This window comes from Cryptomeria japonica, chromosome 7 (assembly GCF_030272615.1).
Source record: "Cryptomeria japonica chromosome 7, Sugi_1.0, whole genome shotgun sequence".
In the NCBI taxonomy this organism is placed as follows: domain Eukaryota; kingdom Viridiplantae; phylum Streptophyta; class Pinopsida; order Cupressales; family Cupressaceae; genus Cryptomeria; species Cryptomeria japonica.
In genome coordinates this window covers 305,777,294-305,849,382 of record NC_081411.1, presented here as the reverse complement: position 1 = coordinate 305,849,382, position 72,089 = coordinate 305,777,294, and the positions used below count along the sequence as shown (strand labels likewise).

The 72,089-nt window shown below is 35.9% G+C and overlaps 3 protein-coding genes across 3 annotated transcripts; all 3 read left to right on the top strand.

The window, feature by feature from the left end:
• Positions 1 to 19,968: 19,968 nt before the first annotated feature.
• On the top strand, positions 19,969 to 21,380 carry LOC131039827 (G-type lectin S-receptor-like serine/threonine-protein kinase SD2-5). The gene is made up of 5 exons (XM_057972680.2): positions 19,969 to 20,199; positions 20,248 to 20,373; positions 20,588 to 20,803; positions 20,921 to 21,294; positions 21,350 to 21,380. The coding sequence occupies exons 1-5, from the start codon at positions 19,969 to 19,971 to the stop codon at positions 21,378 to 21,380; spliced, it is 978 nt and encodes a 325-aa protein (XP_057828663.2).
• An 11,357-nt stretch (positions 21,381 to 32,737) lies between these two features.
• LOC131039860 (protein trichome birefringence-like 6) lies at positions 32,738 to 36,402 on the top strand. Its single transcript, XM_057972714.2, has 4 exons — positions 32,738 to 33,266; positions 34,467 to 34,829; positions 35,071 to 35,229; positions 35,639 to 36,402. The coding sequence occupies exons 1-4, from the start codon at positions 32,887 to 32,889 to the stop codon at positions 35,964 to 35,966; spliced, it is 1,230 nt and encodes a 409-aa protein (XP_057828697.2). The 5' UTR covers positions 32,738 to 32,886; the 3' UTR covers positions 35,967 to 36,402.
• Positions 36,403 to 63,111: 26,709 nt separating this feature from the next.
• On the top strand, positions 63,112 to 64,241 carry LOC131039826 (protein trichome birefringence-like 1). The gene is made up of 3 exons (XM_057972679.1): positions 63,112 to 63,386; positions 63,599 to 63,722; positions 64,164 to 64,241. The coding sequence occupies exons 1-3, from the start codon at positions 63,112 to 63,114 to the stop codon at positions 64,239 to 64,241; spliced, it is 477 nt and encodes a 158-aa protein (XP_057828662.1).
• The last annotated feature ends 7,848 nt before the right edge of the window (positions 64,242 to 72,089 follow it).

Here is a 72,089-nt window from a genome sequence, read left to right as displayed (position 1 = left end):
ACACTAATGATGTTTTGCAGGAATGCAATATACAAGCACCTCCTAAGTTTGTAAGAGAATTTATTTCAAGTGTGCTATGTAATAGACATGATGGTTCCATTTATTATAAGATGCCTTGTTTGGAAGGTTTTTGTGCTATATGTGGTGGTTTGCAACATTTACCAAGATGTGTACATTTGGAGAGCACACATGAAATTGGTAGGAAACTAGTTTCTTTTGGAAAATACAATATAGTCACATATGGAGTAAAAGATAGAAAAGATTTGAAGAGATGTGAGCTAGTGAAAAATGATATATGTGTAGCTGAATTTATGAAAATGTTTCAAGAGAAACTAGTTTATGATTACATAATGCATACACATAGAGCTCGATGGTTAGATGAGAAATTCAAGTTATATAAGGACACATTTCCTCTTGGCACCATTGTCTCTATCGTTGATTTTGCTAAAAATTATACAGTACAACCTCAAAATAAATTGCAATCTATGTATTATCATTCTACACAAGTTTCTATTTTTGTACACATAACATTCATGCATGCAGATGATAGCACAAAGGAGGATATAAAGGTTGTAAGAGAGTATCACTTCTACATAAGTGATGATCGTACTCTTTCATTGGAGTTTGTACAAGGATGCTTTAAAGTTTTCTATGATAGTTTAAGGGAAACGAACATACGATACAACCGACACTTAATATGGTCAAATAATTGCACTGCACAATTCAAGAATGCAAGGATGTTTTATTGGTTGACAAGGATGTAGATGGTAAGGGAGAGCACGATGGTGTAGGAGCATGTGTAAAAAGAGTCTGGTAAGTGCACAAAGATGGTGGTCAGAAAAGTGGACACACCCAAACAAAAAAATGAAAAACAACAAAACGCGCACGAGGTATTTCAAATTTAAAGAACCCCATACACGTTTAGGCTCATTTTACCGAGCCTAACCAAAGCTAAACCATGTACAGGGTTTAAAGTATACTAACTATGTATGCGGTTTAAAAAATAAAACCGTGTATGTGGCTTAGAAACTAAGAACCCCGTACACGGTTTAGAAACTAAAACCGCATACGCATTTGTCTGTCAATAAAATGCAATTCATTTAGCATTCCATTAGGTTTTTTGGTAGGATATATACATAAAATATAACATTTAAGTATCTTATACTTTAAGTTATATTTTATGTATATATTGTCAGGATGTTTTAGAGTGGTTCCGGATCTCTAAGAGTTATAATGCAGATTCTAGTTTTTTGAGTATTCTTCTAAATTTCAAACTTAGTAAAATTTCAGTAATCAACATTCTTATATCAACATTATCTCTCTCGTCTCTTCCCTACATTCCCCCTCTCTCTTCCTTAACCCCTACCTTTTTGTCTCTTACGCATCTCTCTCTCTACTTTCTTTCCTCTCTCAAGTATCTCTCCCTCTCTACTTTCTTCCCTCTCTCGTGTATCTCTCCCTCTCTTTGTCATCTCCCTCACCCTCTTTCTCTCTTTCATCTATCCCTCTCTTTCTCTCCCTCTCTCAAATATCTCTATCTCTCACTCTCTCCCCCTCTCTTCAGTGTCTCTCTCTCATTATATCCCTCTCCCTCCCCCTCCCTTTCTCTTCCTTTGTCAAGTATTTATTTCCCTCTAACTCTCTTTCTCTCTCCCCCTCTCGCTCCATTTTTCTTTCTCTCAAGTCTCTGGCTATCAACCTTTATCTATCTCTCTCTCTCCTCTTCTATCAAGTCTCTCTCTATCTCTCTCTCTCTCTCTCTTAAGTCTTTCTCCCTCTCTACCTCTATCTCTCTATCTCAATCTCCTCCTTTGTCAAATGTATCTCTTTCCCACTCTCTCCCTAACTCCCCCCCTCCATTTCTATTTTTCACTTAAGTCTCTCTCTCTCTCTCTCTGAAGTCTCTCACTCTCATCCTCTTTCTCTATATATCACGCTCTCCTTCTCTCAGGTGTATCTCTCTCTCTCATTCTCTCCCTCTCTCCTCCCCCTCCCTTTCTCCCTTTCTCATTACCTTTCTTTCTCACTCTCCCTCTCTTTGTACCTCTCTCTCTCTAGTCTCTTGTACTCTCCTTCCATCCCTTCCTCCCTCTCACTTAGACTCTCTCTATCTCCCACTCTCTCTTTCTCTCTCTCTCACCATCCCTCCCTCCACCTCTTAGGTCCCTCTTTCTCTCCCAATCCCTCTATCCACCTCTTAAATCTCTCTCTCTCTCTCTCTCTCTCTCTCTCTCTCTCTCTCTCTGAGTCCCCTTCTTTATGTCGCTCTCTATCTCTATCTCTCCCTCTATTTCCCTCTCTCTCTCCATCTCTCTCCCCCTCCCTTTCCCTTTCTCTATCTTTGTCTCCCCCCCCCCTCTCTCTAATTTATCTCTTGTCTCTCCCTCTCAGTCTCTATCTCTCTATCTCACTCTCCTCCTCTCTTAGGTGTATCTCTCTCCCATTTCCTCCCTCTCCTCCCCCTCTCTCCCTCTCTAGGGTCATATGGTAATCTTAGGGGTCATATGGAATCCTAGGGATCCATGCATGTATCCTAAGGGGTCATAGGACACCATATGACCCATAACAACACATAAGAGGTCATATGGAGTCCTAAGGGGTCATGGGATACCATATGACCCCTTAGCACACCATACGACCCATAATGACACCAAATTGTGTCCTAAGGGGTTATAGAACACTATATGACCTCTTACAACACCATACGACCCATAACGACACCATATGGAGTCCTAAGGGGTTGTAGGAGAACCTAAACTTGGAGGACACCATTTTGTGTTTTTCATGTCATATGGTATTCTTAGGGGTCATATGGTATCCTAGGGATCCATGCATGCGTCCTATTGGGTCATAGGACACCATATGACCCACAGCAAAACATAAGAGGTCACATGGAGTCCTAAGGGGTCATAGGACACCATATGACCCCTTAGCACACCATACAACCCATAATGACACCAAATGGTGTCCTAAGGGGTCATAGACCACTATATGACCTCTTAGGACACTATACAACCCATAACAGCACCATATGGAGACCTAAGGGGTCAAATGGTGTCCTAAGGGGTCGTAGGAGACCATACGACCTTTTAGGACACCATATGACCCCTAACGACACCATATGGTGTCCTAGGGGTCAGAGGACATCATAAGACACATAAAGACACCATATGGTGTCCTAAGGGGTCATAGGACACCATATGATCCTTAGATCACAATATAACCCTTAACAACATCTAAGGGGTCATAGGACACTATATGATCCCTTAGCACACCATAAGACCTATAATGACACCAAATAGTGTCCTAAGGGGTCATAGAACACCATATGACCCTTTAGGACATTGTATGGTGTTGTTATGGGTCGTATGGTGTCCCGAGGGGTCATATGAAATCCTATAACCCCTTAGGACACCATATGGTGTTATTATGGGTCGTATGGTGTCTTAAGGGGTCATATGGTGTCCTAAGGGGTCATAGGACACCATATTACCTCTTAGGAAATAATATGACCTCTAATGACACCTAAAGGATCATATGTTGTCTTAAGGGGTCATAGAACACCATATGACCCTTTAGGACACCATACGACCCATAACAACACCATATGGAGTCCTAAGGGGTCATATGGTGTCCTAAGGGATCATAGAACACCATATGACCCCTTAGGACACCATATGACCCGTAACAACACCTAAGGGGTCATATGGAGTCCTAAGGGGTCATAAGACACCATATGACCCCTTAGTACACCATACAACCCATAAAGATTATCCAACCAATACATCCACACAATCCAAAGGAACCAATACGTTCATCTTTTTCAAACATTCTACTTTATATCCTATCTTCTTTAAAAATGAAAATAAAAAATGACCACCTTGTCAATCTTCTTATCACCTCATCTATATGCAAACAAAAAGAAGATATATTGGAGGGAGAGGAAGAGAGAGAGAGAGAGAGAGAGAGAGAGAGAGAGAGAGAGAGAGAGAGAGAGAGAGAGAGAGAGAGAGAGAGAGAGACCTTGTATGTGTTTGAGAGGGGGAGAGAGGGAGACAATACACATACATACACACACATATGTGTGTATATATATACTTAATATATTATATATTATTTATACATATATATATATATATTATATATTATTATATACACATATATATAAATATTATATATTATATATAAATTATATATTATATGTATATACACATATTATATAAACAATATCATACTATACACACTCCCAAAATTTAAACATAAAAAGCTAGTACATGCTATTTATAATAAAAATAGCACGTACGTGCTTTTTATAGTTAAGATAGAGCATATGCGCTTCTTACACCATAAGTACCTCGTACAGTCTTTTTATACCATAGGTACCCTCTACGCGCTTTGACTGATTAGGCTTGGAAATAGGCCTAGATGACAAAGCTACGGTTTGGAAGTTTGATTGCCATCCATTTCCCTCCTTTTTGACATGTTTTATTTTATCAACTTAGTTTCTCAACTTTGTCATCAATAGGTTTACACTTCATCAAGTGGGTATTTTTAAAATTGCCACCATATTTTCACCCATCTTCTGTGCTTTCTAACCATATAATTTTTAAAAATTTGAGCAACAAAAACATATTATTATTGGATTTCTTTTACCAGTGTCTCCATAGTTCTCACAAACATACATGCACCATGTTTTTAATAACTTTTTATATACCTATCCAAATTTTAAAAACTTTATATATTATTGTACTGCACTTGATACTTTACAATTTAAAAAAAATAAAAAAATTGTATTTTCGATTTTTTAAGTGCAACTTATGCTTCGCGCACGAACATGTACCTATTTTTTCAAGATGTGCTAGATTGGAAAAATCATAAAAAAAAATACTCAACAAAAAATTACAAAACAATACACATATTCTAGTGCTCACTCTTAACTATCTTTCTGCCAAAGGATTTGTCAAAATACTAAATCTAACTATGACTTTTTTGATGCACACGTTAGACACTATGTTATGTTTTTCTGAAAAAATCAGGGTCTATTTTTTGTGTGCTAAGGATTTGACCCCCTTAATCTTATCCAATTTTGAAAAGGTTTAGTAGTTTGGAAATTAGATTTAGAGTAATACAATATTTGTTCTTTGATTATCTTCTTATCTTGAGTGTATGACTTTCAAATTTTGCCTCCAAGTTCATGTTCACCTGATTTCAAAAAAAAAAAGTGTCCACTTATACCCCACTTTTTGACCACCATTTTTGTGCACTTACCCAGCCCTAGCTAGAGAAGAATTAAAGTACGAAGGTGGTACTGAGTTGATAGATGTAGAAACAATTGTGTGATGGTGTAATCTACAATGGGTCCAAGTAATCCAGGTACGTCAATGGTTCATAGATATTTTTGGTTGATCACTGAATCTAACACTGAAAACTATCTAGATTGTTGTACAATTGCAGGATCGAGTGACATGCACTCATTTATGAGTTCAAATGCAAGTTCACTAGTTATTTATACGAGACAGATGGTATGTTTTTTCTCTTCATGCATGTATTATTTGTGGGAATAATTTGAATCACAAGAGTGGGACGACAAATGATCTTGTAGACCGTTGGTTCCCATTGATACATATCAAATTCTCAAAGAAATACAATTGAGCCAGATGGAGAGACCAGTTGATTTTAACCATGTATCCGACCTAGTGGATTCATGTGATTTTTTAAGTTAATTTTTTTTCAAGTATTCTTTTTGGTTCAGTTTGTTGTACATCATAGTTTATTTTTGGTCTTAATTATCACTTTATAAAATGTAGGTCATGTGTATGCAGTTGTTGCAGAAGAGAACAATGAAGAAGGAACATATTACTATTTGTCTCATTGTGTTGAGCCTAAAAGAAAATTGACAACCACAATCATTGACGGAGAGGGTATTGAGTACCCAATAGGGTTTGTTGTCGTGACAAGAACATGTCTTAGGAGATACCCTATCAATAATTCTGATGTTTGGTTGTTCGAGGACTTTGAAACACACAGACATATTCTTCATTTCTCTAACCTTATTGTTGCAACAAATATTTATTTGTTGAAGTATCATGGTAGACCTCATAACAAGATTTTATGGAAAGTTCATGAATTTGACCATGAGGCAATACTTGACACAATACAGGTTAGAGCCTATCCTGAAGGCTCACTTGATTAATTCTACAGTTCAGAGTAGAATGATTTTGAGAATTTTATATATATCGTCAACGAATTGTTCTATAATCGTTTTTTGTATATATAAATGCCCATGAGCTGATTTTTACATGTTTAGGGGCATAATTTTGTATATTTAAATGGCAATAAGCTGATTTGTACATATATAGATGCCAAATTTTGTATATTAAAAAGGCGATGAGCTGAATCACACATATTGTAATGCCAAATTTTGTATAAAATCCCATGAGATGATCTGTAAGAAATTTTTTTGTATATTCAAATAGCCAAGAGATGATTTGACCATATTTAGAGGCAAATTTTTGAATAATATGTGACTATTTTTTGTGTCTACGTTTTGAGTTTATGTGATGTGATAAGGTCAATCATGAGAATTCTTGATTCTTGTATAATCATGGAGAATTATTTGAGTCATTATTAGGTCATAGGGGTCATAGAGTAAGTCTAGATACAATTTGAGCAAAAATTGTCATTATTGTCAAAAAAGTTGTTAAACAACTTGTACATTGCACCGGTAGGGTATGACTCTCGACGTTCCAACACTTTGGGAGGCATGAGAGGAGCATTCCTAGTGTAAAATTGCCCACTCGGACATACTCGTGATGCCGGTTTGTGCACACAATGAACCAAATCAATTTTTAGCCTATCTTGCAACTTTGCATTGCATGCAACTGATGGTTTTTGCAGCAATCAAAAAAATGCTACCAATTGAAAATGGCTCCGAGTCATCAAAAACCAAGATAGGTCATTGTAGAGGAGTCTCACATGACCCCACATGTTCAAACGAATTGATCATATGTGTCTTGGATTGAAAGAAACAGTCTCTCAAAGTTTGACAATTTTTTGGATTCAGAGCACTTGAGAGATCGTGCTAGTAGGGTATGACTCTTGATGTTACCGCACTTTGGGATGCACGAGAGGAGCATGCCTAGCATAAAAATTATCACTCGGATGTGCTCATGATGTTGGTTTGTGCACATGACGAACTGAATCAAATCTAGCATATCCTGCAACTTTGCATTGCATGCAACTGACAGTTTTTGCAACAGGCAAAAAAATGCTACTAAATGAAAATGGCTCCGAGTCATAACAAACCGAGATAGGCTATTGTAGAGGAGCCTCATGGAACCCCACAAGTTCAAACAGATCAATTTTATGTGTCCTGGATTGGAAGAAACAATTTGTCAAAGTTTGACAATTTTTTGGACTCAGGGCACTTGAGAGATCGTGTTGGTAGGGTATGACTCTCGATGTTCCGACGCTTTGGGATGCCTGAGAGGAGCATGCCTAGCGTAAAATTGCCCACTCAGACACACTTGTGATGTTAGTTTATGTACATGACAAACCAAATCAATTCTAGCCTATCTTGCAACTTTGCATTGCATGCAACTGGCAGTTTTTGCAGTAGGCAAAAAATGCTACCAATTGAAAATAGCTCTGAGTCATCAAAAACTGAGATAGAACATTGTAGAGTAGCCTCATGCGACCCCATAGGTTCAAACACATCAATCATATGTGTCATGGATTGGAAGAAACAGTTTGTCAAAGTTTGACAATTTTTTGGACTCTGGGCACTTGAGAGATCGCATTGGTAGGGTATGACTCTCGATGTTCTGGCGCTTTGGGATGCACGAGAGAAGCATACCTAGCATAAAACTACCCACCCGGATGTGCTCATGACATCAGTTTGTGCACATGACAACCAAAATTTGACCATTGTGAGTGTGAGGGTGCTCTTGCACCACACACATATTGCTATTTATATTCATATTGTGGATTTTTGTTGTTTATATTCATATTGTTGATTACATAGGTAAATATTAATTTAAATTTATAAAAAGGAAACAACCAAATACAACGAATACACAATAATGAATTGAATACAAGGAGTTTTGTAGGGTTAATTCAACATTTTAGAAATTTTATCAAATCATATTCCACAATTGCAATGTTTTATATCATAGCTTTTTGTTGTTTATATTCATATTGTTGATTACATAGGCAAATGATCAGTTAACTTTATAAAAGGACAGCCATGAAATACAATGAATACATAATAATGAACTCAATACACATTTATTGGATCAAATATCAATATATATCAAAAAAAGACATGTCTACCAAGTGAATAAAAGTATTACAAAAATGTGGCATATGTCATGTCCAAATCGATATACAATAAAAATGTAGAATATATCTACATGCATTAGTCATTCTATGACCAAAAATAACACTATATGATCCTAAACTTGTTGTGGATCATCAAAATCGAGTCTCTTTGATGCAATACATGACTCTGTAGATAGCTACAAAACCACAATTCAAAAGCCAAGTTAGAATTCTTTTGTAGAAAATAGTTCACAATTAACCATATAACCTTGCATTTAATATAATTCATTTGCAATTGAAATGTAGATTACCTCATCGGCTGATCTCAGAGCTAATGTCTATGCTCTCCTCTCCTTGTCACTCTTAGGAGTTTTCTTGAAGACATACTTAAAAGGATCCACGTTATGGTCGTACCGCGAAGGGGTCTATTGTAGATTAAATGTACAATTAATACAATGTACTAACATAAATACATAAAAAACACTTAAAAGCTATAATATAGAGAATAATGACATACCAATGCCTAAGATGCTTCTCCAATGGACTAAGGATGGCTCACCATTGATGGAGAAACTATCGCTATTACCTATACAAAAAATGATCAAAGATTAAATATAATTAATATAATGATAAGTATTGTAGGTTAAAAAAAATTAATGTAATACATCAAACAAAAGTTTATCGGATCCTGAGATGCTTATCTAGTGCACAAAGGAGGGCTCATCATTGATGAAGCAACTATGGATATTTCATGTATGAAAAAATTCTAAGATTATAATATATCACAAAGTTCACATGTATGTGTGCATATAATCATGAAATCAAGAAAATAAAGTAGAGATACATACATCCACCCTCTCTTGATCCACGGGCGAGTCAAGTGCATTCAACAAATCCACATAGCTCAATGGATGTTGTACATGTAAAATGGACAAAAAAACACTAATCAATCTACAAACCCCAACTAATACTTGATTTCAACTTTTTCAAACAATTGTATAACTAAAAATGTGTTCAATTACCTTCTTCCCATGTTTTGGCATCTTCGAGGAATTCTTTTTCTTAGGACGAGGCCTAGACGAGGAGGGGGTACCCAAAAAAAATAAAAATTAACATGAGATATTAGTACAGATAATATATTAAACATAATTAAAAAAATCTAAAATGAAAAGACTTGCCTATTCTATCAAAACATTACAGAAAAAGGGTTGTATACAATATGATACCGTATAGCCTTGTAGGCCAAAATCAAGCGTTGAGAGCATGATGTCATCAATCTAGGACATTTGGTCCCCTGTCAACACTTGCAAACCAAAAATTGGACCAAGAATTAAAGATAGTTAGTATAAATTGTAATATTTTTGAATTCAAAGTGTACTATTCTATTTTAACATGTTACAAAATTTATACCTCAGGCATCAAAGTTGCAGCTGTAGTAACTGTGAGAGGAGTATGGGATACCTCTACTACATCCTGAAATGCATATTATTTGTTTCTGTAGTCACATAAATCTGTCCACTTAATTAAATGAATACTTAGTATTTATTTGATTATTTAACCATCAATCAATAATTAATTAAATTAATATATTTAATTAATTCATCTTAACCCTCTTCTCCTATTAATTAAATAAATTATTCAATTTATTTGATTTAATTCACTTAACCAAATTCAGACCATTAATTAAATAAATAAATCATATTTATTTAATTAAATATTCTTTCACATTTAAATAAATTAATATTTATTTAAATCCCCAAAAATCCCACCTCTCACATTTAAATAAATTAACATTTATTTAAATCACCTTTATCCTCTACCCACTTGCATTTTCCTACAAATGCAAGTTGCACAACTATTTTAAATAAATCATTTATTTAAATCACCTTTATCCTCCACCCACTTGTATTTTCCTACAAAAGCAAGTTGCACAACTATTTTAAATAAATTACTTATTTAAAATCTTATTTATCCTCACCCACTTGAAACCTTTAATGGTTTCCCTTAAAGTCTTCAAACTTGATGGCTTTAAAGTCTTCAAACTTAATGGCTTCCCTTAAAGTCTTCTTAAGACTTTAATGGTTTTCCTTAAAAGTCTTCAAGCCTTTAATGGTTTCCCTCAAAGTCTTCAAGCATTTTAATGCTTTATCTTCATTTTTCTCATTTAAATAAATTAATATTTATTTGAATATTTATCCAAATGCAAATTACACCATTTAATTGAAATAAATGATTTTATTTTAATTGAAAATACCAAAATTTCTCCCACTTGCATTTTCCTACAAAATCCACTTGCATGCCTAAACCCCTTCTAGAATTTTCTAATCACTTCTAAATAACCTAATCCATCCCCTAAATATTGTCACATTCCTAAGCAAAAGGGAAGTCACTTCTCAAACCCTCAAAGTCTTTGATAACCATTAAAGGCTTTCAGCTTTCAACCACTAAATGGCTCAAAGTCTTTGATAACCATTGAAGGCTTTCAACCTTCAACCACTTAATCCCCAAAGTCTCCAATAACCATTAATGGTTACCTCAAACCCTCCCACATGGTTAAAACATTTGTTTTGACTCAACCTCTACCCAACCCAAAGGTCTCATCAGGCCATTAATGCTTTGACCATGATTATCTCTTAAACATTTGCACAAAGGTTTATCCTTGGATTAACTCTTAATCCAATGGGTAATCTTAATTTCGACTTGACCCTTAGCCTCTAGATAACCATGAGGTCTTCTCAGGCCTTTAATGCCTCCAACCTCTTCTCTCAACCCAATCCTATGTTGACACTTGTCACCATTTTATTGGTGCCAATTGTGCACATGGATCCCCAACTTTCAAACTTGGCCCTTGATTAAACCATTCAATCTTAACCCTTCATTTCCCCATTTCTTCTATAAATAGAACCCTTCTCCTCAAGCAAAAGAGGAAGCATTTAGAGTATTGTTGTTATACTGGCATTAGCATAGAGCTTTTTCATAGCATCACTATCTACTCTTGCATAGTATTTGCTTATCATATTCAACCATCTTGAATCTCCATATGGCATCCGTGGCTAGTGCTAAAAGCTGAGAGCTACACTCATTTGGGACTTGGAGAGGAGAGGAACAAGGGAGGAGCAACTATGAGCATCTTGATTAGCTATTTTATTCTATGTTTATATGCTTTCTATTTCATGCTTAATATCTCTCTTGATATGCCTGTTTAGGATAATCTTTTGTTGCTAACACTAACGTTTGTTTCTTGTGCTCTTGTGTGTGTTGCCATCAAACAGATTTTCTAATCCTTTTTGCAGAGCATCAGTTTCAATTCAAATGGATGTATAAATGAAAATTCATTTATGTAATTATAAATTTAAAGTGATTGATAAATAAAATGTTATGAATTAAAATCAACACACTTGTGTTTGTCGCTGATGGGCAAACACCATGTCCATCGACTCATCTGTCAACGCCAAATCCTCAACCGTGCAGGCCTGAAATCTACTCTCGCAAATCATGCACGAATGAGATGTGGATCCATCTACACCGACCGCATCATCTATCCCTGAGCATATCCTTGAGCAACTGACACACATATGCTGAATGGGCTCTTTGTTGCCACCTGGAGCAACTAATAGCTCATCATCTAGTACAATAAGGTGTGATAATGATTTCCTGTGCTGGATGATGGCACCAGTCAATGTTGTGGCCGCCCAAAGATTCTGTAGCTCTGTCGACTCTTTCAGCTCTACTGGGATGACCTGATGCACCTTGGGTTTGGGTGCTAGGGGGCGACGACTCTCCAAGGCTACTCGCCTATAGGCTCCAAGTCTATCTTGGGCAGAGCCGCTACCTCTATCATAGAACTCGCTCATATCAAAATAGTTTGGCCACACATTGATCACAAAGTCACAGTATACTTTTCTCAAAAAATACAATGGCACCTCATAATTATTACAAGGTGGATCATCAAAGACCATCCACCACCTCTACCAAATAAGATTCTTCATCTGCACATTGGTACACCAATGTATGAGAAACATCTTTGCATTAAGAGGTAACGATTGACCAGTTTTAGGATCAACAAAAAGGGCACATATTTGTTTTTTACTAATATTTTTATGTTTCACTCCCTCATATGATAACCCATCAGCATAGTATTGAGGACACCTATCCCTAAAGTTTCCCCATTTTAGAATTTGTGTGGAAACAACTATGGTACCACTAGCTAATGTTTCTAGGCTAGTGGCAAGGGATTTATGATGCTCAAGTTCGGATGTTTTCAATTAATCAATCAATCTATTTATTTTAGATGTATTTTGTCTTAACTGATTAATTAATTGCTCCCGTGTTTTAGGTGTGCGGTCAAAAGGAGGAATTGGGGGTGTACCTTGTGGGTTTTTAGGAGGTGCATTTTGTTTTTCTTGTTGTGGATTATCAGAATCTAGTTTTTGAAACAAAAAATGAAAAAACCTAATCAAAATTAATGAAATTAAATTCAAAACGTAAAACAAATTGAACAAACAAGAAAGAAAGACAAAAATTAAAAAAAAAACCTTGATCCATAATGTCTGGAGGAGAAATGAGGCACGTCATTCGTGGAGGAAATGGGAAAAAAAATGTGGCTATCACGAGAAAATAAGACTCAGTTCTTTTTTAAAAACTTTTTTTGACAAGTACCGCGTACGTGGTCCTTTAGGGCTTATTACATGTACGCGCTCACTTTCCTAAAATAAACATGTATGCACTCACTTTCCTAAAAGAAGCATGTACGCACTACCTTTTTTAGGCTCGAGAACAACATACCTAAGCGCGTATGCGCTGATTTCAAATTTTATAACCGTGTACGCGTTGCTTGTTTTTTCATGTTTTTTTTGGGTGGTGTCCATTTTTCTGACCACCATGTTTGTGCACATACCCATAACATATAAGAAGATGTTAAAAATTTTACCTGATGCACTACAATTTATAGGGGATGCTATACCCGATTCCTGCAATCTAATAAAAAATATATAAGAAGAGATTAAATTTATGCTATGTTTACAAATCTTTTTGCTTTGGATTTGAAGATACTTTTTAACCATTGGTGAAATCATAATAATATAGAAAAAAATAGAGAAGTAGTGGATGGCTTTTGATCAACCTCTTTGTAAAAACCATGATATGCCACAGTATTTTTTCATAATACTTTTTGTGAGTTATTCTTCATGGGTTTCTAATTATTTTGATGAAGGTACTTTCAAGATAGAGGTGGAGGCTTTGCTACAATAAAGGGTGAGCTTGTTGGATAACAAACAAACAATGAAGACCACTATCACATATCTATTTATCATATGATGATGTCATTTATTATTAAGGAGACTATGGAAGTGTATAATCTCCATATATTTTCCAACCTCATAGAAACATTTATATAACTTGGCACATAAATTCTCCAATACCATGGTTCAATAGGTGATCATGCAACAAGGCCATCTATTTTTGGTAATGTGACCTCCCACTAATGTTATAATTATTATTATTTAAACTCTAGTGTCCAAAGACCATAAGTTACAAGTTGCAGAGGGTGTCTAATTGTCACGAGTGCATTCATTATCACTATACATGCATTGGGAGTGTATAGGATGATTGAGTAGTACAATGTGGTAATTAGATAGCATGGTGAACATTGATATGTAATTTATGTGGGGATCATGTAGAGATACTTTAATATGAATTTATGATATGTTTTATAATTTATACTTAAAATTTAACGTAAGGATCAATTTTAATTTAAAAATAAAATTAAATAATTTTTATTATATATTCAAGTATGTGTAGGATCTTGGTAGGCCAAACTAGGTCCTTAAGTGATTATCAAAATTCATAAAAACAAAGTTAGGCAACTTGACATGAAAATTTGAATAGGATATCAACATAGTTTGAAAAATATGTAAGAAAAAAATTTGTAGCAAATTTGAAAAATATATTTGTTGTTTAATTTTATTTTATATATAATATCATATTATAATTATAACATATATAAAAAATAAATATAATGTATAATATTTAATTATATATTTAGAAATTTATAAAATTCTCTCTCTCCATCTCTCTCTCACATTGTCTTTTTATATCTCTATTTCTCCCTCGCTCTTTCTATCTCCTATCTCTCTCTCACCCTCTATAGTTCCCAAGTTATATATATCTTTCATTTATATATCTATTCTACTTCTTTCTATCCCTATCTGCATATCATGCCCCTCCCCACTACCATTTATTTTTCTTATATACATGTACCTTATTTCACCCTCTCCCTCTCTATCTCTTTATATTACTTGTCTTTGTCACAGTCTTTCTCTCTCATTATTGCCCCCTCTATCTTCCTATCTCTCCCCCCTCTACCAATATCTTATTATATTTACCTATCTCTCTTATTTACTCTCTCTCCTCTCTCTCTCTATCTCTGTTTTGATCATCCCTATACCTATTTCTCTCTCCATTTATCTACCTTTATCTCTCTATATATTGAGCTCTCTCTCTCTCTCTCTCTCTCTCTCTCTCTCTCTCCTCTACCTATCTTTCCCACTTTCTTTCCCTTCCTCTCTATCTCACCCCTTCTTTCTCCCCATCTCTCCCTCCCTCATTCCCTCTCTTCCCCCCTCTCTATGTCTCTATCTCCACCTCTCTATCTATTTGTCTTCTTCCTTTGTTTCTTTATCTTCATGTCTATATCTATCTTCCTCTCTCCCCCTCTGTATCTAGACATGTCTCCCTCTCTCCATTTGTTTGTCTCTTGCTTTCCCCCTCTCCCTCTTTATATACCTTTATATCTATATCTATGTGTGTCTCTATCTCTATATCTCAATATTCCCTCTTCCATCTCTCTCCATATCTATATCATTATCTCTACATCACTCTCTACCCCTATATGTCTCCCTCTCTCTCCCCCTCTCTCCCCCTCTCAAATTATCACTTCCTATCTCTCACTCTCTATATATTTATTTTCTATCTCTATCTATGCTTCTCCATTCCCAATGCCATCCCCACCTCCATCTCCATCTTGATCTCCATCTCCCCACCCCTCTCTCTCATTCTTTCCCCCTCTAGCTCTCCATCTTTCTATCTCTTTCTCTCGTGCTCTCTTCCTATTGCAAAAATAATGTGAGCTTATTAGTAATGTAACATGATTATCTTCTTGATTTAAAGATTTTGCCTTGGTCATGTTTAGATCTATGTAAGTGGATACATAGTTGATTTGAAGCTATCACTTCTCCATTGAGACATTTTTTCACAAACATCATTTGTTAAATGTATAACACAAATGTATACAAAAAATAGACAATTTTTTTTCTTGATTAAACTTTCACGCCTCTTTAACATACCCATTGCACACCAAGATGCAATTGCTAATTTAATTGATACTGAAATTAGCATTTACAATGGAAATGCGGGCACAAGGGTTGAATGGGTGATTATTGGTATCTTCCAGAACAGAATACGAAGCCGTGGGAAAGAGCTGCTATACTGCCAAGAATCCTTTGGCCACGGGAGACACTGTTCTTTGAGTTTTTAATTCTTCATTCGGAATAAAATAAAACTATAAATATTCAAAAATTTAAAAGTTTGGATCCTTCACTGAACAAATTCGGTGGGCTGGACGTTGAGATTCAGGTGGATACAACTGATGCTAAACTGTTCTTACATAATATTTAATTCAGGCAAGTTCCGCCGGTTAAATTGTCAATGGAATCCGGCAGTTCGGATATTCCACTGCTTAAGCTCTTTTCATTCTTAACGATCTGCCAAATTAGTCATAGATTACGTGAGTTTATCTCCTTGTTTTCGCACAGGCTTTAGGATTTTGAATAGGATAAAGTTTGGGTTTAACATTTTCTAGTTTCTTTGCCATTACAATTCCTTTTAATTATTTAGATCATACACATTACTCTGGTTTTGCAGTACCATTTGTCCTTTCTAGGTTTATTCTGCTTTGATGGATGGACATAGGGCTCCTTTATTTCCTGTTCTGCTTCTATTTCTTAATTTGTCCATGTTTTACTTTTATCAGCTCCTCTCTCTGTATTTTCATTTGCACTGCCTTCAACACTTGCATATGGCGACACCATCTGGATCAACAATAACCAGTCTTTTGGATTCATGTTGACCTCAATTAGATTGCACAGGGGCACTCACAGTCTTGCCAATTCTTCTCACCGACAACTCATATAGCGGTGAGAACCCGAGGTTTGGATGTGGATTCTTCTGTTATGCTGTTCCTTGTGACACAGGCTACTCGTTTGCAGCTTTCTTTGTTCTCTATGAAACTAATTACAGTGACCCAGATGACCTGCAAATGGTGTGGACTGCAAACAGAGAGCGTTTGTTAAAAGACAACGCCACCCTTGGACTTGTTAGCGCATGCAAAACAGTCATGCAACACAGTCATCTCTGTGATCTACGGATTGCATTCTTGCATGTAAGTTAATTAAAGAGAACTACCACTTGTTTTTTCCACTCCTTTCACCGTTAATTTTGATATAGTTGTTATGTCTTTGTTTCCACCATAAATTATGTGATCATGTGGGGTTACTATTGTATAAAAGAATGCATTTGTTAGCTGCTCTTTCTTTTTCTTATGTGCATTAGATCTGCAAGTTCTGTTTTTATCTTCCTAGCTAGATCTATCTTAGCTATGCAGCCACAGCTGCAAATTCAGTACTGAAGATTGAATTGTTTTAGAATGAAATATTCATTGTATTGAAGGTTCTGTTTTTTTTACTTTTTTGGAGATAATTTAAAGAGTGAACCATGTATATGTATAAGGGTTGCAGATGCAAGTATTGTGGGAGCAATCAACATGGACATGAATGGTGTCCTCATTTCTCACATAACGTCTTTCAACTCTTTTTTTGGGAATGCATCAGAATCTCAAGCTGCTCCGTTTCCACCTATGAAAATAGTTGATGTACCTTCACCTTCACCTACGAGTTTGATAGAGATCTTGGCTTCTTTGAATGCTATTTCGGATTCTTTTCAGCAGGTTCATTCTTGTCCACTTGATGAGCGAGATATCATCCTACTAGACATTTATCATTTGTTTGTTGAATCTCTCTTTGATCATGATGACAATTTTGAGGACACGTGTCTTCTCTCTGATGTCGGCTCACATCAAGTTGCATCTTCTATTGGTTTGGATTCTCTTGTTTTCTCTCAACCACTCCATGCTACTATTTTGACACATCTTGATTCATATTCGAACAAATCTCACACTTCAATGGTCACTATTATGAAATCTTGTATGACAAAGTCGTAGTTTAGCATCGGATTGGAGAAACATGAGTATTTTTCAGAACCATTCATCTTGATTCCTTCATACATTTCACTTGAGTGGGAATTCAGCAGTTTGACAACTCGAGGTTTCTATCTTCCAAAAAGAAGAGGCATCATTTGTTGCAGGGGATGCTACTACATCATTCATTTTGCTACATTCTGTATTGACATTCTTTCTCTTCTTTGTGAAGGCACAAATAGCCACTTTCTGCAAGACCTTTTTTGGTTGCAAGACATTGTAGCATATTAAGTGTCACACAAAGTTAGTGTTTATTTTGAAGGGGGGTTTTGTTCTCACTAGGTTGTCCTTCTTTCCTCTTTCCTTTCATTAGGTTTATCTCTCCTTAGTTAGACTTAAAGGGGGTGTTAGTGCATGCAAAACAGTCATGCAACATAGTCATCTCTGTGATCTACGGATTGCATGCTTTCATGTAAGTTAACTAAAGAGAACTACCACTTGTTATTTCCACCCATTTCACTGCCAATTTTGATATGGTTGTTATGCCTTTGTTTCCACCATAAATTATGTGATCATGCGGTGGTTACTATTGTATAATGGCATGCATTTGAATAATGTAATTGGTTCAATGAATTAATACATTTCATTTTCTTAGCTGCTCTTTCTTTTTCTTATGTGCATTAGATCTGCAAGTTTTGTTTTTATCTTCCTAGCTAGATCTATCCAGGCTATGCAGCCACAACTGCAAATTTTACAGGACTCACCTCGTCCAATGGAGATCTTGTGTTGAAAGACGCAGATGGTACTCTAGTATGATCTAGAAATACATTCACAGACGATTTTAAAGGAATGAGGATTGAAGAATAGGGAACCTGGTGCTCCTCAACAGTTCTAACGAAATCATGTGACAGTCTTTCGACCACCCCACTGATTTGTTGAAGTCAGGTTAGAGGCTGGAGGTGGACCGAACCTTACAGGAGACATATCTCTAACAAACACAAGCCGGGGTACTGTTTATGGAACTTTGATAAGTGATGGTTTTGCCATGTTTACAGCTACTACACTACCCCAAGTGTATTTTAAGTATCCTCCTCTGCCAACAGCTGTGAACTTTGCTTTCATACAATTCGACGCCAACCACCACTTATACTAGGGTCTCCATCCAATCCAAGTGCAGTCAATCTTTCCCTACTCATAATTCCCTATACTTGAAGGTCTCTTATGATTCAGAAAATGGAAGATATGATAGTGACTATATGTCAAAAGTTACTAGTGCGCTGACTAGGTGTGATTGTCCAACAGTATGTGGGGACTATGGCATTTGCACTGATAACCAGTGCAGATGTCCAAAAACAGAGAATTAGTTTTATCAGATTGACTCCTCAAAACCCAATTTGGGATGTTCTTCGTACAATCGAGTCCTCTGTTCACAGACACCCACAGGGGATGACAACAAGTCAGGGCAGTCCTTTCTAGAGCTGGACCATTTTTCGTATTTTCGTTATAGCTGGGAAAACCCCTCTATCCTAGAGGTGGACTCAGGAGATTATTTCAAATATCTTTGCTCCATAAATTGCTCTTGCAAATGTTGTAAGAGGGCTGCAAACCCCTCTAAAAATGATCTAAACTCCACTTCAAACGCTATTGCAAATCTGATTTGAAATCAACAAACAAAGAGCCAACAACAAATTAGAAAAATTGTTATTGAAATCTGCAACATGTTTACATAACAAAGAGCCAAGCTTATTGACTTTTCAATTTCACATTACAATCTGATATAAATCTGCTCCAGGACCTGCAAATTGAACTTCTTTACAGCTGCAATGACCTTCATACTGACATTCTTCCTTCTCCCTTGCCCTTCTCCCCAAAATTGTCCCTCTCAAAACTGAATTTAAGCTAATCAAAATTCAACGTGCAATTGACCACCTCTAAATTGCATTTCATTTCATTTGGAATCTCAAAATGGATATATGCTCAACTAAGATTCCCACCAATTTTGTTATTGAATTTGAAATTAGGATCTCCTATTGGTTGTACTTACACTTCTCTTACGACTGGCTCAAATTAGGCATTCTGTTAACCCAAAATAACAAACTCAAAACCTCCACCTTGGACGCCAACTTTTGGCATTTACCAACTTGTCATATACCATTAAATGTGTATCATGGCCTGCAAGTGGGCCATTGCCAGATCCAACGTCCAAGTTTGATAACAAACTATATACGCAATAAAAATGATGGATTTTACATGAAATTTTACCAAATGACAATTACGACTTGTCAAATTATTTATTAAATAATTGACTTTTACAAATATTATTCAACCTTATTCCATCTAAAATATTAAAAACCAAACTTTAGAGAATTAAAAAAAGTCAAAAGAATCTCCTTTGGTTGATGCCGATTATCATTAGCCGTGGATGCTCCTGCATCAGCAAAGCAGCATTTTTTCGGCATGGCTCCACTCCCAATTCTTCTCATGATTACTGTTATCTCATGTCCTCGGTCCTCTCCATGGAATTGAAAAGTAAAACGAGCGATTTCTTTTACAAGTCAACGGCTTACCTTAAAGTTCAGTCAAAACCCAAGCGGCCCAAGTACTTAATTATAGTTATCACTGTTTCTGCTGTTGGTACAGCCATTTCCCCGTTTCTCTTATTGTGGGCATGCAAGTAGAAATTGGGAAAAGCTACGCAAGAGGAGGAAATGGATGAGGATTTGGACCTCAAGCTGGCTTCAGCAAATGACTTCAGCATGAGGCTAGGTGGGGGAGGATTCGGTTCAGTTTATGAGGGTCGTTTTGTTGAATGGTAAAAAGATGGGCATTAAGTAATATATTAAGTCTAAATGATGTTAGTCAATTTACATTTTTAAGTCTAAAAATATATGCTTATTATGACAACATATATTAAACAACATATTAAGTCTTAAAAATATCAATCAATTCTGAATATTTAACACTTTTAAATCTGGAAATACAAATTTAAGCTATGTGATTTAAACCGTTCCCACGAAGAAGCGGCTTGATGGAGCAGGACAAGGCTTCAGAGACTTCCGTGCACAAGTGGAAACTCGGGAGTACATTCATCATGTTAATTTGGTGAGACTCGAGGAAGTTTGTGCAGAGAAGTCCCACCGAATACTTGTATACGAGTATCTACCAAATGGGTCTATGGATAAATGGATATTTCCCAAGGAAAACCGTCTGCTTGTTCTGAAGACAAGATCCAAAGTGATTCTTCACATAGCACAAGGATTATCATACTTGCACGAAGAGTCTCGAGAACGAATCATTCATTTCGACATCAAGCAACAGAACATTCTTCTGGACAAAAACTTCAATGAATAGGGCTCATATTTCGGGCTGGCAAAGTTGATTAACAGAGAACAGAGTGAAGTGATAACCATGTTGAGAGGAACGCCTGGGTATATGGCACCTGAGCTATTGGGCATGCATTTTACTGAGAAAGTGGATATATACAGCTTTGGCGTTATGGTGGTAGAAATTGTTAGCGGAAAGAGAAGTAGAGAGCTTTCAACGCCAAGTTATGGGCTGTTTTCAGTGTTGCCGGGTATGGCAGAGGAGGGGAGATTGAAGGATTTAGTAGATTCTGAAATCAAAGATGAAGGGATTGGTGCAGAGCAGGAGGCAACGAAAGTGTTGACAATGGCATATGTTGTATACAGTATGATTTTACAGCGAGGTCGGCAATGTCGACCCTGGTAAAGGCACTGGAGAATCCGACCGAGTTGGATTATGTCCCTTCTGTGTTTACAGGCTCGCCGATTTAGCCGTTGCTTTTCTTTGAGAAATTTAATGACGAGGCATTCTCCTATGGGCCTTTGCCATCTGAACTATCGGGTCCCAGATGATATTTTACGCTCTTTTTGAGCTCAATTTTGGACTTTTCCGAGTCGAAATACATAGGAAAAGTGTTTTTAACGCGTTGCATGATGAAAAAATATTTTGAGGAATATTAATGAAGTTCTTAGAACTGTACCGATGAGCTTTGAAATTTTCGTCATAAAAAAATAGTAGAATATTGTAATAAATATATATTTATTCTGGCTTAAAAGGTCTTTGTGATGGTCAAGTGAAGTCAATGTTAAATCAGTTAATATATGAATTAAATTATAAGGTCAGCCATTATAAGCTAAGAATAAGAAGTCTATCGGCCTAATAATTAATAAATATAATAGTTGTAAGGTAGGTATGCATGGTAGGTTATCATTATTTAACATACTCGTGATAAATTGAATGTATTATTATTTTATTTATTTATTTATTTGTATTGAACAAAGTGATATAAAGGAAAGGGTAAACCATTCAAAGGAATTGTTGGAAAAGAAAAGGAAAATGAAAAGTTATATTGTTTTCATTCATAATATACATCAGTTGTTCTAGCTATAAAATAGCCCCGACATTCTAAAACCAAAAGATAAAATAAACAACTTATATCAATAATAGTTTGATCTTTATTTTTGGTTTTATTTTCAATTTTGTTGAGCAATATGATTATGATAAGAGTATTAGTTGAAATGTTAATATTGAAATGTGTTAATAAGATTAATGAAAGAAAAGTTGCTTTTGGTTTTGTTTTCAATTATGCTGGGCAATATAATTACAATAAGAATATTACTTGAAGTGTTCATATCAAAATATGTTAACAAAATTAATGAAAGAAAAGTTGTACTAAATGCAAGACTCCAACATCAGAAGGTATAAGACCGAGATTGTGCCTTGTATGATTTTGGTAGAATAGGTACCTTACATTCCTTTCTCTCAACCAAAGAAGTTCCAGCCTATCTGTGTTGATATAAAGACACTCCACTTATATGAGTATGTATGGAAGAATACATATCTAAAATTAATTAGAAGAGATATATTGACATATATTAAAAAAAAATATGTAAAATAATTGTTAGAAAAATTCAAAAAATAGAATAAATTTTAAATAAATAAATAAATTATATAATAGCTCTTACATAAAATAGTAATATAGAACAATTCTAAAAATATAAATATTATTTAAATATTTGATATAAAAATAAAGTAATTTTTGACAAAATTAAAGTAACTGACATATCGACAATTGACATATATTCAAAAAAATATGTTAAATAATTGTTAGGAAAATTCAATAAATAGAATAAATTTTAAATAAATAAATAAATTATATAATAGCTCTTACATAAATAGTAATATAGAACCATTCTAAAACTATAGATATTATTTAAATGTATGATATCAATATTAAACTATTTTTTGACAAAATCTCCACCCTCTATTTGTTCTCAATCCTATCCCTAATAATGTGCACTAATCACATGATTCCACTTACAAGTATCTTCTTGCTCCTTGCATATGGATCAACTTCCTTCCTCCATTGCACAAGATCAAATCTCATCCATCAACATTTTGCATCTAAAATCTATGAATAGACCAATCCAACAACCATTTTAAAGAAAAAAAAATAGATGCAACAATGTAATGTTCATGGATTGAACAACCAACAGTTGTCTTCAAAAATCAACCAATCATCTTGAGCACAACAATTAGTTCAATAAGATATTGTTTGCTAAGAAGGTCACTCCTTTTTCTCATTTGTTTTCATGTCCTGGATTTGTTGAAGTATGTGTGAGAAAATACACATACACATACACATACATATAAGAACCATGTCTATGTTTTCTTCCCATTCTTTCCCTCTATGTTTTAACATTCACAATTTTAATTAATCTATTTATTGCCTCCCAATTTTTTATAGTCCACTCATACATATCCAAAGATATCTTTAATTCCCCCTTAAGACAATAGAATTTGTTTTTGTGCTTAACTAAATCACTGACAATCAAATATATATTTTTCTTAACTAGTTGAATAAGCATTGTTATGAAATTATATCTTGTTAATTTTTGTACTAATAAAGTTGATTTCAAACCACACTAACACAAGATTTCCACACATCCTATTGAACTTGATCATATTTATATTACACTATACTTTTATCAATCTAACTTATGTAAAATCAAATACCTTACAGGAAATTTTTTTATCAACTAGAATATTTTCCAAAGTTTTCTACCAATATTTCTATTACAATAATAATAAAAATGGTAGTTTAACTACTAGGTCACATTATAAATATTTTAATATGAATCATGTTGTAGTAGGTAGAGGGTACATCTATCCTTCGTACTCAAATTTATTGGATATTAAAGTTCTCCAACTTATTTATGACTGTTGTGTATGCCAAACAAGAATTATTTGTAGCAAAATCAAGACACAAAACCAAATTAAATAATTATTTGTTAGGGTTTATGTTTAAGCACATAAATCTAAAAAAGAGTCCTCATAGTTATTGAAAACAATGTTGTCACTTCATATATAAAACAAGCATACCTATCTTTAAAAAAATATATGTGAAAGATGTTAAGAGATCATTTTGATGTATCTATTCCACCTTAATAAAAATATATTTAAAAATAGATGCTTTAAGAATGATATCGCTTGGCATCTTTTATATAGATATTTTTAAAGATAAGTATACAAACTAGTTAATTTTACAAAATCAATCTTACACATGGCTCTAAGCGTATAATTTTCTAAATGCACATTACTACAAGTAGATGAAATAAAGCTACAAAAAGACCCTTTTCAATTTACACTCTTCATAAAATTTTGATCAAATTTCCAACCACTATCTCTTTTCAATCCTCCATAATGTGCACCAATCACTCGATGTCTCTTTCTAATCTCTAATTCTTCATAGCACATGGATCAACCTCATTTCTCCATTGCATAAGATCTAATTTCATCCATCTATCATTTGTATTCAAAATGTTGATGAATTGAACAATTAACATTTATCTTCAATAATCAACCAATCATCTTTAGCACAACACTTGGGTCAAATAATTATTGTTTACTAGCAATTTTCTCCCTTTTTTCATTTATTTCCATGCCTTTTCTCTAGCAAAGCCATAGCTATGTATATAATTTGGAGAAAATGTCTCAACTTTGCTTTTACCATATTTCTGTTTAATTACTAATTGGCAATTTGTTTAATTATCTTTTAAATGTCATGGAAGGTTCTAAGTCCAACTATGACAACTTGTAAGGCATTTTTTGGTTGCCAAATTAGAAAGAGAATGACAAAGGGAAAGTTAAGTGAAAGCTTGAAGAAGATAAGGAGGTTTTTTCAGTTTGCATGAGCACATTTTTAAAAGGTAGATAGAATCACAAATTGGAAGAAGAAATTTCTTATTTTTGTGATTTATGTCTAAATGGATATAGAAACCACTTATGATTTGTGGGTTCTTTTATATATTAGGAATCTTGTTCTATGTTTGCTTCCCATTTTTTAACTCTATTTTTGGCATTCACATTCAATTTGAATATGACCTCCCTCTCACTCCAATTTTTGTGACTACTCTATATTTGTCCACCACTATCTCAAATTCCTCCTTTCGATAATAGAATTTGTTGTTGTGCTAACCTAAACCACTAAAAATCAAATAGTTTTTTTAATTAACTAGTTCAATAAGAATTGCTATGAAATTGATTTTAAACCACATTAAGGTAGGGGTCCCATGAGGGGGGCTTAAGCTCTATTTTTAAGGAAGAGGTGGTTCCATGATTTAAAAAAAATTGTACTTCAAGATTATTTGGAATCTTTTCCAAAAAAATAGAAGCCCCTACTTTTTAGGCATGCAAATTTGAGCGGGTGATAAAGGGGTGGGGCTAGAAATTGCCCCATTAGCTTAGGGATGTTATCTGTCACTTGTCAAAGATCTAAGTTTAATTTCTATTAAAAAATAGTTTTGGAGGGAAATGAATTATTTTTACTTGTTTTTATTATAAACATACAAAGATATTATATTCATGTGACCAACAACTTCCTTAAATTTTGGAACTTAAATTTTTAAGTTGAACTAAACTACAAAATTCATGGGACCACCAGCTTAAAAATTTTCCTAAACAAGCTCAGTAGCTCCAACTCTATTTTTTAGGAAACCCCCCTATATGGGACCCCAGCCTAAGATAAGATTTCTCCTCTTAAACTTCATCATATTTTTATAGCACTCTTTTTAATAAGTTTGACTAACGTAAAATCAAATACCTTAAAAAAAACGTTATTATTAACCAAAATATTATTCAATTATTGCTTTGCAATTCAATTGTGTGCGCCATTTTCAATCATCAACGTCTCAAATCACACTTTGTGGTTCATCATCAGGATTATCTTTCATCTCCTTATAAATTCTTGTTCATTTTGATAATGAATCATGAAGTATGTATGATTCGAAATGTTGATCATCAAAATTGACATACACAATCGAATCCAAAAGCAATAAATGAATACAACATAAACTAAAATATTCTTCAAATTTCACTACCCATAAATCCATTACAACTCTCACCAATAAAAATGTTAGGTTAACTACCAAGTCATGTTATAAATGTTTTAATATAACTTGTACTTCAGTAGGTAGAAGGTATCGAACTCAAATTTATGAGAAATTCAAGTTCTCCAACTTCTTTATGACCATGGTGCATGCGAGGCAAGAAAGATTCTTTGCAAAATCAACACACCAGATAAAATTAACGAATTATTTGTTGGGGTTTGTGTATAAGCACATGAATCTGAAGAAAAGTCCCTGTAGTTGTTGAAAACCATGTTGTCACTTCGTAAATAAAGGTATTGAAAGGACAAAAACGTTTATGAGGAAACATGTTTCGTCCCTTCTGTATTTACAGGCTCGCCGATTCAGTCGTTGCTTTTCTTTGAGAAATTTGATGTCGTGGCACCCTCCTATGGGACAAAAGGCGTGGCACCCTCCTATGGGCTTTTGCCATTTAAACTATCGGGACCCAGATCATAGTTTACTTGTCATCTTTTAAGGCTCTTTTTCAGCTCAATTTTCGACATTTCCAAGTCGAAATGCATAATAAAGTGTTTTAACGCGTTGTATGATGAAAAATGAACATTTTAAGCAATATTTATGAATTTCTTAGAACTGTACTGATAAACTCTGGAAATTTTCGTCATAAAAAAGTAGTAGAATATTAAAATAAATGTTTATTTGTATTCTGGCTTAAAAGGTCTGTGTGATGTTTAAGTGACGTCAATGTTAAATCAGTTAATATATGAATAAAATTATAATGTCAGCCATTGTAAGCTAAGAATAAGAAGTCCTATCGGCCTAATAATTATTAATGAATATAATAGTTGTAAGGCACGTTTGAATAGTAGGTTATCATTATATATGCATCATAACTGTGATAAATTGAACGTCTGATTTTTATTTATTTCTATTCAACAAAGTTGATAGACAAAAGAGAATAATAAAATAAAAAGCTCCATTGTTTTTATTCACAATATATACTAGTTATTTTGGTTGTAAAATAATCTAATATTTTAAAACCAACAAACTAATTAAGTAATTTATATAAAAAAAATTGATCTTTATTTTTGGTTTTCTTTTTCAATTATGTTGAGCAATATAATTACAATAAGAGTATTAATTGAAGTGTTAATATCAAAATATGTTAACAAAATTAATGAAAGAAAAGTTGTTCTTGGTTTTGTTCTCAATTATGTTGAGCAATATAATTAAAATAAGAGTACCAGTTCAAGTGTTAATATCGAAACATTTTAACAAAATTAATGAAAAAAAAGTTGTATTGAGAGAAAAACTTTAACATCATAAGAAATGCGATCGAGATTACACTTGTATGATGTTTTAGAATGGATACCTCTTAGTACTTGTTCTCGGCCAAAGAAGTATCAACCTAATTATGTTGATATAGAGACACTTCATCTATACATGTATGCATGAAAGAATAAACAAATAAAAATATTTTGAATAGAAATATAATTGACATATATTCGAAAAAATATGTAAAATATTTGTTAAGAAAATTCAATAATTAGATTAACTTTTAATAAATAAATATATTATAAAATAAATCTTAGGTAAATAGTTATATAGAATCATTCTAAGACCATAAATATTATTTAGACGTATGATATCAAAATTGAAATTTTTTTTGATCAAATCTCCGCCCTCTGTCTCTTCTCAATCTCTTCCCTAATAATGTGCACTAATCACATGATGCCACTTGCAAGTATCTTATTCTCCTTCCATATGGATCATCTTCCTTCCTCCATTGCACAAGATCTAATCTCATCTTTGTTATAAAAGTCCTTCCTTTTTCTCATTTGTTTTTATTGGAGGTGTGTGTCTATATATATGTATATGTATATGTATATGTATATATAATAGCAATCACACACAAGGGGTTTTCAATATTTATTTGTGGAAGATTTAAAGTATAGTGCATGTATAAAGAGTACTACAGAAAGTAAGGGTGTGTTTTAATTTTTTGAGGTATATGGGTTCATCATTGGTTGAAGTTGACATCGTTATGTTTTAATCATGGTGTCATATATGTCAAACACTACTTGTACTTTTGGAATCAACCATTTTGCACCCGAGAGAACCTTTAAAAGTGTGTATGCATCTTTAAATAGGAATGATTTGAATGGATCATCAAACAATTATGCTTGGAATTTTGGGTCTATTTTTGCTACACCTAAGGAGGCCTTCAAAGACTCTCATGCTTGTGTTATCAGAGGGATTAATGTGACATCAAATAGATAAAGTGTAACAGGTCATATTGGAGGTTGGAGGCAAATGGAGGCAGAGGTTTTTTATCATCCCAAGCTAGATTCTCACTTAGGGATGATTCAATGCATGAGAAACATATTTTTTTCATTTGAGTCCCTGAAGAAAAGATGGGGCTTGGCATTATGTGTCTCTTCAAGGAGCAAGGAGGGGCAATATTTCTTGTGGGTGCACTCGACGTGTTCACATTTGATCGAAGATTTGTCGGTGATTTGTCGAGCACTTGAGGAGACATTAGACACACTAGGAGGAGATGTGGAATTTCAGAGGAAAGGTGTCTCATGTGAAAGCATGTTGGTGATTTGTGTAGCAGAGGAGGGATTGTTTCCACAACACTTGAGGAGGCGTTAGACACACTTAGAGGAGATGTGGACTTTTGAAGGGGAGGCATCTCATGCGCAACACTAGAGGAGGCATTAGACACACTCGAAGGTGATGTGGAATTTCAGAGATAATGCATCTCATTATGCATGGAGGGTGGGAACCTTTTATATTATCTCATGTTGTGCATATGGTTGCAGGTTCTACAATCAGGAGATCCACTGATGCAGTCAATTTGGTGTTTCCTAGGTGAGCGGGGAGAATTGGTAAAGGTGCTTTATCAAAGTCTCTAGAAGGGCTTGGTTCAAAACCCTTGCAATGTTCCACTCTTGTTCAAATTAATGTAATAAGGGAGATATTGTTGAAGAATATTACATTTGTGTTATTTTTTAGTTGGTTTAGATAGGTTTAGTTTAATATACATTAATAATATTTTACAGTTATAGAACTATTAGCTGGTTATTCACAAGAAAATTAAAGGCTTTAAAAAACATACTAGATTGTAATGTTGATCATCTTGATACAATCAAGAATATCATGTTTTGATTTTGTACTTTGTGCTAACAATGTCTATGTTTGCTTCCTATTCTTTTCCTCAATGTTTTAACATTCACAATCTTAGAAAATTTATTTATTACCTCCCATATCTTTTTAGTCCACTCTTACATTTATCCAAAGCTACCTTGCATTCCCCCTTAAGACAATATAATTTGTTGTTGTGCTTAACTAAATCACCAACAATCAAATAGAATTTTATTCTTGACTAGTTCAATAAACATGTTACAAAATTATACATGTTAATTTTTGTAGTAATACAGCTGATTTCAAACAACACTAACACAAAATTTTCATGGATCCTCTTAAACCTGGTCATATTTATATTACACTTTTTTTCTATTAGTTTAACTAATGTAAAATCAAATACCTTAATAAATTATTATTAACCAAAGCATTTTATAAAGTTCTCTATCAATACATCTATTACAATAATAATAAAAATGCTAGTTTAACTACCGAGTCATGTTATAAATGTTTTAATATGACTCATACAATACTAGGTAGAGGGTACATCTATAATTTGTACTTAAATTTATTGGAAATTAACTCCAACTTCTTTATGACTATGGTGCATGCCCAGTAAAAGTTATTTATAGCAAAATCAACACACAAGACCACATTAAATAATTATGTGTTAGGGCTTGTGTTTAAGCACATGAATCTGAAAAAAGTCTCCAAAGTTATTGAAAACCATTTTGTCACTTCATAGATAAAACTAGCATACCTATCTTTTAAAAAATATACATTAAAAGATGTTGATAGATCATTTTGGTGCATCTATTCCACCTTAATAAAAAAATCTATTTAAAAATAGATGATTTGACAATGATATCACTTGTCATCTTTTATATAGGTATTTTTTAAATATAAGTATGCTAACTAGTTGATTTTACAAAATCTATCTTGTACATGGCTCTAAGTGTATAATGTTCTAAATACAAAAAACTTCAAGTACATGAAGAAAAAAATCCAAAAAGACCCTTTTTAATTTCCACGGTTCATTAATTTTTGATCATATCTCCAACCATTTTCTCTTCTCAATCCTTAATCATGTGCACCAATCACTTGATGTCACTTTCCAATCTCTTATTATTCCTTGCACGTGGATCAACTTCATTTGTGAATTGCATAAGATCTAATTTCATCCATCCATCATTTATATACAAAATGTTGATGGATTGAACAAACAAAATTTATCTTCAATATCAACAAGTCATCTTTAGCATACCACTTAGGGTAAAGTCTCATGAGGGGAGCTTTGTAGGAGATCTCGTGAATTAAAAAAATTATGCTATAGGATAATTTCTAATCTTTTTTTGAAAAATAGTAGCCCCTACATTTTAGGACTACATATTTTAGTGTGTGCAATAGGGGCGGGGCTAGAAATTTTTCCACTAGCTTAGGGATTTTTTTTGCCACTTGTCAATAAGCTACTATTTTAAATTTCTACTAGAAAAGAAATAGAAGGAAAATGGTCTTCATTTATTAAATTTTTATTTGCAACATTCTTCATGAGACCACCAGCTTCCTTAGATTTTGGAGCTTAAAGTTTTAAGTTGATCTGCACTATTAAATCATGGAATCACCAGCTTTAAAATATTCCTAAAAAAATCGGCAACAACCACTAAATTTTTTTAGGAAGCCCCCCTCCATGGGATCTTACCCTTAGAACAAATAGTTATTGTTTACTATCAAGTTCCTCCATTTTTTTCGTTTACCATATTTGTATTTAATTGCTTATTGGCAATTTGTGACTATCTTTTAAATGTCATGGAAGGTATTAAATGCAACTATGACAACTTATAAGGCATTTTTTAGTTGTCAAATTAGAAAGAGCATGAAAAAGGGATAGTTAAATGAAAGCTTGGAGAAGACGAGGAAGATTTTTCGTTTTGCATGAGCACATTTCTAAAATGTAGATAGAATCACAAGTTGGAAGAGGAAGTTTCTTATTTTTTGCAATTTATGCCAAAATGGTTTTAGAAACCATATGTGATTCGTGTTTTCTCTCATATAGTAGGAATCTTGTTCTATGTTTGCTTCCTATTCTTTTTCTCTATTTTTTCGTATTCACATTCAATGTACAAACGACCTCCATCTCGCTCTAGTTTTTGTTAATCCACTCTACATTTATTCAGTACTATCCCAAATTTCTTCTTAAGACAGTAGATCGTGCTTACCTAAATCACTAACAATCAAATATATTTTTTCAATGAACTAGTACAATAAGTATTCCTATGAAATTATGTATGTTTTGGTTTTGTAATGATAGAACTGATTTTAAACCACACTAAGGGTAGGTCCCCATGCAGCTGCTTAGCTTATTTTTGGCTAGCAATAACTGCTCAAGTTTTTGAGCAGCAATTTGTGGAGTTGGTGGCCCTATGGATGATAAATTCACTAGTTATTTTTGAGCAATGTCTTTAATGATGTTTTTAAATAAAGTTATTATTAATATTTCTTGCAAATAAATATTGCAGGCAGAATTGTAGGGAAATAAAAAGAAAAAAAAAATGGTGAAGCAATGTGTTCTTTTTCTAAATAAGTATCCCCTACTTATCTCAGCCCCCCCTTTTTTCATAGCTTATTTTCAACTTTTGAGCTGTTGCTCCACTAAATAGAGAAATATTTCAATTTATTCTTTTCCTCAGATTAAACATTTACATGGGAACACTTCAGTTGCTTAAATTTGAGCAGAAAGTGTTCATAAACAGCCGCATGAAAAAATAAGATGACATAACATAAAATTTCCGGCAACCTCTTAAATTGGATCATATTTATATTACACTCTTTTTCTAAAAATTTGACTAATGTAGAATGGGTAAATGAAACATTAATATCAACCGAACTATTCTCAAAGTTTCTCTGTCAACGCATCCATTACAGCAACAATAAAAATGTTCGCTTAACTATCAAGTCATGTTATAAATGTTTTAATATAGCTTGTACCTTATAGGTAGAAGATACATCTCTCATTTGAACTCAAATTTATGAGAGATTCAAGTTCTCCAACTTCTTTATGACTATGGTGCATGCGAGGCAAGAAAGATTCTTTGCAAAATCAACACACAAGACAAAATTAAATAATTATTTGTTGGGGTTTGTGTATAAGCACATGAACTCGAAAAAAAGTATGGTGCATGCGAGGCAAGAAAGATTCTTTGCAAAATCAACACACAAGACAAAATTAAATAATTATTTGTTGGGGTTTGTGTATAAGCACATGAACTCGAAAAAAAGTCAGTGGAGTAGTTGAAAATCATATTGTCACTTCGTAAATAAGGCTATTGAAAGGACAAAAACGTTTACGAGGAAAGATGTCGTAAACCAAACTCAGAGGTTTTGTCATCATGTCATTCGTTTTCAGAAAACGAATTTCCTGGTTTTCCGTACTATAAAATTGGCCGAGTGGGAGTAGTTAAACAAAACAGGCATCAAATTGTCCGAAAGAATATGAAGTTTCCTGGAAAGTTAGGAAAAAGCTCTGTTTGTGGGCTCCTTACTCAGTCACAATAATGAGCACTTCGTTCACGAGGTAGTTGAGCATTGTGTTGACAAATCATGTTTTTCTTCCCCATTAACTTTGCTTTAAAGCGATAGACAGAGGTACAGAATTGAGTGCATATATTTCATGATATATGTGTGATAATTCGTCATGAAAGCGTCACGCATGCACCCTAAATATGAACATACGGGCTAGGGAAGTGACCGCCATTGTTGTTTCAGGAAGTTCTTTTCTCAGACATGGCCATGGGAATCAATGAAAGCAGCGAGAAGGATGATATTGTTAAGGTGGGGGCGATTGTTCTTGCTTTCTTTTGTTCTGCATTACTGTTATGGGCTTCTGGTAGCCCTATCTGGTTGGTAGACAACCAATCCTTAGGAAGTCTACCTTTCTCAATCGTGGAGAATAACAAGAGCAATGACCATTCAGAGAATTTAACTATCTCGCAGGGGTACTGTGACATTTTTGTGGGTAGTTGGGTTTATGATGAATCGTACGATCTGTATTCTGGAAATCAGTGCCCATACTCTAGCCCGGTTTTTGACTGTCAGAAGAATGGCAGGAAGGATTCTGAATACAAGAAATGGCGATGGCAGCCCCTTGACTGTGATATTCCCAGGTATCATTGCGTCATATATCTTAAACTCACAGTGTATGTGGTAACTGGTTGTGTTTTTTTTTCCAAAATTTTGATTTGAATGTGATTTGTTCAGAAACGGCTATTCAGGATGTATTATGGCATCTATGACTCGATGTTATATAACTTAAGTTTTGACTTCTCGTCAATGAGGATTGTTTGCAGTTTATTAACTGTATTATCGCTTCCAATGCATAACAACAGTCCTCATCAATAAGAAATCAAGATTTCAGTTATGTACCATCGAACCATTGATATCATGATACATCCTGATGATTAGATAGATAACCATTTCTGATTTGTTCAACCTCCATTTAACTAACAGTTGGGTATATTTGGGTTTGTAAAATGTAAGCTGCTTTAAGAGTAAACAGCAGGTCTGTTACAATCCTCTACAAATAACTCAGTGTATTGGCTGCATGGTTTTACATGTACTAATCTTTTTGCACACATTCACATAAGACTCAACAATAATATTAAGAATGTTTTTGGATTCATTGTGTATATATATATTAACATTTGATTGATAAGACTCTCAACAATAATATTAAGAATTTTTTTGATTCATTGTTCTATTTTACATTTCTGATTGATAAGGCTCTCAACAATAATATTAAGAATGTTTTTGACTTTACCGTGTATATATCCATGTTTCTGATTGATAAGCCTCTCAACAATAATATTAAGAATGTTTTTGGATTCATTGTGTATATATCTATTCTAGATTTCTGATTGATAAGACTTTCAATATAATATTAGAATGTTTTTGGATTCATTGTGTATATATCTATTCTATGTTTATGATAATCTTAAGTAATATTAAGAATATTTTTTAGATTCATTGTATATATTTCTTTGACGTTTCAGACCAATGATCTATGATAAAAAAAGGATAAGTCTGTCCATATATTGGTGAGGAGGCTACTATTTCATTAAAAAATACAACAAATTTTGATGGGTTCTTTACAACACACTGGTTAACTAAATCAAGACACTGCCATAACAGAATCAAAGCTAAACCATGACACCTTACCCTAAAAGATTATTTCTCAGCAGTTATTACATTGGCTAGAGTAGAAAAATTTACTGACATATATCATTGTATTTGCTATGGCCTTTTTGTCTAGAAATAGATCAAGGTTAAAATGTTACAAGCTAATGATTGACTCGTATTTCATGCAGGTTTAATGCATCTGATTTGCTGAATAGGTTGAGGGGCAAAAGACTGGTCTATGTGGGCGATTCTATCAGTCACAGTCAGTGGGAATCCATGGTTTGCCTTCTCACCCAAAGTGATGGTCATGGGAAAGGGCAGTCCTCTGTCACAACCTTTCATCAAGGAGGTACTTCCGGTTATCTTCTGAAGGAGTACAATTGTTCCATAGAGCTCTCATGGTCACCATTCCTGGTGAGGCAACACAACGCTCCTGATAAGGAAACTTTACAAATTGACACCATAGACGATCCAGCCTCAGTATGGAAGACCGCAGATATACTTGTATTCAGCACAGGGCATTGGTGGACTCATCCGCTGCCTTTAGCAGGGTAAAACCACTTAAGTTCGATTCTCCTGTAAAACCATACAGTGCTTTAATTTGTAATGAATTTTAATCACATCTAATAGTATTTGTAATGTAATGTTCACAACTATACATAAGAAAGAGGTTTCATGATTGAACCACATCAATAACTTGTTCTACTTTCCATCTGAAAAGTATGTGCGAGACAAGCTTAGCTGATCATAAGATGTAGCCACCAAACTAATGATATTATGGGCATTTTACAGGAAGGATTATTATGAGGAAGGTGGGTTCGTCCATCCCCACATGGAGGAGAGTGTCGCTTTTGAAAAAGCACTGAGGACATGGGCTAGATGGGTGGATACCAACATTGATCCATTGCACACCCAAGTCTTTTTCCGAACCTACTCCCCAGTGCATTTCAAGTAATGTTGACTTGTTCTCTATAGCTCTCCTCTCCATTTCGAAAACATGTGAAATTTCAATGATTCATCATAATAGTTTGAAATTTAATCATATCAATGCTTTGTATTATACATTAGATCTATCATTAGGATGGAAAAAATAGATGGTCTGAGAAGAGAAATGAAATGTTATCTATTTTATTCATCTCAATAATAGATAATTGAGATTACAAAGTGTGATTCAGAATATTGATTTCTACTTTCTTCATCTTGACAATGAATCACTAAATGTAATCTTCATCTTTCGCAAAACATGATCCAAACATTGACGTAATGAAATTAGCACAATTAAAGTTTTTTTTGCCTAGGCATTGAACAGTTTTTAGACCAGTGATATATACTAAAATGCAGCTCGTACTCTCTACTGCAGTGGGAAGATGTGGGGGAAAAAGGAAGGGGGAGGATGTTTCAAAGAGACAGAGCCCATAGCCAAGCTGGAAGAGGAACAAGTAAAAATAAATCCAGACATGAAGAGAGTATTGACGATGGGAAATGTCACCCAAGAAATGAAATCTAAAGTGAAAGTGGTAAACATAACATGGATGTCGATGCATAGGAAGGATGCACATTCATCTGTGTATAATAAAAGAGATGAGAATAGAACAGAATCTGATTACTCGAAAGCAGATTGCAGTCATTGGTGTCTCCCTGGTTTACCAGATGTATGGAACCATCTGCTATCTGTTCTCATTATCTAACACCCTATTATACTACAGCATATTGGAATTTTTTCCATTGAAATTATAGTGATCAATGATGAGGATATACAGGGTAATCTGCTCACTATTTTTTCAACTGAAATAATGTTGGTCATCCACAGTGTAATCTGCAATGTCCATGGCCGCATGTCTGTCACATGCACATTTCAATGGCGCACAATTTTTAAAAGGTTTTTAAGAAGTAGGTTTGTCAATTAATGGCATCCTCTTCTTTTTACCTACTCTGGACTTTCTTGCTTGGAATATTCCTTGTTAAACTTACGCGGGCTTCTTGTATTTATGTTCTTTTAAAGGAGGAGAAAAGTAATGGAAAGCAATGCTGTCATGTACGAAAATATGATTATAGTAATTAGTACCTACAATGTCAATTATAAATATGATTATAAGCCTCCTTAGAAGGTTTATGTCTCATTCACACCCACGCTACTTATATTTATATTTAATATTGAAATGGATAAATGTTAATTTTATTTTTTTATTTTAATGCATCTTTAAGTTTTGCATAAATTTTTATGGATATATTTTTTATATTAAAATCATTGGCTTATTCTTATAGATAGGTATGGATAAGTACTACATGTAAAGTTTTGACTCAAGTCAATTTCATGGAGCACAATAGTGATTACTAAATCTCAACATTGACATGAAAGTCAAAATTTTTTGCTCCCTTTTACTAACCACTATGTGACAACCTAGTGCATATTTTATATGACATTTTGCTACAAAACAATATTTAATGACATTAATTTAGCACTAAAACAAAAAAGAGGGATAGAGTTGGATAATCAATAGAGTATTTACTTTCAAAATCTAGTACATCAAGGAAATCTAATATACATCACCATAATAAAGGCCACATCCATATTTATAAATGTTGTGTTTAAGGGTATATGCACCAAGATTTTCAACCAAGGTCTTAAGACACCACTTTTTTTTTTTTTTTCCTTAAACAACAAAGTTTGAATTTTGACAAAAAATTGAAGCACTCAAAATTTGAAGATGCAACAAGAACACAAGTCACAGTGCTCTGAATCTACTTTCTAAACTGCTAACTTATTTTGAAAATGGTGAAGATTAAGGGCTTCAAAAAGGGGAGCACACAAAGTGCTCACATTTTTATGAATAAAACATAACATAGCATTTGGTGTGCCTCCCCTAAAATGTTAATTTTTTTGAGAATTTCAAAATTTTATTTGGTCGAAAATTAGCTAACACGGTGTAATTTATGCTATATTTTTTGCCTAATTTTTTAATGAGTATATGATTTTTTTACCAATTTTTGAAGTGGGCACATCATGAAATATAGAAATTAGAGCATGCCCCCCCTGAAATTATTGAAAATCATATAAAATCAAACTTTTTTTTTTTAATACATGTAGAATGGAGTTTACTTTCTAAAAAAACAATTTATTTCAAAATTTGATTAATGAGAAAAAACCATACCCAAAATTAGCCCATTTTGGTTTTTGACAAGGAACAAGCACACTACCGAAAGAAATTAAAGATGAAAGCCTTAACAAAATCAAAATATGAAATAAATATGGTTAGATAACTAAGAGAGAGCTAAACGTCACTATGTTATTTTTTATTTGCATTGAAACATGTGCAAACCTAATAGATAGCACGATAAAAAATATGTGATTTTTTTTTCCTGATAAAAAAACATTAATGACATGAAATGGTAGTCCAACCCTTTGGGTTGGGTGCACTAAGCAAAGCCAACCCAAAGGGTTGTTATTTCCCAATACAAAACATTTGGTGCTTGCCAAATGTGAAAAATACACCTTTCACATTTGGCAAGCTCATGTTTTGCTTTGACAAATAAATGAAATTTTATACATTTGAAAATGTTCTAGTTTAGACACAAGTTAGACTCAATCCCCAAAGAAGAATATATATACATGAAATATAAAATTGAAGTATAAGTCACATTTCAATTTGTCATTTTACTTTAAGGAATATGAGAAATCAAAATGTGATTTATAATTTAAGCTATATTTCATGTATTTATTGGCAAGATGTTTGAGGGTGGTTTCAGATCTCTAGGAGCGATAATGTAGATTCTAGGGTTTAGAAGATCATATAAATTTGTAGACTCAGTCAAATTTCAATAATAAGCATGCTTCTATCAACATTCTCTCAGTCTCTTTATCTTCTCCAAACTCTAAACCTATCTCTCTCCCACTTTTCTCTCTATCTCATCTCTCTCTCCCCCCTCTAGGTGCCTCCCACCCTTTATAATTCACCTTGCCTCCTTACTCAGGTGTCTATCCTTGCCTCCCTCGCATTGTCTTCTTCTCTCTCCCTCTCTTATTATTTCTCTTACCTCTCTCTATTCTCTTGATCATCCCCTCTCTCCCCATCTCTAGGTATCTCTCTCACACCCTCTTTACCTCACTACCTCTCCCTTGGTTTGTCTCATTACCCACCTCTCTCCAACCCTCTATCTTTCTCACTTCTATCTCTATCCCTAGGTCTATCATGCCCATCTTACAAGGATATAGGTCTCTCACCTTTATATCTCTCCCCACTCTAGGTCTTTTCCTCCCTCTCCACTTCTCTCCCTACTTTCCTACCCCTCTTTCTCTCTTTATTAACTTCTATCTCCCCCACCTCTCTACCTCCCCACTCTTTTGATCTCTTAGTCACTCCTTGTTTACCTCTCCCTCTCTCCCTCACTCCTTAGCCCTCTCTTTCTCATTGTTCTTCTTTATCTCATTTTATTTCTACCCCCCTACTCTTGATAATCACATCTCCTCCCCTGTACATGGTTTAGGGAATAGGGTGTAAGATATAGCATTTAGGGTTAAGGGTATTTGTATGGGGTTTAGGTTACATAGGATTGAGGGTATCTATCTTGTATTGATCATACTTCCCTCTTTCTCCCCCTCCCCCTCTCCATCTCTCTCTTCTCTTTCAAACCTCTATCTTTCCCCTCTCTAGGTATCTCCCTGTCTTTCTTCCTCTCTACCTCTTTATCTCCCCCTCTCCTTACCCCTATATCTATCTCCCTCCCCAACTCTCTCTTATTATATCTTCCACTCTTATTCTCTCTCCATTGTTTGTCTTATCACCTCTATGTCTCACCCACTCTCTCACCTCTCTAAGTTCCTCATTCCACCACTCTCCACCTCCATCTCTCTCCATCTATGTCATATAATCCATATCTCTCTATCCCCCTCTATCTGTCTCACTTCTCTCTCTCTCTCTCTCTCTCTCCCTCATCTAGTTCTCTCACCTCTCTCCCTTCTAGATATCTCAAATCTATCTATTTATCTCCTCTCTATTTTTCTTCCCCCGTCTACACCTCTCTCTCTATCCCCCCTTACCCATCTTCTTTCATGAACTCTCTCCTCTTCTCTCTCTCCACTCACCTCTCTCTCCCATCCTTCTCTAGGTCCCTCACTCCCTCCATGTCTACTTCTCCCTCCATCCCTTCTTAATCCTCTTTTTATTTATTATTTCTCCTCTCCTCTTGTCCCTCCCTCCCCTCTCTAGGTCTCTCCCTCCATTTCTTCCAGTCTCCCTTGCTATCTACTCATTCCCCATATCCCCCATTTCTCTATCCCTTCCCCACAAACTCTTATTCTCTTTCTCCATTGTGTACATCATCACTTTTCCCTCCCACCCTTTCTCTCTCACCTCTCTACGTTTCTCCCTCTCTCCCTCTCTCCCTCTCCATCTCTCTACCTTTCCATACATATCCCACTATCCACCTCTCTGTACCCTCCTTCATCTTTCTCACCCATCTCCCTCACCATATAGGTCTCTCACCTCTCTCTTCCCCTCTAAGTATCTTAAATCTCTATCTTCCCCATCTCCACCTCTCTCCATCTTCCCTTACCCATATCCCTTTATGAACTCTATCCTCTCCTCTGTCCCCCATCCTATAGGCCCCTCATTTCCTCCATGTCTACCTCTCCCTCCATCTTTTATTACTCCCATCTCTATTTGTTCCTTTTCTCTCCTCTCTAGGTCTCTTGCCCCCTTTCTTCCCATCTCCTTCTCTGTCTCCATCTCATCCTTACCACAATATCTCCCTCCCTTCCCCACTAACTATTATTCTCTCTCCATTATCGATATCATTACCTTTCCTTCCCACTCTATCTATCCCTCCTTTGTCTAGGCTTCTCCCTCTCCACCTCTCTACCTCTCCATCCATATCTCATAGCCCACCTCCCTCTATCCCCTCCCATCTATCTCACCCATCTCTTAGTCTCTCACCTCTCTTTGTCTCCCCCTAGGTATCTTAGATCTCTATCCACCCCCTCTCTATTTCTCTCCCTCTCTCTCAAACTCTCTCTCTCACCCACCCTTATGACTCCCTTTATGAACTCTCTCCTCTTCTCTCTCTCTACTCACCTCTCTATCTCCTCCTTCCCTATATCTCTCATTCCCTCCTTGTCTGCCTCTATATACCCCCTTCCTTTCTTAAAACCTCATCTCACGTATTTTTCTCTCCCTACTCTCTCCATTGCCTATTTAGTCATCTATCCATCACATTCTCTCTCTCTCTCTCTCTCTCTCTCTCTCTCTCTCTCTCTCTCTCTCCCCTTGGTTTCTCCCTACATCCCTCTCCATCTCTCTAACTCTTCATCAATATCTCACTAGCCATCTCTCTCTTTCCCCCTCACCTCTCTCTCCCCTCTCTAGGTCACTCCCACCCTCTTTCTATCTCTACCTCATATTTCCTCCTTACCCCCATCTCTATCATGCATACCTCCCTTTCTTTCCTTCACCCTCCCTCTATTATTATTTCTCTCTCATCTCTAAAACACTACCTCTCTTTGCCACCCTATCTCCCTCCTCTCTAGATCTCTCCATTCATCTCTCTTTACCTCTTTACCTCTCCATCCCTATCTACTTACCCATCTCTCTCTCCCATCTATCCCTTACCCTCTAGGTTTATCATTTATTTCTCCCTAAAATCTTGATCTCTCACCTCTATATGTTTCCCATATCTAGTTCTTTCTCTCTCTCTCTCTCTCTCTCCATCGCTCTCCCTCTCTCCTTACCCCTCTCTCTCACATTCTCTTATCTTTCACCCTTTTCTCTCTACCTTTCTCCTCCCTAGGTATTCCACCTACACCCTTAAAAAATAAGAACCCTATACGCGGTTTAGAAGCTAAAAACCCCGTACGTGGTTTTAATTTTTAAACCGTGTACGTGTTTGTCTGTCAATAAAATGCAATTCATTTAGCATTCCATTAGATTTTTTGGTAGGATATATACATAAAATATAACATTTAAGTATCTTATACTTTAAGTTATATTTTATGTATATATTGTCAGGATGTTTTAGAGGTGTTCCGGATCTCTAAGAGTTATAATGCAAATTCTAGTTTTTTGAGTATTCTTATAAATTTCAGACTTAGAAAAATTTCAGTAATCAACATGCTTATATTAGAATTATCTCTCTCGTCTCTTCCTGACATTCCCCCTCTCTCTTCCTTAACCCCTACCTTTTTGTCTCTTACGCATCTCCCTCTCTACTTTCTTTCCTCTCTCGAGTATCTCTCCCTCTCTACTTTCTTCCCTCTCTCGGGTATCTCTCCCTGTCTTTGTCATCTCCCTCACCCTCTTTCTCTCTTTCATCTATCCCTCTCTTTCTCCCCCTCTCTCAAATATCTCTATCTCTCACTCTCTCCCCCTCTCTTCAGTCTCTCTCTCTCTCATTCTATCCCTCTCCCACCCCCTCCCTTTCTCTTCATTTGTCAAGTATTTATTTCCCTCTAACTCTCTTTCTCTCTCCCCCTCTCGCTCCATTTTTCTTTCTCTCAAGTCTCTCTCCCTCTTTCTATCAAGTCTATGGCTATCAACCTTTATCTATCTCTCTCTGTCCTCTTCTATCAAGTCTCTCTATATCTCTCTCTCTCTCAAGTCTTTCTCCCTCTCTGTCTCTATCTCTCTATCTCAATCTCCTCCTTTGTCAAGTGTATCTCTTTCCCACTCTCTCCCTATCTCCCCACCTCCATTTCTATTTTTCACTTAAGTCTCTCTCTCTCTCTCTGAAGACTCTCCCTCTCATCCTCTTTATCTATATCTCACTCTCTCCTTCTCTTAGGTGTATCTCTCTCTAATTCTCTCCCTCTCTCCTCCTCCTCCCTTTCTCCCTTTCTCATTACCTTTCTTTCTTACTATCTCCCTCTCTTTGCACCTCTCTCTCTCTAGTCTCTTGTACTCTCCTTCCATCCCTTCCTCCCTCTCACTCATACTCTCTCTATCTCTCACTCTCTCTTTCTCTCTCTCTCACCTTCCCTCCGTCCAGCTCTTAGGTCTCTCTTTCTCTCCCAATCCCTTTATCCACCTCTCTCTCTCTCTCTGAGTCCCCTTCTTTGTGTCACTCTCTATCTCTCCCTCTATTTCCATCTCTCTCTCTCCATCTCTCCCTCCCTCTCCCTTTCCCTTTCTCTATCTCTATCTTCCCCCCTCTCTCTCTCATTTATCTCTTGTCTCTCCCTCTTAGTCTCTATCTCTCTATCTCACTCTCATCCTCTCTTAGGTGTATCTCTCTCCCATTTCCTCCCTCTCCTCCCCCTCTCTCCCTCTCTCCCTCTCTAGGGTCATATGGTATTCTTAGGGGTCATATGGTATCCTAGGGATCCATGCATGTATCATGAGGGGTCATAGGACATGATATGACTGCTTAGGACACCATATGACCCATAACAACATATAAGAGGTCATATGGAGTCCTAAGGGGTCATGGGATACCATATGACCCCTTAGCACACCATACGACCCATAATGACACCAAATGGTGTCCTAAGCGGTTATAGAACACTATATGACCTCTTACGACACCATACGACCCATAACGACACCATATGAAGTCCTAAGGGGTTGTAGGAGAACCTGAATTTGGAGGACACCATTTTGTGTTTTTTCATGTCATATGGTATTCTTAGGGCTCATATGATATCCTAGGGATCCATGCATGTGTCCTAAAGGGTCATAGGACACCATATGACCCATAACAAAACATAAGAGGTCATATGGAGTCCTAAGGGGTCATAAGACACCATATGACCCCTTAGCACACTATACGGCCCATAATGACACCAAATGGTGTCCTAAGGGGTCATAGACCACTATATGACCTCTTAGGACACCATTCAACCCATAACGGCATCATATGGAGTCCTAAGGGCTCAAATGGTGTCCTAAGGGGTCATAGGAGACCATATGACCTTTTGGGACACCATATGACCCCTAACGACACCATATGGTGTCCTAAAGGGTCATAAGGTGTCCTAGGGGTCATAGGACACCATAAGACACATAACGACACCATATGGTGTCCTAAGGGGTTATAGGACACCATATGATCCTTAGATCACAATATAACCCCTAACAACATCTAAGGGGTCAGAGGACACTATATGATCCCTTAGCACACCATAAGACCTATAATGACACCAAATAGTGTCCTAAGGGGTCATAGAACACCATATGACCCTTTAGGACACCATATGGTGTTGTTATGGGTCGTATGGTGTTCTGAGGGGTCATATGCCATCCTATAACCCCTTAGGACACCATATGGTGTTGTTATGGGTCGTATGGTGTCTTAAGGGGTCATATGGTGTTCTAAGGGGTCATAGGACACCATAAGACTTGTAATGACACCTAAGGGATCATATGGTGTCTTAAGGGGTCATAGAACACCATATGACCCTTTAGGACACCATACAACCCATAATGACACCATATGGAGTCCTAAGGGGTCATATGGTGTCCTAAGGGATCATAGAACACCATATGACCCCTTAGGACACCATATGACCAATAACAACACCTAAGGGGTCATATGGAGTCCTAAGGGGTCATAAGACACCATATGACCCCTTAGTACACCATACAACCCATAAAGATTATCTAGCCAATACATCCACACGATCCAAAGAAACCAATACGTTCATCTTTTTCAAACATTCTACTTTATATCCTATCTTCTTTAAAAATAAAAATAAAAACCGACCACCTTGTCAATCTTCTTATCACCTCATCTATATGCAAAAAAAAAAAAGATATATTGGAGAGAGAGAGAGAGAGAGAGAGAGAGAGAGAGAGAGAGACCTTGTATGTGCTTGAGAGGGGGAGAGAGGGAGACAATATACATACACACACACGTGTGTATATATATACTTAATATATTATCTATTATTTATACATATATATATATATATAAATATTATATATTATTATATACATATATATATATATATAAATATTATATATAAATTATATATTATATGTATATACACATATTATATAAACAATATCATACTATACACACTCCCAAAATTTAAACATAAAAAGCGCGTATGTGCTATTTATAGTAAAAATAGCGCGTACGTGCTTTTTATACTTAAGATAGAGCGTACGCACTTTTTACACCATAACTACCTCGTATGCACTTTTTATACCATAGGTACCATGTACGCACTTTGACTGTTTAGGCTTGGAAATAGGCCTGGATGACAAAGCTATGGTTTGGAAGTTTGATTTCCCTCCATTTCCCTCCTTTTTGACATGTTTTATTTTATCAACTTGGTTTCTCGACTTTGTCATCATCAGGTTTACACTTCATCAAGTGGGTATTTTAAAAATTGCCACCATATTTTCACTCATCTTCTAAGCTTTCTAACCATATAATGTTTTGGCAAGCTCATGTTTTGCTTTGACTAATAAATGAAATTTTATACATTTGAAAATGTTCTAGTTTAGACATAAGTTAGACTCAATCCCCAAAGAAGAATATATACATGAAATATAAAATTGAAGTATAAGTCACATTTCAATTTGTCATTTTACTTTAAGGAAAATGAGAAATCAAAATGTGATTTATAATTTAAGCTATATTTCATGTATATATTGGCAGGATGTTTGAGGGTGGTTTCAGATCTCTAGGAGCGATAATGTAGATTCTAGGGTTTAGAAGATCATATAAATTTGTAGACTCAGTCAAATTTCAATAATAAGCATGCTTCTAACAACATTCTCTTAGTCTCTTTATCTTCTCCAAACTCTAAACCTATCTCTCTCCCACTTTTCTCTCTATCTCATCTCTCTCTCCCCTCTCTAGGTGCCTCCCACCCTCTATAATTCACCTTGCCTCCTTACTTAGGTGTCTATCCTTTCCTCCCTCGCATTGTCTTCTTCTCTCTCCCTCTCTTATTATTTCTCTCACCTCTCTCTATTCTCTCGATCATCCTCTCTCTCCCCATCTCTAGGTATCTCTCTCACACCCTCTTTACCTCACTACCTCTCCCTTGGTTTGTCTCATTACCCACCTCTCTCCAACCCTCTATCTTTCTCACTTCTATCTCTATCCCTAGGTCTGTCATGCCCATCTTACAAGGATATAGGTCTCTCACCTTTATATCTCTCCCCACTCTAGATCTTTTCCTCCCTCTCCACCTCTCTCCCTACTTTCCTACCCCTCTTTCTCTCTTTATTAACTTCTATCTCCCCCACCTCTCTACCTCCCCACTCTTTTGATCTCTTAGTCACTCCTTGTTTACCTCTCCCTCTCTCCCTCACTCCTTAGCCCTCTCTTTCTCATTTTTCTTCTTTATCTCATTTTATTTCTACCTCCCTACTCTTGATAATCACATCTCCTCCCCTGTACATGGTTTAGGGAATAGGGTGTAAGATATAGCATTTAGGGTTAAGGGTATTGGTATGGGGTTTCTAGGGTTACATAGGATTGAGGGTATCTGTCATGTATTGATCATACTTCCCTCTTTCTCCCCCTCCCCCTCTCCATCTCTCTCTTCTCTTTCAAACCTCTATCTTTCCCCTCTCTAGGTATCTCCCTATCTTTCTTCCTCTCTACCTCTTTATCTCCCCCTCTCCTTACCCCTATATCTATCTCCCTCCCCAACTCTCTCTTATTATCTCTTCCACTCATATTCTCTCTCCATTGTCTGTGTTATCACCTCTATGTCTCACCCACTCTCTCACCTCTCTAAGTTCCTCATTCCACCACTCTCCACTTCCATCTCTCTCCATCTATGTCATATTATCCATATCTCTCTATCCCCCTCTATCTATCTCACTTCTCTCTCTCTCTCCCTCATCTAGGTCTCCCACCTCTCTCCCTTCTAGATATCTCAAATCTATCTATTTATCTCCTCTCTATTTTTCTTCCCCCCTCTACACCTCTCTCTCCATCCCCCCTTACCCATCTTATTTCATGAACTCTCTCCTCTTCTCTCTCTCCACTCACCTGTCTCTCGCATCCTTCTCTAGGTCCCTCACTCCCTCCATGTCTACTTCTCCCTCCATCCCTTCTTAATCCTCTTTTTATTTATTATTTCTCCTCTCGTCTTGTCCCTCCCTCCCCTCTCTAGGTCTCTCCCTCCATTTCTTCCAGTCTCCCTTGCTATCTACTCGTTCCCCATATTCCCCATCTCTCTATCCCTTCCCCACAAACTCTTATTCTCTTTCTCCATTGTGTACATCATCACTTTTCCCTCCCACCCCTTCTCTCTCACCTCTCTAGGTTTCTCCCTCTCTCCCTCTCTCCCTCTCTCCCTCTCCATCTCTCTACCTTTCCATACATATCCCACTATCCACGTCTCTCTACCCTCCTTCATCTTTCTCACTCCTCTCCCTCACCATATAGGTCTCTCACCTCTCTCTTCCCCTCTAAGTATCTTAAATCTCTATCTTGCCCATCTCCCCATTTAGTCTCTCACCTCTCTTTGTCTCCCCCTAGGTATCTTAGATCTCTATCTACCCCCTCTCTATTTCTCTCCCTCTCTCTCAAACTCTCTCTCTCACCCACCCATATGACTCCCTTTATGAACTCTCTCCTCTTCTCTCTCTACTCACCTCTCTATCTCCTCCTTCCCTATATCTCTCATTCCCTCCTTGTCTGCCTCTATATACCCCCTTCCTTTCTTAAAACCTCATCTCACGTATTTTTCTCTCCCTACTCTATCCATTGCCTATTTAGTCATCTATCCATCACATTCTCTCTCTCTCTCTCTCTCTCTCTCTCTCTCTCTCTCTCTCTCTCTCTCTCTCTCTCTCTCTCTCTCTCTCTCTCTCTCTCCTTGGTTTCTCCCTACATCCCTCTCCATCTCTCTAACTCTTCATCAATATCTCACTAGCGATCTCTCTCTTTCGCCCTCACCTCTCTCTCCCCTCTCTGGGTCACTCCCACCCTCTCTCTATCTGTACCTCATATTTCCTCCTTACCCCCATCTCTATCATGCATACCTCCCTTTCTTTCCTTCACCCTCCCTCTATTATCATTTCTCTCTCATCTCTGAAACACTACCTCTCCTTGCCACCCTATCTCTCCATTCATTTCTGTTTACCTCTCTACCTCTCCATCCCTATCTACTTACCCATCTCTCTCTCTCTCTCTCTCTCTCTCTCTCTCTCTCTCTCTCTCTCTCTCTCTCTCTCTCCCATCTATCCCTTACCCCTAGGTTTATCATTTATTTCTCCCTAAACTCTTGATCTCTCACCTCTATATGTTTCCCATATCTAGTTCTTTCACTCTCTCTCCATCTCTCTCCCTCTGTCCTTACCCCTCTCTCTCACATTCTCTTATCTTTCACCCTTTTCTCTCTACCTTTCTCCTCCCTAGGTCTTCCTCCTATGCCCTTTCTATCTCTCCCTCTCCTCTCTAGGAAATTGCCTATGTCCTCTTCTATACCCCTCTAACTATCTAACCCCTCTCTCTCCTTGTATAGGTCTCTCACCTCTCTATCTTTCCCCTCTCTAACTGATGCAGGAGCATCCCCAATTCATAGCAATCTTGCATCAACCAAAAATATTTCCTCTTTGTTTATAGTTTTAACATTTCTTTTTGTGTGTCCCGGATTTGGCTCACTGGATCCTATGGAGTTGGATTTTGCTTGAAGACTTGATCATCTTCCCTATTTCCAAACCTTGGAGCATTTGGATATTTTTTTGTCAAGTTATTGCTATCGATTTCTGAGACTGTTTCCTGTTACCAATTACCTAGACCTATTTGCATTTGTGATCTATCGGATCCTTTCCATATCTTGCGAAACTCTGAGCATTGATTATGATGTTCTTTGGGTTTTGATCCCTTTTTGGACCCAATGGATCTCCTTGGATTGTATAAATCATTGTAATAGAGAATTAGAATTGCAACAAAGAAGTAAGGGTAAGCATAGAAGATAGATCTTAGGATTGAAGTTCCTCATTGTGACTTGTTCTATTTTTTGAGCATGTTTAGTATCTCCGTGAGCCAGTTTCTGTGACCCGGTTATTATTGGTTGGTTGTAATCAATTTTTCATGTTATAATTCAATCTGTTCTGCATTGCCTCCATCATGTCTTTGTGTTTCCATTCTATTTACTCTTGCTGACTGGTCAAGGCTGATCTCTTTGAGGTCCCTCCAAATAGGTGACTACTTCAAGTGGTATCAGAGCGAGTTTTTTTTTCTGGAGAATGCATTGTCCTGAGAATTTTTGTTGTAGGGATGGTGGACTATGGATCCGACCTGCAGCTGCAGAGGACTAGTGTAAAGATGGTGCAAAGAGGAACTAGGAATGGTGGAGCACATGGGAATGCAGACCCTGCTGTGATGGAAATGTTGCAAGGAATAGCAGACCGACTGGAGGTCGTGGAGATAGCCCAGAGAAGAGGTCTACACATTGAAAATGTAAGTGAAGATGAAGGAGAAGAAGCCCCGATAGAACAAGTAAACCCACCGACAGTTGATCCAGATGAGGAAAGGTTTTTGAGGGTTTTGAATAGGGCGAATACTAAACCTTATTTTACCCCACCAAAATATGATGGAAAGTTGGATTCAAATGAATTGATGGATTGGATCTCGGAGATGCAGAAATATTTTGATTTTGAAAACACTACAGAAGAAAGGAAGGTGAAATATGCCTGTACTCAGTTGAAAGGTCATGCATCTCTTTGGTGGGAGCATTTGTAGGTTAATAGAGAGAGAAGAGGTACAAAGAAGATTAAGACATGGGATCGAATGATTGCTAAGTTGAAATCAAAATTTATGCCAACTGATTATCAAGTGAATCTATTCTGGAAGTTGCAGAATTTGAAATAGAAGGAATCTACTGTGAAGGAGTACACCAAAGCATTTTACAAGTTAAATATCAGATCCGAATATGTTGATGATTAAGTTGTACAATTTTCAAGATATTTGAGTGGATTGTGGGTGTCTATACAAGATGAAATCATTTTGATCAAATTACAGAGTGTTGAAGAAGCTTACCAGTATGCCCTGAAGGAAGAAGAAAAGCTAAAAAAGACATGAGCAGAGGTAGAGAGGAAGAGGTGGAAGGTTTTCCGAAGGAATATTTCAAGGAGGAAGAGGATATACCAGAGGTGGAGGAACCGGTAAAGATCAGAACAAGGACAAGGAAGTAAGAAAAGAAGGTAATTCATACCAGAAAGATGATAGAAATTTCTTTTGGAGGAGGGACCCAGATGGCTACTGAAATGAGAATTTTGGAAGACAAGACAAGATAACATTTAGAGGAACTTGCTTTAAGTGTGGAGGAGAAGGACATCGTTCTTTTGAGTGTAAGAAGACAAAGAATGCCAGAAGCACAACATTGGTGGAAGAAAACCCCACCGGATCAAACAATAAACCAGAAGATGGAGAACTATTGATGATGAGGAGAGCTTTGTGTCATACTGAGAGAGATGAAGAGCCCTTACAGAGGAAGAATTTGTTCAATACCAGATGTAAGGTATCCGGTAAGTATTTTAAAGTTGTTAATGATAGTGGTAGTTCAGGTAATCTTGTTTCAGAAGAGATGGTGAATAAGCTGAATTTGGAAAGATTGAAACACCCTAAGCCTTATCAGATGACATGGATTTAAAATGAACATAAGTTGTTAGTAAGTGAGTAATGTTTGTTGAATTAAAAAATCAGGAATTGTCATGATGAAGCCTTGTCTAATATTATGCTTATAGATATTTGTCATTTTTTGTTGGGTAGACCTTGCCAGTTTGATAGAAAGGATATACATGATGGGAGGAAGAATACATACATGATTGTGCTAATGGGATGAAGCAAACCTTGTTGCCCTTGGAGGAACCTTTGAAGAGTGAAGTCTATACGATTGCTAGAATCTGTTTGGTAGATGGAATGAAATTCCTGGATGGATTGAGACATGAGAATGTGTGTTTTTCCTTAATTCTTAGGAAGACTAAGAATCCAAAGCATGAAGAGGAACAATCAGAAGAGATAAAATATTTGTTGACAGAATATGAAGATATCATTTTAGATAATGTGCCTGATGGATTGCCACTTGTGAGAAGTATCAGTCATTGCATGGACCTAGTTCCCAAAGCTAGTTTGCCTAACAAAGCTGCACACTGCATGACACCGACAGAGAATGAAGAACTAAATAGACAAGTGTAGGAGCTATTGAAGAAAGGTTTGATTAGAGAAATTCTGAGCCCTTGTGCAGTACCAACAATATTAGAACCTAAGAAGAATGGAGAGTGGAGAATGTGTATAGATTCTAGAGCAATAAATAAAATCACAGTGAAATACTGGTTTCCATTGCCTAGGATGGATGACATAATGGACTATTTGAGCGGAGCCAAATACTTTACAAAGATAAATTTGAAGAGTGGATACCATTAGATCAGGATCAGAGAAGGAGATATCATTCAAGACAAATGAAAGACTGTATGAATGGTTGGTAATGCCTTTTGGGTTAACTAATGCACCGAGCACTTTCATGAGGTTGATGAATGAGGTATTGAAGAAATTCTTGGGTAAGTTTGTTATTTTAGATTTGGATGACATTTTGATTTTCAGTAAGACAAAAGAGGATCATTTGTTGCATTTGAGACAAGTTTTGCAAAGGTTGAGAAAAGAAAAGTTCCTGATAAATATTTAAAAGTATATTTTCATGAAGGATGAGTTAGTCTATTTGGGATTTGTGATATCTGAGGATGGTTTGAAGATGGACCCTGAGAAAGTAAAAGAAATTGTTGATTGGCCTACACCGGAAAGCATTGGAGAGGTAAGCTCATTTCATGGATAGGCTAGTTTCTACCAGAAGTTCATTAGAAATTTCAGTCAGGTTTGTAACCCTATGACTGAGACCATGAGGGGAGATCAAAAGGAATTCAAGTGTATCATCAGAACAAACAAAACTTTTGATCCGTTGAAGTAGATAGTGACTAAGGAACCCGTTTTAGCTTTCCTGGATTTCAATAAAGTATTTCAAGTGACTTTGATGCAAGTGGAACAACAATAGGAGAAGTCTTGAGTTAGGAAGGGAGAGCAATAGCTTATTTCAATGAGAAATTGAATGATGCCCTGAGGAGATATTCAGTATATGATTAGGAGTTTTATGCCATAGTTCAAGCCTTGAGGAAGTGGAGACATTACCTATTGCCTAAGGAGTTTGTGTTGTATACAGATCATCAAGCCTTGCAATATTTGAATAGTAAGAGTAAGTTGAATCAGAGACATATGAGATGGGTAGAGTTTTTACAGTTACACCTTTGTGTTGAAGCATAGAAATAGGAAATCTAACAAAGTTGCTGATGCATTGAGTAGGAGAAAGAATTTTCTAGCAGAGATGAGAGTGACGGTATTAGGATTTGAGGAATTCAAGACCTTGTATGATGATGACCAAAATTTTGCAGAACCTTAGAGAGCATGTAGAGAACCGATTACAATAGATAGAAGCAAGTGGTTGGATTACTTCATTCAGGATGGCATATTATTCATAGGAGTTTAGTTGTTCATACCTAGGAGTTATATGACTGATAATCTGATAAAGGAGAAACACAGTGGAGGATTATCTAGACATTTTGGTATTGACAAAATAGTAGCATTGGTGAGTGAGAAGTACTTTTGGCCCCAGATTCATAAGGATGTTAGGAAATATGTGCAAAGTTGTAGAGTTTGTCAAGTTGCAAAGAGTAGTAGTCAGAATGTGGGATTGTATAAACCTTTGACAATACTGATAAGACCTTGAGAGGATATAAGCATGGATTTCATACTTGGATTGCCTAAAACATCAAGAGAGAATGATTATATATTTGTGGTAGTGGATAGATTCTCAAAGATGGCTCATTTCATACCTTGTAAGAAGACATCAAGATGCATTGAATGTAGCAGACCTATTTTTCAAGGAAGTAGTGAGATTGCATCAATTACCTAAGAGCATAGTTTCAGACAGAAACACTAAGTTTTTTGGCTATTTTTGGAGAACACTTTGGAAGATGATGAAAACAGATTTGAAGTTCAGTTCTACTTTTCATCCATAGACTAATGGACAGGCATAAGTAGTTAACTGGAGCTTGGGAAATTTGTTGAGATGTTTAGTTGGAGACAAAACCGGAAGTTGGGATTTGATTCTTGCACATGCAAAGTTTGCCTACAATAATTCAGTAAATAGGAGTACTAGAAGAACAGCTTTTGAGATGGTTACTAGAGTGCATCCTAGAGGTATATCAGAATTGAGAGACATTAGCAGTGAAGACCGGAGAAGTTCAGAGGCAAAAGAATTTTTATATCACATGGACTTACATATTCAAGTTAAGCAACATTTGGAGGACATGAATAACAAGTATAAGGAGAAGGCAGATGATAAGAGGAGATATAAGGAATTTGAAGTTGGTAATGAAGTGATGGTGTATCTAAGAAATGAAAGATTCCCAGTTGGAACTTATAACAAACTGTAGATGAAAAAGTTTGGACCTTGTGAGATTTTGAGAAAGTTTAGTTCTAGGAATGCATATGAAGTGGAGTTACCAGACATTGAGTATTTCACCTATGTTTAATATTGCAAATCTTCATGAGTATCATGAACCAGAATTCAATGAGGACAATATTGTAGACTTGGAGAAATAGTTTCCCTTGAAGGAACCAAATCAGATTGAAGATATTTTGGATAGTAGGATTGGGCGTAGTACCTGGAACAATTAGTATAAGGTCTTGTGAAATGGAAGGACAAACCAATTGAAGATTCATCTTGGATTTCTCAAGCAGAGGTAGACCACCTTGGTTTCCCTTTGACCCTGACAAAGTGAGAGACTCAATTTTTCATTAACCTCGGATGTCTGATACAGGAGAATCTTCAGTTCATTGCAATCTTGTATCAATAAAAAATATTTCCTTTTTATTTACAATTTCAGAATTTCTTTCTGTGTGTCCTAGATTTGGGTCATCAGATCCTATGGAGTTGGATTTTTCTTGAAGACTTGATCATATTACTTATTCCCAAACCTTGGATAATTTGGATCATTTTTTGGTAAGTTATCGCTACCAGTTTTCGAGACAGTTTCCTATTGTTGGTTGATAGTTTCCTGCTACTAGTTGCTTGGACCTATTTGCATTTGTGATCTACCAGATTCCTTCCATAGCTTGCAGAGCCCTGAGTGTTGATTTCGGTGTTCCTTGGTGTGTGGTCAACCTTTTTCTATGATCTACTCTTCACCCTTTGGATTTTCTGGAGGAATCTCTTGGCAGAGGCTGACCTTGTTGGTTTTGCACATTAGGTCTTGTTCTTCGGGTTTTGATCCCTTTTTGGGCTGACCAGATCCCATTGGATCGTATAAATCATTATAATAGAGCATTAGAATTCAATGAAGAAGTAAGACTGAGCATAGAAGATATATCTTAAGATTGAAGGTCCTGGTTGTGACCTGTTTGATATTTTGAGCATGTTTAGCTAGCCTGTGAGCTAGTTTCTATGACTCGGTTATTACCGGTTGGTTGTAATCAATTTTCATGTTATAATTCAATCTTTTCTACATTGCCTCCATCATGTCTTTGTGTTTTTGTTGTGTTTACTCTTGCTGACCGGTCTGGACTGATCTCTTTGAGGTCCCTCCTAACCAGTGATTGCTTCACTAACTCTCTCCCTCCATATCCACTTCTCTTTCCCTCCACCTAACCACTTTTTCTTTGTAAAATCTCATTATTTATCTCTTCCCTCACCTCTTTGTCTCCTCCATCCATAGGTCTCTCACTCCCTCCACCCTTTTCCCTAAACCTTATACCCTAATGAGTTTATATACCATAAACACTGGACAATATAAAATGGAGGGAGAGGTGATGAACTAGAGAGGGGAGGAAGAATAAGTGGAAAGGCAATAGAATAAAGAGATATAGAGAAGTAGCAAGTGATGGAGGGAGAGACAAACATGTAAAAAGTGAGGGACCTAGTAAAGGAGGAGATAAAGAAGTTAGGGGAGAGATAGAAGAGAAATATAGAGTTCATCAAGGGAGAGTGGTAAGTGTAGATGGGTGATGACCGATAAGGGAGAGAGAGAAGAGAGGAGAGAGAAGATAAAGAGAAAGAGAGGTCTAAGGAAGGAGGGAGGGACTAGTTGTGTTTTTTTCCTAAAATTTTAATCTAAAAGTGATTTGTTTAGAAACATGTATCATTCAATTAGTGGCTCAATTCTACATAACATAATTTTTACTTTCTAATATGTAACACAGCGAAAACTAGGGTTTCCACCATTGGGTGTAGTGAAATTGCTAATTTTTTTCTTAGGGGCCAATTACATTAAAGAGGGGTGAATCTAGTAGATCTAGCCTTAATCCAACAAGAATAGGGCTGAGAATTCTGATTAGATTCACTAGTTGAATTTGAATACCCTTTTTCTAAATTGAATTGTGAAAATGTTGAAATGAAGGTAAATATGATGAAATTGAAGAAATTACGCATAAACAATGACTTACAATCATTAAAAAAATCCAAAAACATAGAGCTGAGAAATATGTGAGTGTTCGGATTCGTTCCCAAAAGTTTGACCTAAAGCGTCAGGACTAGAATGTCCATTGCTCTAGTCCTCCGCACTTTTTTCCATCTAAAGGGGAACCTATGTGTCTTTGTGAATTATGTTGATCCTGAAAGTTATCACTTTGCACCTATTCCTACACATACCAAAGAAGGGAAAATGGTTGGTAATAGGGGTTTTCCTAGGTCAAACACCGATTTAGGAATTAAACTTGAATGAAATAAATGCAAATATCAAAATAAATAATGGAAAGATATACCTTAGATATACAATTATCGATGATGATTCTTTACATCTTGAATGTAATCACATATGTTGTATGAAATGTGATGGACATGATAAAACTCTAATCACACACACATGCTTGCATATGGATGATGTAATTTTTCTCCATAATGGTTAAATGAAGCATATGTAGCCTTGAAGATCTCTAAAAATGATTGATGATGAATGCTTCTTGGATGCAAGTTCATGCTAGGATTGCTTGGAGTCTTCGAATTGAAATGATTTATTAATGTCTTTGCATAGTGGTATCTAGGTCATTCACTAATTAGGCTGACCTCCAATGGTCATGAGGAGACACAAAATTGAATTCTCGTTGGAGAGATAGGTCGCTTTCCCCATTTTAAAATAGGGCCAAAATAAGAGGGACCAGGTCATGGGCACCCTGGTCCTTCTCAGCAAGGGGCCTTAATTAAGCCTTAGGGAGAAGGACACCCCTCTGGAGAATCCAACAGTGTGTGTATATGGTATCAGAACTAAAGATTGAGCATAAATCAGACAAAAATAGGAGATGAGGAGAAACACTAAAGTAGGGGCACAAAAATCAGCTGTAAATTGGCCTAATGATAGTTTATAATGCTACATTTAGTCCCCACTTTAATGGAAGTATGAGCCTATGTAAATACTTGCTATAAATTAGATGAAAGAGATGAAAGAGAGGAGCAAGCAGAAGCATAATCACATTGAGTATAGGACATTACTAATTTTGAGGAACCAAACCCCTAATTGTAATATTTTAACTCACTCAAATGTATGCAAGGGTAGGCAAAACAAGATAAAAACAAAAAAGGATTCTAACAATGACAAATAAAGACAACAATGAAAAAGAAACACAACACAAAAAAGCTAAGAACAAAAAACAAGACCTCAAGTCAACTATCTGAAGAGACCTCGATATTAAAATTTCTTAACCACTAATATCATTCTTGAAAAAAACCATCTCAAGAACACGAGTGATCATATAAAAGAGAAAGAGCACACATAATACATGAACTACAAATAGAAAAACTATGAGCTCATGAAAAGGAAAGAGGGAAAGCATGGATACACATTCTAAATGTGTTTCTCTAGGTGATCCATGAGAAGAAGAGTAAGATAAGAAATAGATACACATTCTAGATGTGTTTTCCATGTTGGGGAGGAGAGTAGGAATAGTCTAGTTTTGTTTTGCTAGCTCCACTCATCCTCGTTCGTGTGTGCAAGTGCTGTCTGGTTTCAGGTGTTAAGCATCATATTCAAGAGTTTGTTTTCTCTAGTTTTGAGCATGCAACAACCTCTATAAGACATATAATGAGAAATGCCAAGGGGCATGTGTTTGGTTTCAAGAACATCTTGTCTAAGATTTTTTTTCTCTAGTTTCAAGAACGTGTAACCCCGTGTAAGATAAATATGTGCTTGGTTTTGAGGACATCCCATGAAAGAGTTTGTTTACTCTAGTTTTGAGAATGTGCACCCCGTGTAAGATATATCAATGCCATGTCTAGTTTTGGGCATGAAGCATCTCATGTAAGAGTTTGGTTTCTCTAGTTTCAAGAATGAAGACCCCATTTAAGATATTGCAAGAATATAGTACAATATATTACAAAGAAGGCGATGTGTATGCCCCCCCCCCCCTCTTAAGATGCCAATATAGCCCTATGTTGATGTCTTAAGGAATCTTGAAGAAAGGATATCCACCTTAATCACCAAAGAGATATTCTTTAGGCAACAATGTTCATAAATCCAAGCTAAAGAGGTAATACTCTTACAATAAAGGATAAGATAATTGAAAAAGATATATCTTGAAATAAGTGTAAAGAGGATACTTGGAGGAGAGAAGATATTTTATCAAAAGACATCTACCTCCAAGAGGAGGGTTTCAACAAACATAACGTCTTCTACTAGAAGAAGGCAAGGAGAAAAAAATGCATATATTCCTCCTATTATTAGGTGAAAGGGATTCTTGATGAAGGATGACACACTTTTTGACAAGTTTATTATAGATACACATTGCCGAGTGAAAAATAGGTTGTATTTAAGGATAAATGTCATAAGAGAGAATCCTTGAGAAAAAAAAATAAATTTACACAAGGAATGACATCAAATCATAAGAAAACACCACTCAATAAAAGAAACATGGATACTTATAAATTATAAGAGAGATCAATGCCCCCCAAGTGTAGAAACAATGAGAATAATTACACAACCTCTAAGGAGAGATTATACAAGAAAATGCACAATATAGTCACATGAAGGAATAGTCAATACAAGAAACGATATTAATATATATGTGTAGTTTCATAAAATTGTGACCCCTACAATTTTAACCATATTTTAGGTCCTCACCTCAGTGACAACATCTTCTTCCCCAACCTAGACCTCTTTCTACATTTTCACCCCTTGACCCCTTCCTGTTTGAGCCCTGAGAAAGCCTCAGGACCCTGTTCGGGCCCCAAGATAGGGTAGGACAGGGGCATGGCACCCCTATCCCATCCTCCTAGGGTGGCCCCAAGAAAGGTCCCCCCAGCCCTATCTACACTTCGGCATCCCAAATCTCCCTGATGTCAGACTTTGGTGAGATGAATTAATCCTCTAAGGAAAGTATAAAAGGAGATTCAATTCCCTCATTTGCAGAGGGAGTATATACATGAAATACACAAGAAGTGAAATTGAGGAGCAGGCCTTCATTATTGTCATCAAGCATCCAAGCATTCAAGTCTTCTTCAATCATCCATTGGAGCAATATTACAACATTCATTTGCTAGCATGTGTGTGTTAGGGTTTTGTCATGTTACATGTCATTTCATGAAACACTTGTGATTACATTCAAGAAGCAAAGCAATCATCATCAACAAATTGCAGATCTACAAGGTAGACAACTCCATTATTTAAATTTTAGCATTTTCAATTACTTTCTTTGAAGGTTGATTCCTCAATCGGGTTTGACTAAGGAAAACCCCTATCCACAACCTTTCTCCCCTTCTTTTTTGTGTGTAGGTTGTAGGTGCACAGTTGTACTTTCAGATTTGGACTCCATTTGCAGAGGTGGAAAAACACTTTTTGTTTCGCAGATTGTTCAGAGGACCATGCACACTTTCGCCACGGTCCTGATGAATTTTCTCCAAATTTGCAGAGAAAATTCTTATCAATCTAATTAACTTAGATCCAAAGTTACAGCGTGATCCGGAACCGATAGCTCCTCATTTCACTCATTTTCTCTCTTTGTTCCCCATAGTCAACAAGTCAACTTTCCTATTTACAAAAGAGGGCAAAACATACTTCATCCCTTGCAATCCACTTGGAATTCACATTCTTGCCTCCCTTGGATTTGGCTCTAGTGGATTCAAGCCCCTCTTTTGAATGTAAAGTTCCTCCAAGTGAAAATCATCCTAGTGACTTCCTTTCTCTCTCCTAGGTGGGGAGTCACTAGCGTTCAATTTTCCACTTTACAATATGTAAAATGCAACTCTAAAGAAGAAGTAATATTCAAAGAGAAAGAGAGAATTAAATGAATTCCATCACAAATTCCCCTAAGGAGAGATTAATCATAAGAGACATACCATTCCATTCAAGAAAGGACATCTTAACATGAAAAATGCAACCCTTAAAAGGAAATAATGAGACCCTAGATAGAGAGTGTTGGGTCTCAAATCAATAGATTGGATAGGTTCTAAGGAAATGCCAACTCCTATGATCAAACCCTCCAATTGACTTGGCCAACTTATAGAGTGAACCTATTTGGTTACTAACTCTCTCACTTTAGGCTCTGCAGGACCTAGGTGAGTATACCTACTCACTAGTTGTTCCTTCAACTAATGCTTTTTATAGCAGATTTAGTGTCTTAATCTGATATCTCCTAGTCTCAGAATGGCATAAGTTTCTTAAACAGATTGATTTCAGATGTGTGTATTGATCTATGTATCTTACAAAAGTATATATGTTACACTTTGGCTAAATTACCTACTATACCTACTCTACTAATCCTAATGCTTAAAGGTAAAGGGTAACTGGTATGGTTAAAGGGTTTGTTTACAAATGATCGGTGCCTTTCCTCTTATCTGGGCTACAGAGTCTTATATTTCTTCATGAATTATTGTATAAACTTATGAGATAGTTTTTAATCTCACCACCTCTTGATGAGTCTGTCAGTTACTGTTTCTTATGAGCTCTACTTCAATGTCTATATTGTAAACTGCTTGAATGAATTTAACCCTAACTTTTAAGAGACCATCCAAGGAAGAAATACAAGGAACAATTACAATTCGCGAGTAAATCTTTTTGATCCAAATCTACAATATAAAACACAAAATTTTACTGGAAGAACACAAATAACCTTATCCACTTTTAGATAATATCATAAGCAACTGCCTTCTAAAAATATGTTAACTCTCAACACATATGAGAAAGAAAATGCAACTGGTTATTTTTGATAAAAAGTTTAAAAGTACAAAATTGCCTCCACCTCCTCTATCTCGATTCTCTCTTTACATTTTACATCACACATATATATGTGTTTGAATGGTTTTCATACCCCTTTAGGTGAAAAGACACCCCCCTTTTAAATAAAAATAATTCCAAATCCCGAAATTGCCTTAGTTTATGTAATTAATTGTCACTTTACAAGTTGTTTAGGCATATTAGAGGTATTTTAAGGCTATTTTATGGGTATATAATGGATAAATGGTCTTTAAATGATGTAAATACCCCCTTTGGTGCTTCACACTCCATTTTTTATGCCCATTATTGTGTTTATGTTATGGTTTCATATTGTGCAACAAATATAAAATATATTACTTGTACCTATTCAATATATATATATATATATATATATGTATGTATATATATATTTAGAATTTTTCTTGCTCCTTGTCTTGGAATTTGGAATTCTAAAAATTGCAAATTTTAGGGTTCCAACAAAGAGAAAGGATAAAATAAGAGGCAATAACAATTTAAGTTGCTTCTCCAAGATGTTTTTGATTAAAAAAGCATCACCTCTTATGACAAAGAGTCCCCAATTAAGTTAACTACTAGTGCCATAGGGTGAGGAACAACATGAAGGGTGAATGGAGTACTAAGGCACTACCTCTTAACCAAGGAGGAGCACAAGATTGGTTGTAAGAGCTATGTGAGTCATATCATATTGGTCTTGAACATATATTTTAAATTCTTTACATTTTCTAAGAGAATGAAAGTAACAATGATGAAAAAGACAATGTGCATCACCTTTCTTGTGCTTATAATTGTGATTAATTTTAATGAAAGGAAAGACAATATTCTTATCGTAATTGAGTCTCCAAAATATTCTACTCGCTAATTTCTCTTGATCATCAATAGGATTTGGTCTTGTCTCTTGCGATGTAGTACAAGGATTGTTAGAAGAAGATCGATTGTCATTTGTGATGTTCCATTATCAACTAGTTCTTGAATACTGTTTTGAAAATATGGACAATCATTAGCATGATGATCATGAGTTTGATGATATGAAGAAAAATGAGTGTTTGATGAAGAAGCACCCTTAGATGGACAATAATTATTAAATGTTTTGCAAGATATTCCTTAAAGTTTTGAATTCCAAGGAGATCATCCATAGGTGAATCATGATAATGTCCTAGCCCTTTGGCAGTAATTTGTGTAGGAGGGTTTGTAGGGACTCTAATTCCTTGTTCAAAATTTCCAATGCCTTTTCCTCTAAAATCTTGTTTTGATAATGATGTTATAACCACTCCTATAATAATTTCTTAATTGAGAAGGAAGAGGAACATTATAACGAATCTATTTAAAAAATTTAGTGTAAGAGTATCTAGAAGGAGCAAGGGGAAAAGTAGATGAAAAAGGAATATCTCATGTACGAAGATTTTACTTTTTATCATCATTCATATTGTCTTTGACAGGTTGGGAAGGAAGATCCTTATTATCTAAGGCCTCCTCTTTACTTATTTTTATGAGGGGAGATAGATCATGAATGAAATGCATAACATCATCTTCTCTACAAATGTTTTGATGATTAAGATAGACTCAAGGAGAATAAGAGGGATCTAGAGAGATTGAAACACCAATATTTTGATCTTGCCCCCCTTGAATTTGAATGCCCTCTTTTAAGTTGAATTGTGAAAATGCTAAAATTTAAGTGAACATGTTGAAATTGAAGCAATTATGCATAAATAGTGAGCTACAACCATAAAACAAAGCCACAAAACTCGATATGAGAAATATGTGAGTGTTCGGATCTATTCCCAAAAGGCTGACTTGAAATATCAAGACTAGAATTCCCATTGCTATGGTCCTCTACACTTTCTAACATCCAAAGGGGAACCTGTTCGTCTCTATGAATCATGTCGATACTGAAAGTTACAGCTTCACACTTTTTCCCACACACAATAGTGAAGGGAAAATGGTTGGAAATAGGGGTTTTCCTAAGTCACACCCTGGTTTAGGAATTAACCTTGAATGAAATAAATGTAAATACTAAAATAAGTAATGGAAAGATATACCTCAAGTTTGCAATTGTTGATGATGATGCTTTGTTTCTTGAATGTAAGATTTCACATATGTTGTATGAAATGGCATGGACATGAAAAAACCCTAATTAGACACACATGCTTGCATATGAATGATGTACTTTTGCTTCACAATGGTTGAATGAAGAATATGTAGCCTTGAAGATCTCTAGAAGTGCTTGATGATGAATGCTTCATAGATGCAAGAATACTAGGATTTCTTGGAGTCTTTAGATTGAAATGAATTGATTAGTGTCTTTATATAGGAGTATGTAGGTCATTTATCGATTAGGAAAACCTCCAACGGTCATGTAGAGCCACAAAATTGAATTTTTGCCAGAGAGATAGGGCTCTTGCTCCATTTCAGATAGGGCCCAAATAAGAGGGACCAGGGCATGGGCACCCTTTTCCTTCTTAGCAAGGGGCTTCAATTAATCCTCAGGGAGAAGGACACCCCTCTAGATTATCCAATAGTGGGTATATATGACATCATAATTGAAGATTGAGCACAAATTGAACCAAAATAGGAGATGAGGAGTAGACTCACTAAAGTAGAGGCACAAACATGAGGTGTAAATTGGCCTGGTAACAATTTATGACACTACATAATCAATGAGGATTATTTTTAGCTTATTCACTATATTATAACCTCTTATGAATAACAACAATCCTCATCAATGAAAAATAAAAAAACTTAAACTATCTAGCATTAAGCCATGGATACCATCGTGCATATTGATTGCTAGATAGCCATTTACGATTTGTTCAAGCTCCATTTAACAGTTGGGTATATTTGGATTTTATGATGATTTTACATTATAAAATGTAGGCTACTGTTGAGAGTAAATAGCAAGTGTATTATAGTCCTCTACAAATAACCTAGTGTATTGGCCACATGGTTTTAGTTGAACTATTTTTTTGGCACACACACATTGATTGATAAGACACAACAATAATATTAAGAATTTATTTGGATTCATTATGTATATATTTATTCTCTGTTTTTTATTGATAAGACTCTCAACAATTTAATATCAAGTGTTTTTGGATTCACTGTATATATTTTTTATTCTATGTTTCTGATTGATAAGACTCAATAATAATATCAATAATGTTTATGAATTCATTGTGTATATATTTATTCCACATTTTTTATTGATACAACTATCAACAATAATATTAAAAATGTTTTTGAACTCGTTGTATATATATTTATTTAATGTTTCAGATCAATGATCCATCTTAAAAAAGAGGATAAGTCTATCAATATATTGATGAGGAGGTTACTATTCCATCGAAAATATAGAATAAATTTTGATGGGATCTTTACAACAAGCTGGTTAGCTTAACAAAGACATTGCCACAACACAATCAAAGCTAAACTAAGACACCTGGTCTTAAAGGATTATTTCTCAGCATTGGCTAAAGTATAAACATTTACTGACATATAACATTGTATTTGCCATGTGCCTTTTTGTCTAGAAACAGATTCAAACGATACAAGCCAATGATTTACTAGTGTTTTATGCAGGTTCAATGCATCTGATTTACCGAATAGGTTGAGGGGAAAAATACCTGTCTATGTGAGCGATTCTATCAGTCACAGTTAGTGGGAATCTATGGTTTGCCTTCTCACCCAAGGTGATGGTCATGGGCAAGGGCGTTCCTCTGTCACCACCTTTCATCAAGGAGCCACTTCTGGTTATTTTCTGAAGGAGTACAATTGTTCCATAGAGCTCTCATGGTCGCCATTCCTGGTGAGGCAACATAACACTCCTGATACGGAAACTTTACAAATTGACACCATAGACAAGCCAACCTCAGTATGGAAGACCGCAGATATACTTGTATCCAGCACAGGCCATTGGTGGACCGATCCACTGCCTTCGGCAGGGTAATACCACTTAAGTTCGAGTCTCCTATAAAACCATACAGTGCTTTAATTATTTGTAATGTAATGTTCACAACTATACATAGGAAGGATGTTTCAGGACTGAATCACATCAATAACTTGTTCTATTCTCCATTTGAAAAGTATGCGCGAGTCAAGCTTAGCTGGTCATAAGATGTAGCCAGTAAACTAATGATATTATGGGCATTTTACAGGAAGGATTATCACGAGCAAGGTGAGTTCGTCCATCCCCACATGGAAGAAAGCGTAGCTTTTGAAAAAGCACTGAAGACATGGGCTAGATGGGTGGATACCAACATTGATCCTTTACAAACCCAAGTATTTTTTCTTACTCACCAGTGCACTTCAAGTAATGTTGACTTGTTCTCTATAGCTCCTTTTCATTTGGAAAACATGTGAAATTTCAGTGATTCATTAATAGTTGGAAATGTTTTTGGATGATCATATCAATATTTTGTCACATGTTAGATGTATCATTAGCATAAAAAATTGGCGAGAAAAGAGATATGAAATATTTGTCTATTTTCTTTTTTCTAATGATAGATCATGAATTTTGATTCAGAATATTAATTGTTACTTTCTTCATCTTGATAATGAATCATTAAGTGTAATCTGAAACATTGATGTCTACTTTCTTCATCTTAATTATATATCGTAAATCATAATCTAAAACATTGATTTAATGAAATTCACGCAATCAAAGTGTTTTGCCTAAGCATGGAACAGTTTTTATAATAGTGATTATATACTAAAATATAGCTTGTACTTTCTACTGCAGTAGGAAGATGTGGGGGAAAAGGGAAGGGGGAGGATGTTTCAAAGAGACAGAGCCCATAGCCAAGCTAGAGGAAGAGCATGTAAAAATAGATTCAGACATGAAAAGAGTATTGAAGATGGGAAATGTCACACAAGAAATGAAAAGTAAAGTGAAACTGGTGAATATAACTGTAGACTCTAGACTTTCTTGCTTGGAATATTCCTTCTTAAAGTTACTCGGGATTCTTGTATTCATATTCTTGGAATATTGTTTTGTAGCAATGGGTTACATGTCAATGGTTGTCCAACCCTTTGGGTTGGGTGATTAAGGCAAATCCAACCCAAAGGGTTGGTATTTCCCAATGCAAAACATTTGGCTAGCGCCACATGTAAAAAATACACTTTTAACATTTGGAGAGCTCATGTTCTGTATTGAAAAATATAATGAAATGTTCTATATTGGCAAATGTTCTAGTTTGGACACAAGTTAGACTCAATCCTCGAAGAAGAATATTTACATAAAATATTAAATTTAAGTATGTCACATTTCAATTTGTTGTCTCTTATATATTGTTATATTTCATGTATATATTAACAATTTTTTTGAGAGCGGTTTCAAATCTCTAGGAGTTATAATGTAGATTCTAGGTTTAAGAGGATCATATTAATTTTTAGATAGTCAAATTTTAATAATCATTATTCTCCTATCAACATTCTCTCACTCTCATTATCTTCCCCAAACTCTATACCTATCTCTCTTCCACTCTTCTCTCTCTCACTCCCCGCTCTCTCTCCTCTCTAGGTCTCCCCCAAACTCTTTACCTTGCATTCCATTTTTACTCAAATCTCTATCCCTACCTCCCTCCCATTATCTTCTTCTCTATCCCTCTCTTATTGTTTCTCTCCCACCTCTCTCCATTCTCTCAATAACCTTCTCTCTCCCCATCTCTAGGTATCTCCCTCACTCTTTCTTTAACTCATTACATCTCCCTCCATGTCTCATTGCCCACGTCTCTCTACCCCTCTATTTTTCTCACCTCTATCTCTACCTCTAGGTTTCTCACCCCCATCTCCCCAAGCTCTAGCTCTCTGACCTCTATATCTCTCCACTCTCTAGCTCTTTTCCTCCCTCTCCACCTCTCTCCCTACTTTCTTACCTCTCTTTCTCTATTTGTGAACTTCACTCTTCCTCACCTCTCTACCTCTCTAGATCTCTTAGTCACTCTATGTCTAAATCTCCCTCCCTCCCTCAACCCTTTCTTTCTTATTATTCTTGTCTATCACACTTTATCTCTACCTCCCCACTCTCAATCATCATATCTCCTCCATTGTGTAGGGTTTAGGGTACAATATTGACCACGCAGGGTTTTGGGTACATAGAATTAATGGTATATTTCATGTATTGATACTTCCCTCTATCTCCCCCACTCTATCTCCCTCTTTATCCTCTCTAGGTTTCTCAATTTCTTTCTTCCTTTCTCCATCTCTATCTCCCCCTCCCTCCTTACCCCCATATTTGTCTCCCTCTCCAACTATTTTTTATTCTCTCTTCCACTCTTATTCTCTCTCCATTGTATAGGCTATCAAATCTTGCTCCTAACCTCTTTCTCGCTTCTCTAGGTTTCTCCTTCCATTCCTCTCTATCTCCAAACCTCTCCATCTATTCCTTATTACCCACATCTCTCTATCTCCCTCTATGTATATAACTCCCTCTCCCTCATCTATCTCCTTCACCGCTCTCTCCCTCTAGGTATCTCAAGTCTCTCTATCTATTCCCTCTAAAGTTCTCTCTCTCCCTCTCCACATCTCTCTCCATACCCCCTTACCCATCTTCTTTTATAAACTCTCTCCCCATCTCTCTCTCTCTCTCTGTTGGCCATTTGGTGGAATTGATTATGTGTTGCAATGATGTTTTTTAATTGATGCCAACACTAGCTATTTGGATGCTATACTGGCACCCTTCTGGTCCCGATAGGTTGAGTGGTTTCTGCTTTCAGTGAGGACTTCACCAACAAAGCTTTTGATGAAGATCTTTGATGAATTGCATAAGTGGTGTTGGTGTAGCTTCTCGTGGAGTTTTAGGAGGTTGTTGGTGATCATGTTCAAGACTTGGTGGATGGAGATCATTGTTGTAGCATGTGGACCTATACTGGGTCCCGGTTGATCTAGGTTATGGATCGACTTTAATGTAACGTGTGGATTGGACCTCTCGATGTATTTTCGGGATGTCTTATGTGTTGGATATTATCTATTTGGTCTAAGGCCAATATGGTTTGTAAATATGTAATTCGTTTATTATCTGGTGGCCTATCTAATTGTTTATGGTTGAGGGTTTGTATATATAGATGTAAGATCTCATTGTAGATCATCATGGTTATGTTAGAGGTCATGGTCAAGGAATGCAATGTGCGAATAATGTAATATCATTATGGCAGAGAATTTGGTCGATCATTGGAGATTGAATTGGGTGTATGTAAGAGGATTTAGTCATCCGGTATTGAGCTTAATCGGAACTGTACTCAGGCATAGGAGATGCTATCTTTTGCAGTTCAACACTTCTTCAGATTGTAGTCTGGATTTCTATGTAGTTAGTGAGGCTCCTTTTGTGATGAGCAGTGAGCTCTAGTCTGTTGGCCTTCCTGCAAGTGTAAGCCCATCAATTGTAATTCACATACTTACTGTAGAAGTATTATCTGACTGTGGGTAGGCTTCCCATCGTGGTTTTTACCTTTATCAAGTTTTCCATGTATAAATCTTGGTGTCATGTGGATGGTATTTATTCTATGATTATTGTTTATGCTTAATTGGTTTAATTGCTATTCTAGTATTAAAGTTTTGGGTTTTGGTATTAATGTGTTTTAAATTTTTAATAGTTCTGGTAATCTGTGACAATTGATTCACTACCCCCTCTCAGTTGTCTTTCTTTTATTTGAACTAGCTAAAAATTAGTATCGGAGCTTTGGTCGTGTTTGTAGAAAGCTTAACCACTTGAGGAAGATGCTATGGTGACTAACCGTTCAAGTTCATCCAATTCTTTTGGAGATATCTTTCTAAGGGATATTCCACAGCTTGTTGGAACAAATTACACAGTATGGAAGATTCACATGGAGACTCATCTGAGATGTCTTGGCAAGGAGATTTGGGAGATCACATAGAATGGTGTCACACCTTATAATCCGGGATCTGGCAATCCTCCTCTGGCAAACCTAGACAAGGAGCTTGAGAATGATTGTAGACAAAGAGAACACCTGTTGTGTGCACTTTCTGATCAACAAATAATGGGATGAACCGACAAATCATATGGAAAGGCTATATGGGATAATTTAGAGACTCTTAATGAAGGTGACCCTATAGTGAAGATTGCTAAACTTGATGGTTACCGAGTGAGATATGAAAACCTGAAGAAGGAAGAAGATGAAAGGATTACAACCTTCATGGAAAGGGTAAATGAGATTGTTATGGGAATTCAATGTTGTGGTGGAACTCTGAGCAAAGATGAAATTGTTTCTAAAGTCTTGAGAGCCCTACCACTAGATTATAAAATGAAGGCTACTACTATTAATGAGTTGAGAACAATGGCTAATACATCTATCAACAAAGACTTTGGCTAGGAAACTATCTACTTTTGAGCTTGAGGAATTTGGACCTTCTGAAGTTATGATGTCTGAACCTACTTTTCATGCATCTACATCCAAAACTGGTAAGCAGGACTGGAAAGCTTTATATGCAAAGGAGTTAGAAGATATGAAGAGAGAAGATGATGAGTTTGAGCAACTTGAAGCACTATTTGCTAGAAGAGTACCTAAAGCACCGATAGGAAGTAAGTATTAAGGAAAAGCACATTTTAAATTTTTTGCATGTAATAAGATTGGTCATTTTGCATCTAGATGTCCTGAAAGGAATTCAAGATTTGAAGAAAGAGTTAGAAGATCATTTAAGCCTAACCCAGAATATGAGAACAAGTATAAGTACAAGAAAAACATAGATAAATCATGCTACATAGGGGATGAGGAAGGCATTATTGATTTTGATGATGAATCGGTAGAAGACTATTCTAGTGGTTCCGGCAATGGGAAGGAATGGGTGTTCCTGGGTATCAAAGAAGATGATTTGGCACTAGAAGTGAATGTACCTGAAGAGAAGGCACTTTCTGCTAAAATTGAAGACAAGGATGGATGGGTAATTGATAGTGGTTGTTCATATCATATGACTGGAGATAAAGGGAAGTTTCTATCTTTGCAAGAATTTGATGATGGTCTAGTTAAATTTGGAGATGACAAAGAATGCATGATCAAAGGAAAAGGAACTATATCACTGGATGGTAAAAACTATACTGACAAAGTTTATTATGTTGAAGGTTTAAGGCATAATATTTTGAGTGTAGGACAATTGGTAGATAAGGGATTTCAATTACAGTTCAAGGATGGAAAATGCAAAATCATTACCAGATCTGGTTTTGGAGATTGCAACCAGTACACAGACAAAAGGTAATATATTTCATTTGAACTCCAGTGAGAAGACATTGTTTATTACACAGATTGATGAGAGTTGGCTATGGCATAAAAGGTTGTGTCATGTAAATTTTGATTGCATTGTGAAGATCAGTTCAACTAAGGCAGTTAGGGATATACCTAAGATTATAAAGCCCTATAATCCGGTATGTAAAGAATGTCAAATGGGTAAACAGGTCAAAACCTCTTTTAGGAGTATACAAGATAAATCAAATGATATTCTTGATCTTATTCATACTGATTTGTGTGGCCCTGCTATAGTTAAAAGTTTTCAAGGTGATAGATATTTCATGCTAATCATTGATGATTATTCTAGAATGATGTGAGTTACTTTTCTAAAAGAGAAATCTGAAGTATTTGAAAATTTTAAAATCTTTAAGGCTAAAGTGAGAATTGAGACATGACTGAAGATTAAATGTTTGAGGTCAGATCATGGTGGAGAATTCACATCTGGTGAGTTTAATAACTTTTGTGATAAGCGTGGTATAAGAAGATAATTTTTTGCTCCCCGGACACCTCAACAAAATAGAGTTATGGAAAGGAAGAACACAACTATCTTGGATGTTGCTAGAACAATGATGATAGAAGCTAGTCTACCTCATATCTATTGGAGAGAAGCAGTGAGCACAACGGTTTATACATTCAATAGAGTACATATCAAACGAGAAACTGGTAAGACACCTTATGAATCATGGTTTGGCAATACACCTACAGTTAAGTATTTCTGAATTTTTGGTAGTAAATGTTATATCAGGAGAAACAATATCATTGGGTTATTTGATCCTAGATGTGATGAAGGCATATTTCTTGGTTATCTAATGAAAGAAAAGCATGTAGATGTTATAACAAGTGGTATCAGAGCTTGGTCATAGGTTCAAACCCCTCGCTTGTGCTGGGGGCGGATTATTGGAAGGTGTGCACCCTTGGTCTCCTTGTGTTGTGCAGTGCAAAACTCAAGTTTGTGACATGGCTTAATCGCCTCCTGTGGATTTTGTAAGTCTAGTGGTTGTTTCAGGTGTTAACATGTCAATATTTTGGTGCAACGACAACCACACTTGTAACAAGTAGTAGATGAGCTGAACAAAAGTCAAATAAGAGTTTTGAGAAGGAACCCATAGTGGAAATGATTATATCGGAACAAAGTGTTGAACCAATTACTCCAGTAGTATTAGAGAATTCTACAGTAATTGAGGAATAGGGAGAAGGAACAAAAAGTCAGAAGACTCCTAGGTATGTGAGATTGAATCATTCAGAAGATCAGATCATTGGGGATAAGAGAAATGGAGTGATGACAAGAAGAAGACTGGCAACTAATGAGGTATGTTTAATTTCACAACTTGAACCGGTATCAGTAATTGAGGCATGTAAAGATGAATATTGATTGAAAGCTATGGAAGTAGAATTAGATCAAATTGAGAAAAATAACACACGGACCTTGGTTCCTTGGCCCAAAAATAGAAATGTTATGGGAACTAAATAAGTTTTTAGGAATAAATTGAATGAGTATGGTCAAGTTATAAGGAATAAGGCTAGATTGGTTTGTAAAGGATATTCTCATAAGGAAGGAATTGATTATGGAGAGACTTTTGCCCCTGCAGCTAGGATTGAAGTTGTAAGATTATTTCTTGCCTATGCTGCGTATAAAAACTACAAGGTTTATCAGATGGATGTTAAATGTGCATTTTTGAATGGGGATCTTGACGAGGAAGTTTATATTGAGCAACTTGATGGTTTTTCATTATCAGATGATACAAATATGGTTTGCAGGTTAAGAAAAGCTTTGTATGGATTGTAACAAGCACCTAGAGCTTGGTATACAAGATTGGATAAATATCTTTTGAAGCTTGGTTTTACTAAGGGTAGTGCTGACAGTAATTTATATTATAAGATCATTGATGATGATACACTGATTATTGAAGTCTTTGTTGATGATATTATTTTTGGAGGTGAAGATAAGTTATGCATATAATTTTCTAAGAATATGAAGAAAGAATTTGAGAGATCTATGATTGGTGAGGTGAAATTTTCCTTAGCTTTGCATATTACTCAAACTGACAAAGGTATTTTTATCTGTCAAACTAAATATGCTAAGGAATTGTTGAAGAATTTTTATATGGGAGATTCTAAACTGGTAAGTACTCCTATGGTTACAAGTGAGAAATTGACAAGAAAAGATGTTTCTGCACCTGTAAATCCTACAAGATACAAATCTATGATTGAAGGCTTGCTTTATTTGACTTAGACTAAGCCTAACATTATGAATGTTGTTTGTATTGCTTAAAGATTTAAGAGTGATCCTAGAGAAAATCATGAGATTGCGGTGAAAAGGATTTCTAGATACTTGCAAGGTACATCAGAATATGGCTTATGATACCCTAAGGATGATAAATTTACTTTATGTGCATATATAGATGCTGATTGAGCTGGAGATATTGATGACCAGAAAAGCACTTCTGGTGGAGCTTTCTTTCTTGGAAAGAAGTTGGTTTCATGGATCAACAAGAAACAATCATGCACTTCTTTATCTACTAGTGAAGTTGAGTATGTTGCTGCTGCTACTAACTGTATACAAGTATTATGGATGAAGCAAATGTTGAAGGATATAAAGGTGGATTGTGATGCAATAGTAGTTATTCACTGTGATAACTCTACTACTATTGATATATCAAAGAATCTTGTATTTCATTCTAAAACAAAGCAGATATCTGTCAAGTATAAGTTTTTGAAGGAAAAGGTGGAAGCAAATGAAGTTAGACAGGTTTATGTGAACACTAAAGAGCAAATTGCAGATATTTTCACTAAACCTTTTCCCAAGGAATCATTTGAGTACTTGAGAGACAGATTGGGAGTTTCTACCCCTCCGGTAGAGACTTGATTGATGCGGTTTGGCATCAGTCTGACATGTATTATCAGAGATACTATTCATTCTGGTAATGATGTAGGATGCTACTTCTCGCGGGGAGTAGTCAACTTTGTGATTATGTGGTTTATGTTTTTGCTTTGATATTTTTATCAAATTTCTTGTATTGATGTCAAAGCAAGAGAGATATTGATGTGAAAAAGACAAAGAAAAAAAATTCAAAGGGGAGAGATATGAATAAGAAAATTAAAGTGAAGAGATATTGACATTCAAAGATATATGTGGGAGATTATTGGCTGTCTTCCATTGGGGGAGACTTGTTTGGCATATCTTGGTACTTAGATATTTTTCATATCTAGTGTTTCAATCAATGCCGAAGGGGGAGATTGTTGGGAATTTGGTGGAATTGATTATGTGTTGCATTGATGTTTTGTCATTGATTCCAACACTAGTTGTTGGATGCTTTACCGACACCCTTATTGTCCTGGTAGGTTGAGTGGTTTCTGGTTTCGGCGAGGGTTTCACCGACAAAGCTTTTGATGAAGATATTTGATGAAT

What these genes read in the sequence shown, in the direction of transcription:
- LOC131039827 (XM_057972680.2), top strand. Translation starts at nt 19,969, where the DNA reads ATGCCGATTATCATTAGCCGTGGATGCTCCTGCATCAGCAAAGCAGCA. An exon ending in TAGTTATCACTGTTTCTGCT is followed by an intron (nt 20,200 to 20,247) that starts GTTGGTACAGCC and finishes GCATGCAAGTAG; the next exon opens with AAATTGGGAAAAGCTACGCA. An exon ending in TTCTGAAGACAAGATCCAAA is followed by an intron (nt 20,804 to 20,920) that starts GTGATTCTTCAC and finishes TTCAATGAATAG; the next exon opens with GGCTCATATTTCGGGCTGGC.
- LOC131039860 (XM_057972714.2), top strand. Translation starts at nt 32,887, where the DNA reads ATGGCCATGGGAATCAATGAAAGCAGCGAGAAGGATGATATTGTTAAG. An exon ending in CTTGACTGTGATATTCCCAG is followed by an intron (nt 33,267 to 34,466) that starts GTATCATTGCGT and finishes TATTTCATGCAG; the next exon opens with GTTTAATGCATCTGATTTGC. An exon ending in CATCCGCTGCCTTTAGCAGG is followed by an intron (nt 34,830 to 35,070) that starts GTAAAACCACTT and finishes GGCATTTTACAG; the next exon opens with GAAGGATTATTATGAGGAAG.
- LOC131039826 (XM_057972679.1), top strand. Translation starts at nt 63,112, where the DNA reads ATGGTTTGCCTTCTCACCCAAGGTGATGGTCATGGGCAAGGGCGTTCC. An exon ending in GATCCACTGCCTTCGGCAGG is followed by an intron (nt 63,387 to 63,598) that starts GTAATACCACTT and finishes GGCATTTTACAG; the next exon opens with GAAGGATTATCACGAGCAAG. An exon ending in TTGATCCTTTACAAACCCAA is followed by an intron (nt 63,723 to 64,163) that starts GTATTTTTTCTT and finishes ACTAAAATATAG; the next exon opens with CTTGTACTTTCTACTGCAGT.